The sequence below is a fragment of the Polypterus senegalus genome, chromosome 10 (genome assembly GCF_016835505.1).
Source record: "Polypterus senegalus isolate Bchr_013 chromosome 10, ASM1683550v1, whole genome shotgun sequence".
NCBI lineage: Eukaryota > Metazoa > Chordata > Cladistia > Polypteriformes > Polypteridae > Polypterus > Polypterus senegalus.
Genome location: NC_053163.1, coordinates 142,808,605 through 142,880,693, shown reverse-complemented (window position 1 = coordinate 142,880,693; position 72,089 = coordinate 142,808,605). Strand labels below are relative to the sequence as shown.

General features: G+C 39.2%; 1 long non-coding RNA gene across 3 annotated transcripts; it reads right to left on the bottom strand.

The window, feature by feature from the left end:
* Nucleotides 1–23,924: 23,924 nt before the first annotated feature.
* Nucleotides 23,925–54,455, bottom strand: LOC120537752. 3 transcript variants are annotated; one of them, XR_005635386.1, is made up of 4 exons: nucleotides 54,357–54,455; nucleotides 37,915–38,032; nucleotides 34,721–34,905; nucleotides 23,925–24,297 (listed from the first exon to the last, which is right to left on the bottom strand). It is a non-coding gene; the product is annotated as an uncharacterized LOC120537752 (long non-coding RNA). The 3 variants fall into 3 exon arrangements; XR_005635385.1 differs by lacking the exon at nucleotides 23,925–24,297 and adding an exon at nucleotides 24,555–24,881; XR_005635384.1 differs by lacking the exon at nucleotides 23,925–24,297 and adding an exon at nucleotides 33,957–33,995.
* Nucleotides 54,456–72,089: the final 17,634 nt, after the last annotated feature.

The window sequence follows — 72,089 nt, the reverse complement described above, 5'->3', positions numbered from 1 at the left end:
TTTAGCCTTCATTTACAGTGAGAATCTTCAGTGTAATTTTCTCTTCCACACATACACATGGGCAGACTCCTATTCCGGATCCAGTAGTAGCTTCTAAAACACCTATAGCTAAACAGACAAATATTAGACAAACCAGATCCAAAAAAGTAGCTGCATCTGTTTCTTCTACAGGTGAGGATCCGGTACAGGCCAAGATGACAAAGACTATTGTTAAAAACCTAAGGGGAATGAGATGATGAGAGGCTTGAATAATAAACATAAAAAATAATTTCAAGCCAAATCTGATTTTCCTCAAATACTTTTTCTTAAGAAGTATGATACAATAGCTGATTAGCAACCTAAATTTTTAAAATCAAGGGTACTTTAAATTGACTGTAATTTCTATCTTTTTGATCCTAAAAAGAAATATAATATACAGGTAGAGGTTATTTGTGAAGTCCATATCTCTAAACTTCTAGAAAATTTTGTAAAAATGCCAGTCCAGATGAATGTCTTTCCATCCATTCAGCCATCCATTATCCAGCCCGCTATTTCCTAACTACAGGGACACGGGGGTCTGCTAGAGCCAATCCCAGCCAACACAGGGCGCAAGGCAGGAAACAAATCATGGGCAGGGCGCCGGCCCACCACACCAGATAAATGTAAAACAATTAATTTTGTCAATGGGTATACTGGACTGTAAGAAAGAAGCACCCATAGGTATGATTTCAGAATTGATGATTGCTTTACGTAAGGTTTTTTCCTCAGGCAATGATCTATTTGACCCTGATTCCACCTTATCATACTAACAAAAATAAAAAATATTTTGCAAAATATAACCATATTTAATCAATTTGTGGGAACTCTGCCTAAAGCAATTTGTAATCCACCTTTTTCAATTAGATGGACAAATGGATCAGAAAGAACACCTTACTTGAATGTCTGCCAATGCATTATTGGGGTACTGGATGAATGTCATATGTGGACTGACTTAAGGATATAGATAGATAGATAGATAGATAGATAGATAGATAGATAGATAGATAGATAGATAGATAGATAGATAGATAGATAGATAGATCTATTTATCTCCTACCCCTTTCCCAAATCCCTAATCTTAAAGTCACTATATTTAGGTCCTAATCTTAATTTTAACCCCAAAGGCTAATATTTGAGATGGGCCCTGATGTTAAGATCTCTGTTAACAATTTACTGGTATAAGAGGAGAAAACCACAGCAGGTCATGGCACTTATTGATACTGAGGCAGAATTCACTTTAATTTATGGGAATCCACGCAAATCTTCTGGGCAAGACACAAATATAAACGGGTGTGGGTTCTCAGACATACAAGCTAAACTTATAACCGCACGATTAGCCATAGGACGGTCACCTTCCTTTAAAGCAACTACAAATTTCATAATTACCTGAATACATATTGGGGATAATTTTTCTCACAGGGAGAACAGCATAGACAGAATGGGGAACATTTGATTTTAGGATTGGCACTATAATGTGTGTGGACTATGGCCAGCAGCTTATCCTGGCCAATACCCCTAAGCCGCCAGATGGTGCCCTCCCTGCAATGTGGAGATGCCCTAAATTCCAGCAGGGCATCATGGACCTTGGTGTTTACCTTCACAGCCTTGCTGGATACCGTGGGGGCCACTAGAGGACACTGCAGGGAGGCTCAAGGACTTGTATGTTCAATATAGCCCGGAAGTACTTTGCAGTCAAGAGGATGGAAGAAATAAAGTGTTTCCGGGCTGAAGAAAAGAGGAGTTTTGATCTGACCCGGAAGTGCTAAGAATCACATGGACTGGGGGGATCAGAAGCACTTCCGGGTCAGGGACTATAAAAGGACTGTGGGAGATCCCAGCAGGGGGCCGAGTTTGGAGGAAGGGTGACTGAGCTGCTGGGAGGTGTGGATGAATTATTGTTGTGATTATTATTGTGTTTATTGAGAGTATAGTGGAGGGCTTTGTGCACTATATTGTACAAATAAATTAATTATTTGGACTTTTATCTGGTGTCTGGCAACTGATCTGAGGGTTCAAGGGGACGACAGCGCCCCCTATCTGTCACAGCAGTAAAAGCAATAGTAAGGGGTAAGCAAAATGGATTCCCATAGAGATTCCTGCACCTGACACACCTGTAAACTTGAAACATTATAGTTTGTCAGGGTGTCTTCAAGACAGGAGAAATGGTGAAAGAGCTACTGCGGGTAGAAATCATTCAACCTTCAGTTAGGCCTTTCAAATCTCCTGTGTGGCCAGTCAAAAAACCGAATGGTTCCTGCAGAATGACAATAGACTACAGAGGATTAAATTCCAAAGCACCACAACTTGCTGCTGCAGTTCCTGATATTGTCACCATCATTGAAGACATCATGGCTAATGCAGGGGAGTGGCATGCTGTCATCGATCTGGCAAATATTTTCTTCTCTATTCCTATTTCATCTCAAAGTCAAGATCAGTTTGCATTTACTTGGAAGGACAGACAGTACATCTTTCAACTATTGCCACAGGGCTGCATACACAGCCCTACATTATACCATGGACTACTGGCAAAGAACCTGGCTACCTGCCCACATCTGGATAAGGAACATTATTTTCACTGTGGAGATGATATAATGTTGACAGGTGATGAATCAGCAGTACAAAATACACTACCTATTCCAATAACTCACATGACAAATCGAGGATGGGCTGTGAACAACAGCAAAGTTCAAGGACCTGCCTGAGAAATAAAATTTTGGGGCATGATGTGGATTGGGCAGGAGAAATGAGATCCCCAAAAAGTAATTGACTCTTTGCAGAAATTACAGGCACCAACTAATAAAAAAGAAGCTCAATCGTTTGTGGGACTAATGGGTTTCTGGAGAGCTTTTGTACCAAGTTTGGGACTGATTTTAAGACCAATAGACGATGTTGTAAAGAAAAAGGCACAGTTTGAATGGACAGGAAAACAGCTAGCTGCGTTTGAGGCAGCTAAAGAAGCCTTAGTACAGCACCAAGGACTAGGAGCTTTAAAACCTAATTTGCCCTTTGATCTTGAATCCACAGAGCAGAATAATAATGCTACCTGGAGGTTGTGGCAAAAACACAGCAGTAAAAGAATTCCCATAGGCTTTTGGGGCCGACAGTTAACTGGATTAATGACTAAATAAATATACACCACTTGAAAAGCAGCTCCTTGCAGCATACTGGGCCGTTTTGCATACAGAGAGACAGATCGGTCCTATTCCAATAAAGTTAGAGACACTAGCCTGGGAGCGAGAGCAAGAGCTGCCCAAAATCAGACTCTATGTAAATAGAATGTGGTATTTGCGAGCAAAAGCACATTTTGAAGGGAAAGAGACTAGAGAATTACAAGGGGCCATGACAGGAGCTGTGATATATGAGGATCCAGACGAAATAACACCTGTTCTGTCTATGGTGGCATCTCCAGTTAAAGAGGCACTGGAATACCATCAACTGACATAGGAATGACAGGAGAACAGCTCGTTCACAGAAGAGTCAGCGACAGTGGAAGGAGGAAAGGCTTTGAGGAGCTGTTACCCTACTTCAGCAACAAGGGAAAGGGAAATCAGGCCAATAGGTTGAACATAGTGCTGTGGCAATGGCCTTGGCAAACAATCAATGATTTCCTATTGTTTTTTATATAGATAGTTGGGCAGTTTTTCAAGGACTAATAGTCTGGATAGCAATGTGGAAGAGGACTGGCTGGACTAGTCATGGAGGTGAACTATGGGGTGGTAAAGAATTGTGGGAACAGCTTTGGAAAGTGGGCAGAAGAAGGGAAACTCTAATTGACAATGTTGATGTGCATGCCCCACTGGTATCTGAGAGGATTATTAACCAACAAGCTGTTATGATAGCTGCTGGTTGCAAAATCAAACTGGAAGAAACCTGTACAAAACATAATGACCTCTTTCACCACGCTGAGGTAAATGTAATTGAGCCTTCCTTAATATCACTGCCAAAGTGGGCTTGTGAAACATCAGAACATGTGAAAGCAGAAAAGACATATCAGAGGTGTCATCAGTGATGTATTCCAGTCACTAAAGAAATTGTCAAACAAATACTGACCAATTGCTCCACGTGTACAGAAGTGAAACAATGGCACCTACAAAAGAAGACAACTGGCATACTTAAGAGAGGAATGGCACCAGGGCAGATCTGGCAGATGGATTACATTGGACCACTGCCACGAGAAAACAAACAACAGTATCTTTTAACTGCAGTAGATACTTATTCTGGACTCTTACAAGCTTACCCGGCAATGAAAGCCAACCAAGAAGCCGAACATAATGGACCAAGTCATCTGATCCAAGCATATACAGTGCCAGAAGTATTTCAAAGTGATCAAGAAGATGTACAGGAGAGGGCTCAAGGAGCTGGAATTCAGTGGATTTCTTATCACCTATAAGCAGCAGGATTTATTGAGAGAATGAATGGCTTTTTGAAAGAAAAAAATAAAAAAACAAACTAGGCACACTCACCTTAAAGGCTGGACTAAAGTTTTAGAATAAGCCTTGTTTAACCTCAGCAATCTTCCATTGGCTGGATCCACAGCCTTTTTGAGACACCTCTGTCTGATATCAATTAGTCCATTGGCAAAGGATGAATTAACTCCCACGTGGTGAGTGGTTAGGGCACCTAACCTTCAGGTCAGTGGCCAAAGGAATGGTAGGTCAGAATAAATACTGAAATGCTTGAAAATGATTCATGTTTAACGGGGATTTTATATATCAGAATGAACAAATGGCATTTAGTGTTAGAAAACCAGACTAGTCAAGACATGCACATAACTGAGGGAAAGGCTGCACATATAAACGTTGCAATCAGTCCTGAGCAGTTTTAGGGACAAAATGGAGGGAAGGTATGGGTGTTAACTCCAGGAAAAAGCCTAGAACTGGGGAAATAATAGCTGCAGAGCCAGGAGATACTAAAATGTTTCTTTTAACAGGCTCTCAGCCGTCTCTCTGTTTTCCCTTACACAGGTTATCCTCACATGTGGATTGACCAGGTTAGATGATTTATGGACCAGATGGAGCCAATGCACCCCATACACTTAAGTCTTTTGGGCTGCTGATAAACCAAGAGCAGGAAAATATGTGACATCGAACTTCACTCTTACCAAGAACTGTAGCTGGCAACCACGAGACAAGATAAGTACGGCTCCATTTTCCATGAAACTGGAATTCCCTGAAGTTTTTGCCTTTTCTCTGTTATGACTTATGAGGACACTGAAATAACTGTGACTGTACATAATAATGTATCGGTCTGGTTGGGGATGATGAATTGTAAACCTCATTCTAATGGTGCATTGTGTTGGACAATTGAAGGGGGGGTGCATGAAAATGATGTAATACTATATGAGTTTAAAAAGGATGTGACAACAACTGTAAAGGTACCAGTAATGTAGTGGAAAATTCATAAGACTAGGAGAGGAAAAGGTTATTCAATTGGTGCCATTCTACTTCGGCAAATGAAAGATTGTAGAAAACCCAGAATAGCACACAAAATACCGACTGTAGCACTTAATATTAATGTTATTGGATTTGATATAAAATGTTATTATTTTCCAAGAAACTTTGCAACTTTTAGTTGCAAAAACATAGAATCTGTATGGTCCCCTCAAAAGGAAGAAGTAAAACAAAGGCCAAAGCAAGAGTTTTGGGGAGCCATAGGAACTGGCCTAGGAATAGGGGGTTTAGGTTTAGGCTCTCTCAATACTGCTAATATAGAAGGACTATATAAGAAAATATCATCTATTGGAGTAAAACAAGCAAATGGTTTGCAAACTCTGGCTCATTAGGGGCCAGATTTGGCAGACAAACATTTACAGGACTTGCTTTTTTTGTAAAATTCATCATTGGTGGTTAAATGAGTCACTATGGATTTGAAAGGACAATGGGACATAGAAATAGAGTCTGCTTGTTACTTCAAACAGATTATTGCTATATAGCAGTATTTACATTTTAAGATAGATGGAAAAAAGAATTCAAATTAACAGTAAACTGGTGGTTGCAGCCAACCACATTTATGTGTGAAAGATCAATGTGTCAAGCTCTCTTTCAGGTGGCAACTTCTGCAGAAGCCGATAATATTTTGTGTCCATTCCATGTTCTGCATGTTTTACTAGGGGGCACGTAGTGGGCACTTACAGTAGATAAAGAAATGGATAGACATGAACAATAATACTGTTCAACCTGCCTTTTGTTATAAGTGGCAAGAAGGGTGCATATGTCAAAGGGTGGGAACATTGGCACACAGTTGTTTGCATGTTTTAGCAGGAGACTGTTATTGGCATCAAGTAGCAGTTAACTCCACTAAAGTGTTTCATACTGATACTACCTCTGCATGTGCTGTGACCATGTACAGTATAACTTGGAGCAATGGTACCCACTATAAGGGCCTGTGGGTATTCTGTCGCACCAATGTTCCTACTGTAAAAGATGACTATTACGATAGGACTTATGCTTTGACAACACAGAAGGATGTACATTGGGAAGCTGAAGCTAACTCATTCCTCCATTTACAATTTGACTTTGAAACAGAATTACCTAAATATAAAACTATTTTAGAGTATGCTAAAGGATCAAAGCATATATTTAATGTGTGGAAAACCAGCCTGAACACCAACAGGCAGACACCAACAGTTCCAAAACACAACCCAGTGTCCCTGCACCAAACACCCTTACATCTGGGCCTTCAAACAGTCCTTCCTTCACCACCTCCACTCCTCTCCTCTGAGCTTTGTCCTCTTCCTCCCGACTCTGGCTGGTGACTGGAGGAAGGTGGCCTCTTTTCTCCCCACTCGGATATGCTCCAGGTGGCCTTTGATGATCTTCCTGCAGCACTTCCGCCACACTGGGTATCCCTGGTATTCCTTCTGCCAGCACCTCCGGGTGTGGTGGAAGTGCTGACGTCCAGGTCTCCTCAATCGTCGGGCGCCCCCTGGTGGTGGCCACGGGCTCCTATCGGGTAGAGCTTACATGCTCAATTCCCGTTGCCCCCATACAAACCAGGGCAGATGCCCTCTCGTGGTCCGGAGGAGGCAAGTCCCCATCCCGGTCCTTCCAGGCGTCCCGGCTGGGCACAGCTGACTGCCACAAATGTAACTTTACAAAATGCTAGGGACCTAATAGTAAGAATTAGAATTGATAAAAAAGAGCAATTGCTTCTGCAGAAGAAATTAAGGAAATCTCCACACATCACTGGTGGGATTTTTTTCACTAAGTGATCATCATCTAGTAATAATATGTTAAATGTAGTTGTTAATCCAATTTTGTTGTTAATTGTCATTGTCGTCATTTTCAATTTTGCAAATATTCATTTACACTTGCGCATTTGACGTGTGAAATATGCTGTACAGCAGACACATAGCCAGATTAAGCACACAAGCTGACACAGAGAACTGCCATGCAAGCAATATGACAAAAAGATGGACTAGGACAAATGGAAACAGTTCAGTCAGACTGACGGATGTTAAAACCATGTCCTATTTTCTATGTATGTTAACACTAGAATCCCTGAAGCCTATGAAGATATTTATAATGCCGGGCCACCTTAAATTCCCTCGCACCTCATCATCAGCACCTTTCTTTTGCAAATATGTCAATCGGCACTGGCAGTAGGGGGCCAGTTTACCCGTCCCCCACCGAGGCAGCTGAAGTTGGACACAAAATTCTCACAGCTGAATTCTGTGTGTCTGGGAGTGAGGTGTCTGGAATTGTAGAGGGTAAATAATACATTTCATGTATGTTCTGTGTCTACAACGATCTATGTAAATGTAGGATGACAGGAAATGCCAGGCAAGAAATGTTGAACACATAACTAAAACAGAAACTTTTTTCATGTTATAGTAATAATGACAAAATGTTGGCGTGAAGTTTGTAATGTGTGAAGACTGAAGTCCAAATATCAAATAAACACTTTCACAAAAGGTATAACAAAACAGGTGCACGTTTATTCAAGAATATAACCAAAGAAAAAGAAATTGATCAATACAGTAATCCCTCGCTATATCGTGCTTCGACTTTCGCGGCTTCACTCTATCGCGGATTTTAAATGTAAGCACATATAAATATATATCACGGATTTTTCGCTGGTTCGCCGCTTTCTGCAGACAATGGGTCTTTTAATTTATGGTACAAGCTTCCTCAGTTTGTTTGCCCAGTTTATTTCATACAAGGGACGCTATTGGCGGATGGCTTAGAAGCTACCCAATCAGAGCATGTATTACATATTAACTAAAACTCTTCAATGATATAAGATATGCTTCCCGCGCCGTGCTTGTTTGCTTCTCTCTATCTTTCTCACTCTCTCTGCCTGACGGAGGGGGTGTGAGCAGAGGGGCTGTTTGCACAGAGGACACGAACGCTCCTCTACAAAATGGCGCTTTATCGCGGTGCTTCTTTATACTTAAAAGCACGTATTGATTTTTTGATTGTTTGCTTTTCTTAGGGAGCGCTCTCTCTGACATTCTCTGCTCCTGATGGTGCTCCTTTGAAGATAAGATATGTTTGCTTTCTTTTAATTGTGAGAAAGAACTGTCATCTCTGTCTTGTAATGGAGCACAGTTTAAACGTTTGACTAAAGGGTGTTATTTCATGTCTAGAGGGCTCTAATAATGTTAACAGGCTGGGAGAGTTTATAAGGGCTTAAAATATATAAAACTAACCATACAAACATATGGTTTCTACTTCGCGGATTTTCACCTATCGCGGGGGGGTCTGGAACGCAACCCCCGCGATCGAGGAGGGATTACTGTATACATGTTGCTGTCAATGTGTAAAAACTGAAACTCAGATATTAATCGATACAAAGTAGAACTGTCTGCTTGGCTGGTGTGGAGAACCTCTGTCTCATAATCGAGATCATGCAGATTTGATTTCAAGTCATGCCCATATTTAGCATTTAGCTTAGTGAGCTGATATTATTATTACTGTTGTACAGTATAAAAAAAACATACATTTGATTTGAGTCTGTAACCACCGGTGTAAATTTATGGTACTTGTAATTTTTTTTTTTTTAAATACAGTTTTACTCTCTCAGTCACATTCATGTCCCGATCTGACACTGTTAGTTTTCAAATAAAGACGTGGTATAACAAACTTGCCTCTCCCTCTCTGAGTTGATGGCATTTATCTCCATTCTTTTCACAAGAGTAGCACAGTTGTGCTGTGGCTGATACCTGGTCAGAACTATTTGTTGTACTGGCAATCAAAGATACGATGCCTCATGACCGCTATCAGACTATCATGTGGCATTTGCACTTTGACAACAAGGACACCCGTGCAGAATGTGTGAAAAACAACAGATCTGCTATAATCTCAGACATCTGGAAAACTTTTTGTTCAGAACTGTTTCCAACCAAGGTCTGTTGTCCTTTCTTGGAATACATCTCAACCAACCCTGTCAAATTTGGCATAAGGCTTTGAATTGTGACAAATCTGAAAACAAAGTGCATGTGCAATGTCACTTCTTATTTATGAAAAGATCCCATAAGTCTCACAAGCAATTCTCCATGCTATTTTTCATATCTGGCAGTGTCATGCTGACGGTGTATGTGTCCTAAAACATGAAGTTTGTCTGCATTCTCAGTACCATGCACCATATCATGGAGATTGGAATGAGACGTGGCAAGACTGGAAAAAAAACAAACACGGTCACAGACTACTTTATACACTGTGTATTTACATATGTTTATTTTTCTATTTATTTATTTAATGGGCTTCTAGAAAAAAGAGGCAGATATCTCCCTAGGGACAAATAAAACCGTTCTATCTATGTTGTCTGAGTCCCTCTGTATTGAGTCAATGAATTCTAAATTATCAGCCAGTCCTCCCAGCTTGTTTTAATATCATTGGCCCAAACTGAAGCGATTACCACCAGTCCTTTATTTCCACTTCATCCTCTGGTTAGGTGCCAGTCGCAGGTGATCTGATAACATGATAAAACTATGCATTATTTAATGTTTGAAGTTTCATTATTGGATTGATTTGATTTTTAAAAACACATCTTCTGAAAAGTCATTTTGTTTAGAAAATCCATTTATTTTTGGCAACCTTTAAATTGCGTAGACACTTTGCTTTTTCTGTTTTTCTGTAACTATTTTATATTTTAGGTGTTATTTTCTAAACATTTTGGTATTCAATTTATTATTTATCCTGCCTACTCCTCGTCTTCTCAGCAGTTATTGACAATGAGATCCCCTGCTTGCAAAGAAGTTGTTCATGCTTTGAGGCTGAAAGAGAAAAGATTTTGGAGGAAAGATTTAAAATAAAGCAGGAAAATCTGTCACCTCAAAAAATCCTGTAGGTTGACAGAAAGCGAAAACAGGAAACATTTCCTAGCAGTTTTTCTTTTTTATTTTTTAAACAAACCAATTGATGCCCACATCTTCATTATGTGGTCAAAGTTACACCATGCAATTAACCCTTTCATAACTGTCATTTCAAGTGCAAATTCCCCTAGCAGCCTCGGGCTGGCATGGGGCATAGATAGGCATATGGCTTTGGACTTGTTTTATTTTCATTCAACTGGGAAGCATAGCCAGCTTGTATTTATTAAAATGGTTAGAAAGATCTGGAAAAAAGAAGAAACACAGTGTGTGAGTAACTAAGTGTAAGAGTGCGAGTGAGCCAAGTCAGTGTCTCAATGAGTGTTTCTTATTCAAAGCAACAGCTAGAAAGTTCTCGGAAGATCTGAACCACAGGGCCGACCCCCCCCTTCCAGCTAAAGAAACCTCCTTCCTGTTTACTGAGGCTTGAATGAAATGACACCTTACAGCAGGGAAACTTTCCTGTGGTGCCCTGGGGGGAGGGGGTGGGTGAGGGGCTGCTGGTATATGTTGGGTGTTTGGAGTTAAAGAAGCACGAAGCAGCTGCCAACCCTTTGCTGGTTTTACCAAAGAGGGGAGTGGAGGAAACTTAAATGTGATGAGAGACTACATTGATGATAAGCTCATGCTTTTTACTCTTCTTAAATATAACCATGTAATGCAGGCAGCCTGTGTCTTTGGTAATTGTGACAGGCACAAAAGGGGCCACTAACAGTCATGGTGCTATAACAAAGAGCAGCAAAATAAACAAACCGTGAAAAAGAAGTGATACCCGTGCTTCTGCTTTTTTCACTCTTTTGGCCTGGTATGACAAATTATTCTGGATGGTGCAGATGATGTTACACACCTGGACTTCTCACCAGAAACACTACATTCATGGAAAGTGGGGTCAGCTGTGATTTGTGAGATGTTTTAGGTCTGGGATGTGGTTAATGAGACACCCCACTAGACTTTGAAAAATGTGAGAGTGGAAGATGTAATGGATGAGCACACAAAAGCAAATCTCCATTCCTCCCAATATGTACCAGCCAAAATTATTCACTGGCACTCTCAAGAAGAAATTCGTCAAAGTGGTTCTTCAGAACGATGCCATAGGGGAATCATTTTTGGTTCCCAAAAAAGCTATCCACAGGAAGCTTCCAGAAATAACCTTTATTTATTTAGATCAATAAGGATCCCACCAAAATCCAAGAATAGATGACAGCAGATTTGTGACATCCTTTTGGGTCCTGGTTTTAAAATAACTCTTACTGCATATAACAACACAGGCTCGTTTCAGGTTTTCTTGATCTGCTAGTATTCCGCTAGACGACAAATGATACTTCAAAGATTTCAGTTTTGCTCACATATTAGAAACCTTTTCAAATCCCAAAGAGCCAATGTCATATGGAAAGAACAGTTTCTAGTTGAAATAGTTTGGTTCTACAAGGAACCCAGTATAGCACCAAGAAAGAGCCAGTAGTGTGGGGTGAAGGAAATGGTGTTATCTATGTTCCTGAAGAAGATCCCAAAATTAGGTAGTCTATGTTATAAAAACATAGTGGTGGCTCTAAGGCTAGGGATCTGCACTGGCAATTGGAAGGTTGCTGGTTCGAATCCCGTAAATGCTAAAAAGGGACTCTGCTCTGTTGGGCCCTTAACACTAGAATTACCAGAGCATACAAAAAAAACTTGTAGATCTCTCCCACCTTAAAGCGCTTCGCATCACTCTGTCAGTGTCTTTTGTTCATTAAATGTGTTGCAAGCAGTCTGCTATCACATCCCCCACCGGCGCACAGTTTTCTCAGCTCAAGTCTATTTACCTGTGTATCAGTTGCTTAGAGTTGTATAGAGTGAGACGTCAAGCAAAATGACACCTTTTAAATGCTATATCGTTATTTGGAACACTTGCATTTCATGTGTGTTCTGTGCACAGTAAACACATCGTTAAAACATAAACGTTTTTCATGTTTTAGTAATAATTGACAAAATGTAGAAATGAAGTGTATAATGTGTGAAGCCTGAATATCCAAATATCAAAGAAACACTTTCACAAAAGATACAAGTATAACAGAACAAATGCGCTTTTTTTAGCGCTCTAACCACTATACTACCCGAGAAGTCAGGACAACAAGCAACACTAACCTGATTTCTTTTTCTTCGGTTATAGTCTTGGAAAAAGACGCATTTGTTGTTGTGAGCCCAACAAAGCTCACCTGGCCTATCCACTTATTTCTTCCAAAAAACATTAAGCTGAGTTTTGAAAGTTCCTAAAGTCTTACTGTCCACCACACTACTTGGTCGCTTATTCCAAGTGTCTATCGCTCTTTTTGTAAAGAAAAACTTCCTAATGTTTCTGCAAAATTTACCTTTAACAAGTTTCTGGCTGTGTCCCTGTGTTCTTGATGAACTAATTTTAAAATAACAGTCTCGATCCACCAGACTAATTCCCTTCATAATTTTAAATACTTCAATCATGTCACCTCTTAATCTTCTTTTGCTTAAACTGTAAAGGATCAGCTCTTTTAATCTTTCCTCATAATTCAACCCCTATAGCCCTTGAATCAGCCCCGTTGCTTTTTTCTGGACCTTTTCAAGTGTTGTTATGTCCTTTTTGTAGGCAGAAGACCGAAACTGCACCCAGTACTCGGCATCACCAGTGTGTTATAAAGGTTGAGAAGAACCTCCTTGGACACATCAAGGCGCTATTTAACCTAACATTCTGTTTGCCTTCTTAATGGCTTCTGAACACTGTCTGGAAGTTGACAGTGTTTAGTCCACTACGACTCCTAAATCCTTCTCATAAGGTGGACTCTCCATTTTTCCGACCGCCCATTGTACATTCAAACCTAACATTTTTACTTCATATGTGTAATTCTTTACATTTACTGATAGTAAATTCCATCTGCCACAAATCTGCCCAAGCCTGTATGCTGTCCAAGTCCTTCTGTAATGATATAACAGATTCCAAATTATCTGCTAATCCACTTATCTTGGTATCATCTGCAAACTTAACCAGCTTGTTACTTATGTTCCTATCTAAATCATTTCAATATATTAAAAATAGCAGCAGCCCTAACACTGACCCCAGCTGGTCACCACTCGTAACATCGGCCAGTTCTGATGAGGTTCCTCACACCATCACCCTCTGCTTACTGTGTCTGAGCCAAATCTGCACCCATCTAAAAACCTCACCCATACGGACGTCTGTGACAATGTAAATAGAGAAACTACATCAAAAGGAGGTTGCATGCACAACAGACGACTAATGGAGGTTTAATTTAATTTTGGAAAAACACCTTCGTTTTCTGTCAAAGAACTGAAGTTTGAATTGTTAGAATTAGCAAACTGAGCATACGTGTGCAGTTGAGGATATTTAGGTGGCATGGCAGCATCTGCCATCAGGGTGTCTTGGGTACACACACTGGAGCCCTGCTTACAAACAGGCCCTCTTATATGCAAGAGAAAGAAATACCTGGTAACAGAAAAAACTCAAGTTTTCACCACTGTCCAGCACACATGCTGCCCAACTTTGATCTTCATTATTATATATTGGGTGGAGCAGGATCAGAGCAGGTGCTAAAAGGTCACGTTTTTACTTTTACATTTGAGGTGTTCCTGGGCTGCAAAAACCAAAACATGCACATGGATGGTCATTTAAAATGAGAGCCCAATGGTGCAGCAAAAAGAGAAATTACAAAAGAGAGAAAAGCAAAAGATCCGTTTTGCTATAAACTATACTGTACATGACATTTTGAAAAAACAGACCATAGTTATAGCTGCATTTGTCCAAAGGTTTCAAGGTTCTGCAACTTTGGCTTATATTATAGAACAATTCTGGCAATAGTGGGGCATGTCTGCAGATACTTTCACAGTATCTTTGTTTTAAAAGTTTTTGTAAAATTCAAAGCAAAACAGTTCACACAAAAATAAAGGAAAAGTTGATATTACAAAAAAAGAAAAGTTCTTCTTTAAATAATGTTCTGTTTAAGGCTTAGTTGTCTTGTTTCATTTCTCTCAATATTTAGGCATGCAGTCATACTTTCAAATGTTCACATTTTCATTAAATGATTGTAAAACTATCGGGAGACGGTCAAAAATCTGGATGCCAATATTCTACCTGTAAGCTAATATAACAGACCGTGCATCTATCGGTGAGACGATTTCCTAACTGGATTATTTATTTACCGGTAATACTAAGAACGCTCTATTTCATGTTAACTTACAGGGGGTAAAAGACTAAACCATAATCTTAGTAACTGTGAGAAACTGATATCCTATTATAATAAGCAGTCACTTATGTTGATTTAACATTAACTTTCTAAGATTGGCTCTTACAATAATGATAATTTGAAAAAGTACTTTGATCACTTCTTGTGGAGATTAATGAGAATGACTGTAATGATATGACTTATGACTGCTTCTAGCAGCTTTAGCAGCCTTGCGCAGTCTGATAACGCTGATGTCGACATGAACAACAATGTGGCAGACAATGAGGGGACAGCTGGAGGTCAGATGCCCCAAACCATTTCAAACCTGAACAATCTTTTACTTTAGTTGGTGCAAATATGTGAACCCTAAACACTCATTACATGTCAACTTTTTGTCAGAAAGTAACATATGCTTTTTAAAATGTTTCTTTGCATTCATTAACTACATTTTCAAAATAAAAGATGATTTCCTGCAGATGTGATGTTGCATTCATCAGTTAGTTTGTTAAATTAATTTTAATACTCAAAGTTAATCCAATATAAAGTGTTCTACTTCAATCCTTGTACCTGATTTATTATTGGGATATGTGATGATCATAATGTGAGAATATATTCATGTGCCTAGTGGTATAGTGAAGTGAGGTGCAGGGGACTATGCGGGGGTCTTAGTCCAGCTATAATAGCTAAGAATGCTCAACACATTGCTTATCAAATTCTATAATAGTCCTATAAAATGCTCCTCTTAAAAATGTCAAAACAGTTAGATAGATAGTAAAATCACTATATAATAGATAAAAGACACTTTATGATAGATAGATAGATAGATAGATAGATAGATAGATAGATAGATAGATAGATAGATAGATAGATAGATAGATAGATAGATAGATAGAACCAGGGGGAAATCTGGCTTTTCACAGAATCTTTTTAAATAAATAAATACATAACTACATAGATACAAAAATGAATACAGTATATACAAAAACACTCTGGTCTGAACACACACCTGAAAGACTAAAATGAAAGAAAATCTGAAAAAAAAGAAAACTTCTGACTAATATGACCCATTCATAGTGAGGCACTATGCAGTTGTATTGTTGTTGGTATTAAGGAGCCCCAGTCACGTTTCTTCATACACTTCTGCTGAATAATTCATTGGCTGAAAGTCCTCAGTGTCAGTGTGCCAGAAAGACAATGTGCAGCATTATCACAATACCAGTAATGGCGCACTGCACAAATACACTTGACTTGAGCATTCCTAGTTTTCATCCTCTTTCTCTGTACGTTTACCATTCGTTTGCTCAGAAGTTGATGCGCTTGCTGCTTCCTGAGCAGCTCTTCTTTTCTCTACCCTAGCAGTCTGCTTCTTCTCTTCCTTTGTTGGCATCTTTTCACGTTAAAACTGATTAAGTCAGTGTTTGTGTTGCAATTACCTTGTATGTTTTCCTTAATTTTTCACTTAAGCTGGCACTTAAGTCTTCAATTTGCCTCAAGAATGATTTAAGACATGAAGAGGTAGAGGAAGTGACAGCTAAAGTGGTAGGGATGAGAACGGCACCTGTGTGCATGCACCATACGGCCGCCCTGCTGGCTGCTGAAGCGAGTTGATTCTACAATAAAATAAAATAAAAAAAAAAGAGTAATAACCTTGGAGGTCAATCATCACATGAAAGCGACTTGTAGATGTCACATATTATATGTGTACCAAATTTCAGTTCTCGGTTTGCGAGCTACAGGTGATTTAAAATCCTGGACTGTTAAATGGATAATCATGTTAGCGTATTACATAAAAAGATGTCACTCACTTTTGCTTACATTTTCTCCTTTGCTACGACTTCCAGGGGACTCAGAATGCGTCCAATAACTGAACCTGCCCTTTTAATTAGATTGTTGATTCAGTGGTCCTCTCTTGAAGTGTCATTACTGGCCAAGCACATCACAGTGAAGAAAATTGCACTGACCATCACAGAGTTGTAGAACTTCTGAAACATGTCACAACCTCATTAAAGGAAAGCAGTCCCCTAAGGAAGAAGACCCTTCCCTGCCCTTTCTTCTATAGCTCTCCAGTGTTGCAAGACCAATCCAATCTATCATTAATGTGGACCCTCAAGTACCTCAAGGAGTGGACCATCTTTACATCCATACTATGTCCAGTTATACAAATGATGAGTTTTGCATGTTCGTTGTTGTCACAAGAGGGTTGTACATTCGGGTCTCCGTACAAACATGGTTACCAGACACGACAGATGATGGTAACTTTCAGGCACTTGTACTCTCATTGCAGCATCCAGAGAATTGGTCAATGGCAGCTTTAACTGTTACATAAACAGTTCAGTATTTGATAGAACTTGAAGTAATGTAAAAGTTGGATGAAAGTAGCGATGATGATTAAAGGATGAGTATTATCACCATTAAGAAATATCTGTGTGGCATAGATAAGAGGAAGAGAACTAGCTCATCTCCAACAACTGTAAAGTTTCTAAAAACAATATCTGAGGTAAAGGTAGATTTCATGTATTTACCCAGACAATGGTCCATGTTGCTTTTTAACCACATAATAAATTGTTCTTGTTTGACTACTTAACAAAATTAAGTGCACTATATAGCCTTTTAGATTAGATTAGATTAGATTACAGTATTTATTTATAAAAGCACATTTAAAACAACAGAGATTGTGACAAAATTCTGTACAAAGAAGCAGTAAAATAAACACAATGCAAACAATCATGCAGAAGCAGATTAATAAAAAACTAATTATAACCAGTGGCATAGCAAGGTCTGATGGCACCCGGTGTGGAGTTTAAACTTGTCACCCTCATGTCCACCAAAATATAACATTTCAAAGCTCAGCCTTCCGAAGAACCTGGCGACGTATTTGCAGCCAGATAGGAATAAATCGCCAAAAAAGGGTATCACTATTGAAGTCTTATGAACAGCACATCTTAAAAAATACATCGAAATTGGAACAATAAATTATGCACTTGGGGGCGGCACGGTGGCGCAGTGGTAGCGCTGCTGCCTCGCAGTTAGGAGACCCGGGTTCACTTCCCGGGTCCTCCCTGCGTGGAGTTTGCATGTTCTCCCGTGTCTGCGTGGGTTTCCTCCGGGCGCTCCGGTTTCCTCCCACAATCCAAAGACATGCAGGTTAGGTGGATTGGCGATTCTAAATTGGCCCTAGTGTGTGCTTGGTGTGTTTGTGTGTGTCCTGCGGTGGGTTGGCACCCTGCCCAGGATTGGTTCCTGCCTTGTGCCCTGTGTTGGCTGGGATTGGCTCCAGCAGACCCCCATGACCCTGTATTCGGATTCAGCGGGTTAGAAAATGGATGGATGAATTATGCACTTTGTGGTCCTTTTAAAGTACCTGACCCGGAAGTGTTTCTCATCCTTCAGTCCATAATTCCTTACAGATAAAAGTCCTTTTTTCTCACCCCAGAGGTACGTCATTCCTTCCATTCACGTGACTTGGAAGTACTTCCGGGGCATAGGGCAAATAACACTCCCCAAGCCTCCCTATAGTGGATCCTGGTGGCCCCCATGGTATCCAGCAGGGCTGGCCATAAAAACTACAATGTCCATGAGGCTCCGCTGGAATTCAGAGACCTTCCATGCCGCTGGGAAGGCTCCGTCTATCGGCCTGGGGGTATTGGCTGGGATACAAAGCCGGCCACGGACCACAACCCGTTTAAGTTACCATAGATTTCCGACATGAATTTCAAGGAAAAACCAAAGAAGCGTCAAAAAATGAGGAAAAAATAAATTTAAAAATACCGTCTTGGCGACGTAAAATAAAGGCAATAACGAGCCAAATCAAGAGAACGCCAATGATAATTTCCCAATACTGCCCCTTCTTGGCCTCTGATTTGTCGCCAAAAATTACACCAAATCACCAATTAACCAGAATTGTGACACATGATTTCGTCGTGTGTCCCGGCTCGTATATATAGGGGCCTTAAGATAGTGGGATGGGGAGGGAGATATTGTCCGTTCGCTCGTAGAACGATCCTAAAGTAAACTTGTTTAAACTTTGTGACAAAACTCTGTTTACTTGAGCACCAGCACAGTTCAAAAGAAACGAGACAGAACACCCCCTCCCCCCACACACCACACAATAATACTAAATCATTACAGCATCACATCGTTCACCCGCAATTTGCTGCAATTAGGGATTGTTAAAGCCCATGTAAATTATTTGACATGTTATTTTATGTAACATAAAGCAGCATTAATACAAAACCGGCAATTTTTTGTCACCCCCTCACAGCTGGTACCCGGTGCGGGCCGCACCCACCGCACCCGCCTTCCTACGCCACTGATTATAACATCCACCACAATTCCGTTATACACAGTGAAAGGCAGAACAAAACAAGTAAGTCCTAAGACGACTTTTTAAAACCTCGATAGAGGATGAAGACCTGATGTGAAAAGGCAAGTCATTCCAAAGCCTAGGAACAATAACTGAGAAAGCTCTGACTCCCCTCGACTTCAGCCGAGATCTTGGAACTACAAGGAGTCATCGTCCAGATGACCTCAATGCCCACATAGGGGTGAAGGAGGTCACAGTGTATTTTGGATCGAGACCATGCAAGGCTTTAAAAACAAACAACAGGATTTTAAAATCAATGCGACACCTCACCGGTAGCCAGTGGAGCGAGAGGCTAAAATTGGGGAGATGTGATTCTTTTTTCTCGACCTAATTAAGAATTTCGCTGCAGCGTTTTGGACCAGCTGAAGGTGGAACAGAGCAGATTTTGGCAGTCCCACATATAAGGAATTACAATAATCAACCTGAGCTGTAATAAAGGCATGAATGACTGTTTCCAAGTCCTTTTGTGAAAGAAAGGATTTTAGTTTAGAAATTTGCCTCATTTGGTAAAAACTGGACTTTACTACCGTGGAGATTTGTTTTTCAAAACTTAGTGATGACTCGAAGATGATACCTAGGTTTTTGACATCATTATGAATCATTGCTGCCAAGGAACCTAAGTGAGGGCCGATTTCAACTGCAGATGTGGTAGGACCAGAAATAATGACCTCTTTTTTATTTTCATTTAATTGTAAGACATTTTGTGCCATCCAATATGCAGGTTTGTCCAGTACAATTTTGCAACATGACAATGATTGACAACATATTGCTGCCAATTTCCTGAGAACTTTTACATGACATTAAGGCCTTTGTTTAGAAAGCCATGTTCCCAGAAATGTCTACAACAGAGTTCATGAGGAACATTTTGTTCCAGCCTGCCCATGAATTCTTTTCTCTGTCAAGGCTAATGCCTGTTTGAATGTACTACCAGTAGCAATTCAGCACATAAAAAGAGCTGTATTAAAGAAGGTGATAATACAAGGCAGGGGATTGAACTAAACAAATGACAAAAATAAAAATCAAGAGCAATTTGCTCCAGTAAACCTAACTAAACAGCACTTGGCATCATGTCTTTCTCACATGGTGCTTAACTATCTTAAATACCTAAATGGATTCCACGCCCCTCCTGCTATGCCTGTTATTAAAGACAAGTGAATTTTTCCAAAGGAGCCAGGAGAAGAGACAAAGTCATTATGCCAGGCTGAAGTCAAACCCAGAATTAGCTCTATCTCTCACCAAAACACAAAATCATGGTCAGAAAAATGAAGCTCAGTAGGCTGCTTATTTAATTTTGAGAATGAAGCAAAGCACACACCAACAAGTTCAAACTTCAGGTAATCAGAAAGCAAGTGGCACTGACCTTTATACTGCTGACCCGATGATATCACATTTTGTGACTCGCAGTACACAGCAGTACTCAAAAAACATACTAAATAGCAGCTCCCGTGAAAAATAAAAAATGTTGTCAGTAAAGACACAAAAGGCTTGTAACTCTTGTAAAGCTCTTGAAAAATGAGTTCCAAACTAAAAATAAACGAGCCAAAGAGAGTTGCAGGAACTCAACAACCCACAACTACATGTATAAAAACCCGCGTAAATGTGGCAAAAGTAAAACAAAAGCAATCCATAAATATCTCCTTTCTTCATCTTCCTCAACTTAAGACTTTAATATCATTTAATCAATCAAAAAGAAAAAGGATAAGAAAGGAAGTAAAATGTGATCAACAAGCATCATCAATAAGAAAGAAAGTAGTAAGTTTTAATTTAACAAACCAATTTACTGAAATACAATAAATGTAAATAAAAAAATAAAATTTAAATTGTCAGTGATAAATCATAAGAGGAAATTTACAGGACTATATACATCTGATCAAAAGAACAGTAATAGCAAGGTCATTACAACTGAATAGCAACACTAATAACTGATGTAAAAATATATTTATTAGCAAGGAACACACATGATGTACAGCTGCTGTTCTGAACCACATGATAGCCCCTGCTATGTCCCCATGTTGACGGGGGCATCTTTCCACACATATCATGTCACAATACATAACTACTAATATCAGCACACCACTAACAGCACAGTTGTATAACCTGACCACTTAATCATTCCTTTGTTCTTCTTCTTAGTTCTGAAACAATGTCTTACTGACATATAATCTGTTCTGCACTCCAGATGTCATTCCTCAATTTCACTGTGGCTTTTGAGAACTATTTATTTATTGTGAATGTATCCTTAATGCATGAACACGACACAGCTTCACTTGCATGGAGATTATGTAAAGAACTAATGAATTGCTGGCAAAAAGGTGTGTTTCAACATAAGCAAGAGTGCAGCATTAGTAAACAGAGGCGCTCCTCACCAGCGCAGTAATATGAACTCGCATGCTGTGCCATTAAATAAAGTGAATGGTGCACAAAGTGACATAGGAATGGGAAGATTTTCTCTGCAGTAATTCAGGTTTGCATTTCATTTTAGGGATGTTTTCTTGTTGATACTGTAGACAAAGGGATCATATCGAATGACCTTTTCCCTCCCCTTTATTAGTTTTACAAGAATAGATTACAATGAGTATAATACAAGAACAATTGAGCATACAATAGCAGATACAAGATTTCATATCAAATTAAAACTTAACATCATCCCCAACCCTTTGGGAACATATTTAATTACTGGCACAAATTCAATATTTCAAACAGCTTTGTGTTTCTAGGAACATGAACGACGCACCCAACTGAGCGCACAGCAATTTGGCTGAGCACAAAATGAAAATTCAAATATAAAAGTCTACATCACTCTGCTTACTCCTCAGACTGTGTGCCTTGTAACTTTTTGGTTTTCCCTACATGACAAAATACATTACATGAAAAAAGTAGGAAAAACTGCATGGAATGATCAATGGGAAATTACAAAAAACAAGGCAATTTACTACAAATCCCATGATAGGAAAAATGTGTCCAGCTTTAAGTACAGGAGCATCATCTGATTGAAATGATTTCAAAAAGAGTGTTACTACAGTGTGCAATATTTGTGACATCACTCGGGACATGCTCACTCAAGGGCATCATTCTTAAAATGACTATTCCAACATGTGTATTAATAAAATGCATAACATATTTAATTCCAATAGATGGTATAAACAACCAACACCATAACCTAATGAAGTAAAGTTTAAATAGAAAAAAATGATTGGAAATATGAAAGTCTGATAGAGGAAGTACTAATTCCATTGAAGTGCACTGATTATCCCACTGATGGTCTGACCACACGGGTCTCAAACTCAAGTTCTTTGAGGCCGGCATGCCCACTTTACAGCTATTAATATACTTTGTTATTTGTTTACACCTTTTATTCTTGCCCTCATTTTGCTACATTAATGAAGGCAGATTAGCAGAATGGTTAGTGGAGCCGAATGAGATTAGTATTCCCTCTATCATTCTTTTTCATTTCCTATTTTTTATTTAATGTACCATCTGTTGGAATGAAAAATGTAACACACTTTATTACTACATGCATTACAATATACATTCTATCACAAATGTTGGCACTGATTACACCAGATGAGCAGAAAGCAATTTGTATAAAGTGGATTCAGAAAGTATTCAGACTTTTTCACATTTCATTGTTTTTCAGTCTTGTGCTAAAATCACTTAAATTAATTTTTTTCCTCACATCAAGCTACACTCAATACCCCAGAATGAAAAAATAAAAAGAATTAATTCATTCATTTTCATTTTTCTCCAAAGCTAGGTTGTGGAGGCAACAGTCTTAGCAGTGAGGTGTATATGTCCCTTTCCCCTGCTACATTTGCCAATTCATTCAGTGGAATCTCAGCACATTCCCGGGCCATCTGGGATACTTGTATATAATCCTCCAAGTGAGTCCTGGGTCTTTCCTGGGGTCTCCTTTCAGCTGGTTGTGCCCATAAAACTTCCACGGGAAGGTGTCCAGTAGACATCCGTATCAGATGCACGAACCACCTCAACTGTCTCCTCTCAATGCGGAAAGCCAATGGGTCTACTCTGAGCCTATGCTTCTCACCCTAACTCTAAGTGAGAATCCAGCTAACCTGCAGTGAAAGCTAATTTCATCTGCTTGTATCTGCAATCTTGTTCTTTAAGTCATCACCCAAAGCTCACAACCATAGTTTGCCTTCTGGCTCTGCTCCTTCTTGACCACAATGGATGGGTAAAGCAAACTCATAACTGCACTTGCCAGTCTATCTGTAGATTTCACCCTCCCTTTTCCAAACACTAGTGAACAAGACCCCAAGGTACCTAAACTCCTCCACTTAAGACTGTAACTTACCTCCCACTCAGAGAGGACAGTCCACATGTTTACTAGTGTGGACCATGGCCTCAGATTTGGTGGTGCTGATTCTCATCTTGGCTGCTTCACACTCGGTCCGAATTCCTGGTGAAGTTCACAACCTAATAAAGCCAACAAGACCATGTTGTCCTAAAAAGTGAATAAACACAGATCTAAGGCTGCTAAAGTGGACACCCTTCCCTTCCTGGCTGTGGCTTAATATCCTGTCCATGATTATTACAAACAGAATGGGAGACAAAGCACAGCCCAGGTGGAGTCCCACACCCATTGAGAATGGTGCTGATGTTTTTCTAAGTATGCAAACACAGCTCTCACTGTGATTATACAGGGACTGAATAACCCTAATTAGGGACCCAGGTACTCCATACTCTCCCTGCACCCCCTACAGAATCCCTTCAGGGACATGGTTATAAGTCCACAAAACACAAGTAGACTGATTGGGTGTACTCCCATGCCCCTTCCAGGATCATCATGAGCGAAAAGCACAAGCGAAGATGAAATCCACATTGCCAGAATCCATTTGTGTGAGAGGAGCAGCCAGGGCCGGATTTAGATGAAAAGAGGCCCTAGGCTATTCCACTTATGATTCCCTTTCACCTCCCATTTTTAAGTTTGTTCAAATTGCTAACAATTTGAATGTAGGCCCCTCTTGATCTTGAGGCCCTAGGCTGAAGCCTAGTTAGCCTATAGGAAAATCCGGCCCTGGGAGCAGCTTCAGAAAGACCATGAAAAGTGACTAGTGATCAAGTGACTTAGAAGGGGAAGGCGGTCCTCACCCAAGTGGAGAAATGCTGACCCGTACCAATGATGTAGCCTGGGAGTGGAAGGAACACTTTGAGGAGCTCCTGAACCTTAAAGACATGCCGTCTGCAGAGAAGACAGAGCCAATCCTCACTTTCCCGAGGGAGGTCACTGAGGTATTTAAGCAACTTCACTGTGTCATGTCCCCAAGGATGGATGAGATACAGCCAGAGATGCTCTGGACATTGTTGGGCTGCCTGTCTGGCACGCCTTTTCAATGCTGTGTGGTCATCGGGAGCTGTGTCCCTGGAGAAGCAGACCAGAGTGGTGATCCCCAGTTCTGAAAAAGGAAACAGCAGGCTCCAGCTATCAGGAAAGCTATCCATGGGAAAGCTTATGCCAGAGTACTACAAACTAGACTACATCCAGTCATGGAAATTCAGATCTAAGAGGAGTAATATGAATTTCATCCAGGCCATGAGCATGAAAAATGGGATTTTAGACATTTCTGCAATTTATTAAAAATGAAAAACTGAAATATCTCAATGATACATGTATTCAGACTCTTTACTCATTATATACTTGAAGCATCTTTAAGTGTGATGACAGCCTGGAATCTTCTTAGGCTAGGATTTGGAGAATTTGTACCATTTTTCCTTACAGATCCTCTCAAGCTTTGTCAGATTGGATGGAGACCATCAGTGGGCAAGAATTTTCAGGTATTTCCAGAAATTTTCGATTCGGTTTACATATAGCCACTCCTGTGTTGTACAGTATTTGTTGTGTCTTTGTCCTGTGGGAATGTAAACCTTTAGCCAGTCCTCAGATCCAGAGCACACTGAAGTAGGTTTTCATTAAGCATATCACCATTCTTTGGTCCACCCATCTTTCCTTCAACAAAAAGTAGTTTCTCAGTTCCTGACCCTGAAAAACAACCACATATCATGATGCAGCCACCACCAGGTTTCACTGTCGGTGTGGTATTATTGCACTGTGAAAAGCAGTACCTAGTTTGCTCCAGACATGACACTAATCTTGGTTTTTTATCAGACCAGAGATTCTTGCTTTCTACAGACTGAGAGTCCTTTAGATGCTTTTTTTGCAAACTCCAAATGGGTTTTTATGTGTCTTTTACTGAGGTAAGCCTTCTGTCTGACCACTCTAACTTGATCAGTAGAGTGCTGCAGTGGAGCTTGTCCACAAAGGTTCTATGGAGATTAGTCTGAGTGACAGTTTGGTTTTGATCCCCAGTCTTCCCAAGGTGTTTCTCCCCTTTCTAGTTAGAGTCATGGTTGTTCCCAACTTACTCCATTTAAAAATTACAGAACCCATTATGCTGTTGGGAACCTGCAATGCTGTAGACTTTCTTTTTAGCCTTCCCCAGATCTGTGCCTCGACACAATATTTCCTTTAAGGTTGGCAAGCAATTCCTTTAACCTATTGGCTTGGTGTTTGTTTAAATGTGGGAACTTCTATACACAGGTGTGTGACTTCCCTTACACTCCAAGTCATAACCTCAGATCTCCAAATGAAGGTTTGCTTATTATTTCAAGAGCCAACCTAAAAGTAGTGGTGAGATATCTTTTTGCTGTTATGCACCTTGAATTTCAAATACTTTACTAATAGAAATGTGCCACGCTAATACTGTAGAACAATTTAAAAATACTGCTCTGTATGGGCATTGAATTACCATTTTCCTCTCTGGGTTCTGTAATTCCCTACTAATTAATCTCTATTATTCTCTGCTGTCTTTTCTGGTTCTTCTGTGGTGGCAATCTGCGCCGCCACCACCAGATTAAGGTACCATGTTTCCCCCGGTGTTTATAAATTAAATGGTGGGAATCCCAGATGTCCACATGACCACCATCATCTTCAATTTCTTCCACGTGAAGCCAGAAAACCATGAGGACTGATTTAGAACATCTATGTTAGGTAAAATGTCCAGTTGGTGCTGAGCAGTCTTTTGGCATTGGAACCCCTGCAGATTTTCTTTTCTCCAGCCTAACTGGAGTTTTTTTGTTTGCTTGTTTGTTTTTTCTGCCCTCCTGGCCACCCATCCATCCATCCATTATCCAACCCGATATATCCTAACTACAGGGTCACGGGAGTCTGTTGGAGCCAATCCCAGCCAGCATAGGGCACAAGGCAGGAAACAAACCCTGGGCAGGGCGATAGCCCACCACAGGGCGTACACACACACACACACACACACTAGGGACAATTTAGGATCGCCAATGCAACTAACCTGCGTGTCTTTGGACTGTGAAAGGAAACCAGAGCACCCGGAGGAAACCCATGCAGACACTGGGAGAACATGCAAGTGAACCCAGTTCTCCTAACTGCGAGGCAGCAGCACTACCGCTGCGCCACCGTGCCGCCCTCTTGCCATTCAACCTTACCTTTTTCTTTGTTAAATACTGTATAACATTATTGCCTAATCTTGTTTGTGTTTTATATTCATTTCCTTTTATTTAATTTTGTAAAGCACTTTGAGCTACATTGTTTGTATGAAAACCTGCTATAGAAATAAATGTTGTTGTTGTTGCTGTTGTTTCCAAATCAGCCTAATAAATTAAATTGACCACAGGTGGATTCCCAAAAAGACACGGGAACATCTCAATAATAATCCCTAGACTGACAGTGTGGAATGGTGGGTAAAGCTTTAGACTTCAAACTTGGAGGTTGTAAGTTCAAATTCCACTGCAGACACTATGCGACCATGAGAAAGCCCCCTCACCTTCCTGTGCTCTAACTGGAAAAAGAAATGCATCGAATTGTGTCTCTCCAAATACCATATGTCATGGCACTGACTGAATAAATGTGTCAGCCAAATAATAACTCAGGACAGAATGGGATGCACATGAGCCAAACTTGAAGTGCCATAGCAGACAACAGGAATACTTCTGTCAATGTAATATTTCATTTGCTAATTTTTATTTAAATTTACAAAAAAATTTAAAATCCTATTTTCACTTTCTCATTCTTGATGTGGGGAAATAAATAATTTAAATTAAAATCTATCTTACGTTAGCTCCTTCCCTTTGTTCTTCAAACATTACTGGCTTCTTGTGGATGGCAGATGACATTACGCCCGACAAGGGCACCAACCCAGGAGAGATGGCCTCATTGTCTAGCTGTTAAGTCACTAGTCTGCAGGCTTACCAGTTCAAGGCTCATCACTGATTCACTCAGCCTGTTGAAATTTTGGTGACATCCAATAGTGGGGTTCAGAATGAAGTGGACAATTACAAGTAGTAGTCACCATGGTGAGTTACAGAAGTTAGTGAACCGTTGTGAATTGATAACTTGGAAAGTTATTTTCTGGGTATTACAAAGTTCATAGCAGAAACTGTGCATGGATATATCAGTTTAATGTCTTGTAGAACAGTTCTAGTTAGGTTCAGTAATATTTTATTTATTCCCCAGTTACCAGGATTGGGGTTTCATCCATCACAATGACTGTCATGACCAACACAACATGTTGAGCATTAGTGCAACACTCCTTGATTTGGATAGCCTCTATCTAAAAACAAACTTTTGCTTTGTGCAGTTGTCTTTGCCTCTCTGATTTTGAAGCCTAGCTTCACCATTTTGACTACACTTCTGGTTCTGGAGTTTGTTTTTTTTTTCGTCTTTGTGGTAATGGGCCATTTTCTGAACTTGACCCTGTCCCAATGGCTGTTCCAGCGATTTCACTCTCTTCTCATAGCTCAGGCTCCGAGAAGAACAAAGAATGCACTCATTGCCATTCAATGATTAAAGCGACGCACGCCTAGAAAGAGCCATGCCGAGGATGCTTTAACATGAGGCTTAACTCCAAGTTGTCATTTGAGATGATCATCAATGTTTTTATTTCTAATTTTTGAAATGCTGTATGCAGAAAACATTATCTTGTGCAGATTTTTGAAAAATATTTAAATATTGCATGCCGCAAGTGAAATGTGCCAATGCTGGCACATTTCAAAAGTATCAACAGTTTAAAGTGTAATATTAACAATACTAATGTTTTGTTATTTTTCATGCATGATGAAAATAAGTGTAGCTGTAGAGGTTTCTGATTCAGCGCAGTGGTAGTGCTGCTGCCTTGCATTTAGGAGACCCAAATTCACTTCCCGGGTCCTCCCTGCATGGAGTTTGCATGTTCTCCCCGTGTCTGTGTGGGTTTCTTCCCAGTGCTCCGGTTTCCTTCCACAGTCCAAAGACATGCAAGGTTAGGTGCATTGGCGATTCTAAATTGTCCCTGGTGTGTGCTTGGTGTGTGTGTGCACCCTGCGGTGGGCTGGCTCCCTGCCCGGGGTTTTTTCCTGCCTTGTGCCCTGTGTTGGCTGGGATTGGCTCCAGCAGACCCCCGTGACCCTGTGTTAGGATATATCAGGTTGGATAATGGATGGATGGATGGATGGTTTCTGATTCAAGTCAGATGAGGCATAGGCATTTCTCTTCCTGATTTTGAGCTGTACCGTAGTCCAATGTCCGATATTCCTATGTTTAAACCCTCAACTTCCCACTCCATCTTGGCTTCTTACAGAAAAATAAACTTGTCCCTCTCTCTCTCTTTGCAAGAGTTATCATTTATCAAATTTAGAACAAAAGAAGGAGTAGATGTATATAATCCTGTTACACTTTATGTTCTGCCCACAAAGTACAAAAGCATTCTGGCAGAAAAAAACCCATTCTGGTAGTCCCTCACACCATTGTTTCACAATAGTTATCTAAGTATTGGTTGGCAAGCTTGGCCTTCACAAGGTATGAACACACTCGGCAATTTGTCTGATGGAACTTGGCCTGCCTCTTTCCAGGTTCTTAAAGGCAAAAACACATTATATATTTCTCTTTGTTTTTCTATTTACAGATCAAATCTTCTTTGGACTTGTGGAATAAGTTTTGCTGCCCCTATTCCCAACCACTTGACTATTTGTTCTCAGCTTTGTTTTCCACTACACTTTGTATGTCCACCTTTGTAATTTCACAGTGACACCTGATCATTAATCTACACCTATCAACTCCATTGTGTTGGGACACAATTTTTAAAAACATAAAAAATTCCTCCAGAAATTCTAACTATCAATAAATCTAATATAACAACAACATTTATTTCTATAGCACATTTTCATACAAATAGTGTAGCTCAAAGTGCTTTACAAGATGAAGAAAGAAACGTTTATATGAAACAAAAATAAAATAAGGCAATACTAAGTAACAAAGAATAAAGCAAGGTCAGATGGCCAAGAAGACAAATAAAACAAACAAACAAACAAATAAAACTTCCAGATGGGCTGGAGACAAAAAACAAAATCTGCAGGGGCTCCAAGGCCATAAGACCCCCAGCCCCCAGTGGGCATTCTACCTAACATAAATGATCTAAATCAGTCCTTATGGCTTTTAGGTTTCACATGAAAAACTTTGATGATGATGGTCATGTGGACATCTGGACTTCAATCCATGAATGTAGGGACTGCAATGTGCTTTGATCAGGTGGTGGTGGACCAGAAAAAGAACTACAGAGAATAGTAGGGGTTATTGTGGATCCTTGATGATAATGATAATTCAATGCACATATACCTTAACAGGGATACACTAAAATGTACCTATAAGAAAGACATAATAAACTAATTTTTTAAAATGCTCCGCCATATTAGCCTGGGGAATTTCTATCAGTAAACTATTCCAGATTTTATGTGCATAACAGCAGAAGGCTGCCTCACCACTTCTGTTAAGTTTATCTCTTGGAATAATAAGCATTTGAAGATCTAAGATCATGACTTGAAAGCATTCCAGAATATAGCAAGATTATTTATGGCTTTGTAAATCATTTGAGGTATTTTAAAGTCAATTCTAAATGACACAGGTAACAAATGAAATGACATAAAACTGGAGAGATGAGCTATGATTTATTGTTCCTAATTAAGATTCTGCTAGCTGTATTCTGCACCAGCAACTGACTCATATCTTTCTTGGGTAGTCCTGAGAGGAGTGCGTTACAGTAATCTCGTTGACTTAAAACAAAAATGTGAACTAATTTTTCAGCATCATGAAAAGTTATAAGGTATATTTTATATATATATATATATATAAATATATTTATATATATATATTACTTTATACTGATATTATATATATAACTTTTGCTATATTCCTTAAGCAAAAAAAATGCTGATCTAGTAACATGATTAATATATGATTTAAAATTTAGGTGAGAGTCTATAAATGCCCCTAAATTCTTTTCCTCTATCTAGATTTTTAAGTCTAATGGATCAAGTCTATTTCTAATATCCTCACTATATCAATTTTTGCTATTTCTGTTTTCTCCTTATTTAGTTTGTGAAAATTACTACTCATCCACTCAGACACCACAGGTAAGACATTGTGTGTGTGAACCAAGAGAGTCAGGGTCATCAGGCGCTATTGATAAATACAATTGTGTGTCATCAGCATAGCTGTGATAGCTCACGTTATGCCTTGAGATAATCTGATTTAGAGATCGAAAAGAGCAGTGGATCCAGGATAGATCCTTGTGGAACACCAAATAGAATATCACATGTCTTCAAAGTATAATTACCATAACTAACAAAGAATTTCTACCTGTTAAGTAAGACTGAAACCAATTTAAAACATTGCCCAAAAAACCTACCCACTGACTAAGGTGATTTATAAGAATATTGTAATCAATGGTATCAAATGCAGCACTCAGATCTAAGAGGATAAGAACAGATAAACGGCCTCTGTCTACATTTACCCACAAGTCATTTACTACTTTTACCAGTGCAGTTTCTGTACTGTGATTTGTTCTGAAACTTGTCAGGAATAGCATGTTTATTCAAGTGACCATTTAGCTGGGCAATGACTTTCCTTTTCTAGAATTTTACTTAAGAAAGGCTGGTTAGAAATAGGTGTAAAATTGTCAGAAACAGAAGTGTTGAGCAGTGGTTTAACAACACCAGTCTTAAGACAGTCTGGGAAGACCCCCGTATATCTAAGGATGAGTTTACTATGCCAAGCACACTATTAGTTAGAACATCGGATACGTCTTTGAAAAGGCTTGTTGGTATTGGGCCAAGTGAAGGGTTTCAGTTGAGATATATAATATAAAGTTATCCACAGAGTTTATTTTTACCCTAGAAAGCATTTCCTGATGGGTTTAGCTCCTGATCCACTCCATCACCAGCGTTCTTCTTATGCACCGAGCACTTTTCTCCACACATTCTGGGAATGTCCAACTATTGCAGTTCTTTGGCCCTCAGTTGCTTTCATGCTCTTCTCCATTTTATTTGTGCCTCTTCCTTGCTCTCCTATAACTCTACTCCTTTTAGATTTCTCTGTTCTTTCTCTCTCTGATCATCACCAGTATATCATTTCATTGGCAACAATAGCAGCCAATGTTCTCTGTCCTTAGGTCATATTTTTGCAACCTTGATTTATGGTGCTAGTGGTGTACCTGCTCCATCTATTAGAGGGTGGACAATACAGTATTTCCATGATTAAGTAATGGATGGCAGTGAGCCTATGATTCAACTTGATTTGTAAATTATATTTTTCTCTTGCTCAGCAGACTATGTGGGGTTATAGTGATGTGTTTTATTAATTTATATTTCCCTCTGTTCTCTTTTGTATATTGTAGCTCTGAGTTTGAGATGGATTGGAGTGGCCACTGTAGAGTGGTGTTTGTATGTGGAGGGGTTAAATTAATATATAAAAATGTTTTTTTACATTTTCCTCTTCCTAATTTTTGAAATCAAATAAAAAATGGATGCAAAAAAATATATATATATGGGCTCCCAGCGCTTAAGTTAAAAAAACATCAAAGCCATTGAAAATTAAGTAATGAGTTCAAATAGTTGAACTATCCTGCGGTACTTTTATACATTGTCATCAATCACGGGAACACACAAGTGCAAAAAAGAAATGATGGAGGGTACTCCAGGTCACCCCTTTTAATAACAGTGTGACTGGACAAAATAAACAGAGGTGCAAAATATGAATAAAACATCTAGTAGGCTGAATTGCCTCCAAAAGTGGAGTGAGTCAAGCTCTGTAGGGCGGTCAGAGATCTGTCCGGCGGTCTTTGTTTTCCTAAAATGAATTGCCTCCTTCCAGGAGCGTCTCAGCCTTATAGTCTCTTGACTGGAAGGGGTGGAGTCAGCTGCACTTAACGGGTGTCTCCTCAGAACTGTGAGTGGAGAAACTGATAGTCCCATCAGGGACAGCACCCCTTTGTGTCCCCTGGTGGTAATGCTTGCCTCTGATGAAACCAGAAGGAGACCCTCTGATGTGTATGCCTGACAACACGAGACTTTAATTCAGTTGTAAAATGAAATAAATACTCAGATCAACAGTCAGTCGACTCTCATAACATTCTACTGTCATTTTTATCTTTAGACATTTGGCCATTTCACAGACCTATCATTCTGTTATCAGACTGGTACTTTTTCACACAGACGCGCATTTCTAAATGATCGCTTTAAAGTGATGACAAACTTTGTAAAGCCTTCCTGTAAAGTGATCTGCACTGGCTGCCATGACTGTTCCTCCAGATCAATGCACTATTCTTTTTGATCAGCAAACGTTACCATATTTGGCGAACTTGAAAGTAACCTGCTTTTTAGTTGTCTGTAAGCCTGAAGCCATTGAGCTGATTGACTATAACAGTCTCTTCAGTAAGAAAGTGTGTGAATTTTTTTTTTTTTTTGCAGTCAAATTATTAGGCGTGTTAACTGGAAATAAAAAAGAAATGGTGTTTCTTCTTTGTTATTTTTATTAACAGAAAAACCACCATCTGCCAGCAACCAACTCACTGCCCCACCAACCACAGTCTCAGCCTTCAGAAGTGGTAAATATTAATTAAAGAAAAACAAAAGGGGACACAGCAGGCTGACAGCCAGGCAGCAAATAGAGGAAAACCTTTGTGTGTTAAGCACAGATGTTTGACCTCATCACCTATAAAAATGTAGTCACAAGGTTCAGTCGAAGCAGACCTCAGCTTTGTGCTTTCCAAAGCGATCAGTCAAGTGAGTTTGCGATATGTTGTGGAACAAGTGGCAAGTGGAATTTTATTGCAGAAAGATACACTCCCTGAGAAAATGTTTAGGACCACCTGTACACCTGCTTATCCGTGCACTTATATAATCAACCAATCATGTGGCAGCAGTACAATGCATACAGTCATGCAGATACAGGTCAGGAGCTTCAGTAAATGATCACATCAACACACCAGTATGGAGAAAAAATTTGATCTCAGCGATTTGAAGTGTGCCAGGATTGTTGGTGGTCTGAGTATTTCGTAAACTGACAATCTCCTGGGATTTTCATGCACAACAATCTCGGCTTAATTATGTGAGGAATAAAAAACATCCAACGAGTGGCAGTTCTGTGGACGGAAACACTATGTTGGTGAATGTGGTCCAGAAGAGAATGGCCAGACTGGCTTGAACTGATGTAACTGAGGTAATCTCTCTCTTCAACTGTAGTGAGCAGAAAAGCATGTCAGAATGTACAACATGTTGAACCTTGTGGCGGATGGGCTACAAAAGCAGAAAACTATGTTGGGCTCAACTCCTGACAGCCGAGAACAGAAAGCTGAGGCTCCAGTGGGCACACGCTGGACCACCAAAACTGGACAGTTGAAGACTTGCCAAAATGTAGCCTGCTTTGATGAATCTTGATTTCTGTTGAGGTACACCAATGGTAGACTCAGAATATGGCGCCAACAGCATGACTCCAAGCACCTAACCTGCCTTGTATCAGAAGTTTCAGGCTGCTGGTGGTAGTGTAATGTTGTTGCGAATGTTTTCCTGACATACTTTGGACCTGTGAACACCAAGTAATCAATGCTTGAATGCCACGGTCTATATGAGTTTTGTTGCTGACCAGGTATATCCCTTCATGGCCACAGTTTACCCATTTTGTAATGGCTACTTCCACCATGATAATGCACCATGTCACAAATCAAAGGTCATCTCAAACTGGTTTCAAGAACATGACAATGAGTTTATTGTCCTTCAGTGGCCTTCCCAGTCACCGGATCTGAATCCAACAGAACACCTTTGGGATGTAGAAGAGCGGGAGATTAGCAGAATCTGACAAAACTGCCACAAATTGCATATTACAGTAGAGTCAAGTCCACATGGACCAGTCTCTCAAAGGAATATTTCCAAAATCTTATGGAATCCATGCCTCGAAGAACCAAGGCTGTTTTGAGAAACAAAGGAGGCACTGCCAAGTAATAATACAGAGGTCCTAAGAATTTGCCTAGTGAGCGTAAAGTAGAATTGTGGCGAGAGCAGGCCATTCAACCCAACAAGCTCATCCATCCTGTTCACTGAGATCAACTAAAATCCAGGATAGTCTCTTTTTTTTTTTACTTTTTATAGTATGGGTTGTCATAGGTTGTCACACTCTCCATTGATCTACTTTATTTTCGCTTGTTCTTCAACAGGAGTAAGACTCCATTCCTAAAGCAAGGTGGATGATGAAGCTAACACTTATAATACTGAAATGGCTTGGGTTATATAAGTTGTTTCTTATAATATTATTATCTTTATTATCTTGGTGATGAAGTTAGCAGCTACTCTGCATTAGTGTTGGTTAGTTAGTTATTTAGGTTTCTAATGAGAAGAGTTGAATTAAATAATAATGTTCAAAATGTATGAATATGTGGCACATCCAATAAACTCCATCTGATATTAAACAAGAAACTCATTGCTTACATTGCTAATGCCTTAAATTTAATAATATTAATAATATTAATTTAAAAAAGCAAAACTCACCTCATTTCTCTAAATGGAACACACTGTAGAGCTTAAACTTTAAACTCCGTCTTTACTGTCCATAAAAGCTGGGAGATTTGGGCGACTTGTTGTTGACACTTGTGGGTTTTGTTGTGATGTGTTTGTGTTTCCCTACTGAGGTTAAGTTAAGATCATTGGTGTCATCTTTATTCTTCATCATTTCCCTTTAAAGGTCAAGGATAACATGAAGTTAATCTTAAAGCAGAAGCAGACCCTACAATACAAATATTACATTGTTATTTATATAAATAGTAATATAAATTAAATGACTAATTAATAGGTAGGATATAACTTGTAAAGTAAAAGGAATGGTCATATCAGTAGATATTAATGTCACACTGTTTAGTGTATTTGAGAGAATCATGAACAACAAGTGTAAAGGGTGCTCTGGTCAGGGTCCAAATTTGACTTTAGGGTGGCATCCTGGATGGGAGGCCGTTTAGGACATCAGCATGTGAGATGTGAGAATAATGGAAGGATCCACTGAAATAGCTTCTCCAATTGTAATGGTATAGTTAAAAGTGGCTCCTGATGACAAATAATGGTAACTTAATCGTTCCCCAAGCTACAAAAAATGCTTATGCAAAAACTAAACTTCAAATGGGAGTTGTTTTGATTTTATTTTACACACAAAATCTGCCAATAGGATAAGCAAAATTTCCTTGACAGTTTCTTAGAGTAAGCTAAATATACATTTTTTGATAAGTCAAAAATTCTTACAATAAGGAAACAAGATTTAATGTCATGATATACTGTAAATACTTTTCACTTGCTTAGATTTCAATTCTTGCAATGTACAAGTCAGCATTAGGGTGGACTTGTTGCCTCATGCATAGCAGTTTATCGTAAGAGAGCAGACAGTGTGGCGTATTGGTTAAGGATTCTGGGATTTGGACATGAAACCCTGAGGTTGTGGGATCAAATCCCACTACTGAAACTGTGGGACCCTTAGCGAGTCACTTCACCTGTCTGTGCTCCAAGTGGAAAAATGAGAGTCACTTTGATCTCAAATGTTGTAAGTCTCCTTAGATAAATAAACAATATTAATAAATAACACGTGAAACATAGTCCTAGCTATTAGGTCGTTGAGTTTGGAGGGAAGTGGTGGCAAAGGTTTGTCTGGCAAGGAAGAAGAGAAGGCTACAGTGCTCATAAAACAAGACTCTCTTGGATTCTAGACAGTGAACAGGATGGATAAACTTGTTGGGCTGAATGGTCTGTTCTCCTCACCACTGTTGTAAAATTCCAAAAGGTCTTCAGTGTTTTCATGTATTCATTAGGCCGATGATGTAACTCAATAGTCTGGTGGTAAACTCTGATGGCCAAACTGCCATTACTGGCACACTCCCACCCCATTCCTATGGAGTCACTAAGAGCTCCACTACCTCCTGATTTACAGACTAACCACTGGGCCCCCACAGGTTAGTCAGAGATTCAGCTTCTTCTGTAAGCAGCCCCCAAACCTGGATTAAATACTGTTTTTATTATATTTGGATTTGTGTATGCCCAGACTGTTACTGATCAAAGTAGTACATTTTAAAATATGTGTCTCACCCTAGCAGAATCCATCCATCATTTCACCAAAGACACTTTTAGTCTACAGACACAGAAGCTCAGAAGCCACCTTCACCTCACTACTCCTACCAGGCACTTGCATATTCTCACAAATTATGAACATCACATATATCAGTGATAAATGAGAGACTGAAGGAGAAAAAAAATCCAAACTCGTCAACTCTAATTTCCTGCTTTGGTTATTTGTGCATTACAATGAATGAAACAGACAAATTGATCAACATTGCATCTAAAGAAAATCAGCTTTCTCCTGATAGTGCCGTTAATGAATATCTAACATTTTCAAAAGGACTATGCCACTTTGTGGCAGAAAGGTGAAATGCAACAGAATGTTTTGGGTTGGCACATTTGCACAAACAATGGTTTTCTTTAGGTATCTTATCTCCTGCAGTGGAATCGTCGTCCAACACGTTTTTCCTCACCTCTGTTATGGGACACCACAGAATTGGAACTCACATTACTGCTAGAAGTGGTATTATTAACCTTTCAGTATGTGACTGTCGGTCAGGTCACTCTCATTGTCTCAAATGCAGCATTTACAGCTTGTTCAAATCATCATTCTAGTTTATTTTTTGAAAATTGTCATAGTTTTTTGAAAAAATAAAACAGCTCCCATTTTAAAATTTTCTTTTTTGCTGCACCACCTATCTCTCATTTTAAATGATCATCCACATTGACTTTTTCTCTTTTGCAGCAGAGTAACAAGACATCAAATGCACAAACTCATAAAAATGACATATTAGATGCCTGCCCTGATCGTGCCTCACCCTTGTCAACCAAGTGGGACTCATCATTTTCTTGTGAAAGCATTTCATTTAGGTGACATCGGACAGGTTTATAATCATGTGGATGGAAGTGGGGTTGGGTTATGTGCTGGAGGGCAGATTGCTGTGTGTTCCTGTCAATGCAGATATGAGCTTTTCCTGTCATTAAGCATTTCATTTCTTATTTGCTAAGGCACCTTTGTGAACAGAACTCAGGGTGTGACCCCAGGTTACCTTGATAATAGGTCCGTCCATGGCAGACTCAAAACAAGAGGCTGAGTCTCAGTACTTTAGCAAAACCAGCTTTATTCAGCTTGAAACAGGAACAGCACAGTTATTTATTGTTGCGGGAGCTACCGCTCTCCTATACACAGACACAGCAATCAGGTAGCATCGTGGCAAGGTTAGTGGGCATGTAATACAGTTCCCTGCATTTATAATGCATCACCCATCGACAACAGGCATTTATAGCGTAAATGCAGTCGGCTCGGATTTGCTTTCACTGAGAGCTGCTACAGTGCTGGGAACCTGCGGTTGTCCTGGTAATGGATCAACTTTCTTCCACAGACGCGGTGATTGCAAGAGTCCCAAAAGAGTTTAGAAATTTTACTATATATATATGTATATATATACTCGGTATACTGTATATATATAGTGGACACTAGAGAGACCCAACACAACAAATGCAGGACATGGGTTAAAACCACAAAGAGAAACTCTTCACAAGTGTTCTCACCACCACATCCTCAAGTAAATACTTGGCACAATATTAAATTCTTCTCCTTTATTTGTCTTTTTCTCCTCCACTCCTCCCAGAAAGTTTTGTCCACCTACCGCCCAACTCTGGCTCCCCAACTGGATTTGAGGTGGTTCTTTTTATACTGGCAAACCCAGAAGTACTTCTGCTCTTCTGCCCACGTGGCCTGCCAGCACGTCTGGGTTAAGTGCAAACCTATAATAAAATAATAATATATAATAATCATATGTCTTCCACAGCACCCCCTGGCATTACCCACTGCACCCAACAGGGCTGAGATAAAGAACTCCAAGTCCCATATTGCCCTGCGGGAATCTGAGGCACTGCTGTAATCCCTGGGAGCTGCAATCTAGCGTCTCAGGGAATGCAGTGCCCTAAAGAAGCTGTCTACCCCCATCTTATCATATCCTGAACGGGTTGGGCTGCCAGCCATCTCTTACAATATAGAAATATATATATATATACTGTATATTGTCCCAGATGACTGGGGACTCTACCCAGCCAGGACGCCTGGACGGTCCCCGAGATGGATGATACCTCCCCTGGGCCACGAGAGGGCAGCCGCCCGGGTCTGCTTGGGGACCACGGGAACGGAGCTGGGACGCTCACCCCTACAGTAGGATGCGGCCACCGCCAGGGGGCACCCGGACAGTTAGGGAATCCTGGATGGCAGCACTTCCGCCACACCAGGAAGTGCTGCCGGAAGCAATCCCAGGGGCACCCAGGTGCTCTCCTGACACTTCCACCACACCAGGAAGTGATATCAAGTGGAGCACCTGGGGTTCATCCGGATCATAATAAAAGGGACTGCCTCCCTCCAGTAGACGACCCAGAGTTGGGAGGAAGGAGACGAAGCTTGTGAGGAGGGGAGAGGATGTCAAGAGAGGAAGAACAGAAGTGAAAGAGATAAAAGAAAGTGTTGTTGGAGGAAGGCATTGTGGTACAAAAAGAAAATAAAGAAGTGTGTTTTGGACATTCTGCTGTCTGTCTGTCTGTCTGTCTGTGTCCGGGGGTATGCTTTCCACTATATATATATATATATATATATATATATATATATGTGGTCCCCAGCCGGGGCTGGAGCCCGGCCAGGACGCCCAGGAGGACCAGAGGAGGGCTTGTGTCTCCTCCAGACCGCGAGGGGGCGTCCGTCCTGGTTATTTTGGGGGCCTCGGGTACAGGGCTTGGAATGTATATATATATACATGGAATATATATATATTTATATGTATATATAAAACAAACAACAGAAGAGATAGTAATAATATTAAGCAGTAATAAATAATAACAACTAATAATAAAAAACAACAGTAGTAACAAATGTACTGCATATAAATTCACTATTAGGAGCAGATCTGAGTTCAGAGTCAGGACAGCCAAGGGGTAAAAGCTCTTGCGAAACTTGACAGAACTGGCTCAGATGCTACAGTACCTTCTGTCAGATAGAGGTGGGACAAAGAGAGCGTGGGAGTGGTGGCAGTGGTCCTTCACAATTCTGTATGGTCACTGTGTAACTATGAGCAACTCACTTCACCAGCTTGTGCTCCAATTAAAAAAAAAGTAACCAGATGTGTCTCCTAAATGTTGTAAGTCACGCTGAATAAAGGTGTCAGCCTAATAATAAAATACCCCGCTTTTGTGGTTAATAGATCTTCTTGGTTGGTTTGGAATTGAGGTGTGCTCTGTAAAATAGACCATTCAATTTTTGTGCTAACCAGTTTCTGCTTTGCTCACTGGATCTGCTGCCTTTGTGTGCATGTACAGGATGGCCAGTCATGACCTGCTTGGTTACAAAGACCTACAGTGTAATATGCATATAAGGAGATGGAGTGTTGGATTCCCTAGCAGTCAACAGTTATGTACAGTCATTAATGTTGGACAGTAGGTGGCACTGTGTCGCTGTCTGTATAAAGGCCTGAGAAGGAGTTAGTGATATGGTGTTGAATGAGGACTCAGGTGAGGCTTATAATCAACAACTATGAAATGTTTGAAAATTACGAACGCACATTTTTATGCTGAAAGGATAGTATAGAATGTTGCAAATGTGGCAAACTTTAAAGTCTGTCTCTAGTCCACTAAAAAAGCCTAAATGGATCCCATAAGTTAAAGACTACCAAGCCATACCCGAGGTGTGGCGGAAAAGTAATGAGACTGGCAACACTGCAAGCGATCTGGCAACGCTGCGCTGTTGTCCTTGATAGAGCACGTGTATCAGTACCCTCCCATAGCTCAGTGCGAGTTTCAACTCCTTCCGTTAACTACGTGATTTTTGTGACTGCTATTAGCGAAGTTGTATTTTTGGTTGTGCGTCACGCAAAATGGAACAGCGGAATTTGGAGAAACATTGTGCCATTAAATTTTGTGTTAAGCTTGGAGAATCTGCAAGTGTGACGTTTGAGAAGTTAAAACAGGCCTATGGGGAACATTCTTTATCCCGAGCTAAAGTTTTTCGCTGGCACAAATTATTTTTGGAAGACAGAAAACATGTTGAAGATGAACACCATTGAGGGAGGCCTTCAACTTCGAAAACCAATGAAAACATCGAACGTGTGGACACTCTTGTGAGATCAGACCGTCGTTTAACATTAAGAATGTTGAGTGAACAATTAAATTTGAACAGATTTACCGTTCATCAAATTTTGACTGAACATTTGCACATGTGAAAGGTCTGTGCGAAAATGGTGCCGAAAAACTTCACAATTGAGTAGAAGGACAATCGAAAAAACAAGTGTCTTGATCTTCTTGACAGAATCGCTAATGAGCAAGATTTCTTTAGTTGTGTGATCACAGGTGATGAATCATGGATTTTTGAATATGGTCCTGTTACCAAGAGGCAAAGTCAGGAGTGGCACACTGCAAACTCTCCTCGACCAAAGAAAGCTTGAATGAGCAAAGAAGATCAAATCAATGCTGATTTGTTTTTTTGACAAAAGGGGAATTGTCCACAAAGAATTTGTTCCTCCAGGACAAACTGTCAACCAAGTTTTTTATAAAGACGTCCTTGAAAGGCTCAGAAAAAGAGTCATTCGCGTGAGACCAGACATGGCAGACAAATGGATCATGACAACGCCCCATGTCACACTGCCCTCTCCATAACAGAATTTTTGACCTCAAAAGGCATTCCTGTGGTTCCCCAGCCCCCTTATTCACCTGACCTCAGTCCGTGTGACTTTTTCCTTTTTCCTAAACTGAAAAATGTCCTCAAAGGACGTCATTTCGGGACTTTAGAAAACATCCAAAAGAGTGAATGCTGAAGACCATACCGGTTGAAGACTTCCAGCGCTGCTACCAACAGTGGGAACAACGTCTCCATCGGTGTGTAGCTGCCCAAGGGAACTACTTTGAAGGGGATAACATTGATGTTTGAAAAAAATAAAAACTTTGGTAAATTAAAAAATCAGTCTCATTACTTTTCTGCCACACAGTGTTCTGGAAAGTATAATCTTACTTTTTTAAGAGAACAAAACACACACAAAATTTCCATCAAACTGAAAGCATAACGTCCTCCTCTGCCCAATGTAGGGAGCTGGGCTTTATTGAAAATAATACCTACGAGACAGAATAGTTCCTATGGGAGAAAAATCCAGCCAAACCAACTAGTTACACTATTACAACCAGGTAACTGAAGTAGTTAACAAAAGCAAATCGTACAAATTTCTGGTTAATGGGCCAGACACAAAGGAAGCCAGTTAGTTGAGAATGCTACACACGGTTGTGTACAGGGCACAGTGAACCTCCGACTAACATAGTGTAGTGAGTGTGGCTTAATGAGGGAAAAAAAGGAATTTAAATATTCTTAGCACAAGGCTACAACATAACGAAATGAGTACAAATTGAGAGTCTGAATCCTTTCTGAAGGCGCTATACACATGCATGTTCTGTAAGATTTGCTCATTGTTGTTGAAACATGTCTTTTCTTTCTAATAATAATTAACATAATCAGTTCTGATAACATATGATGTGTGATCAACGTGAATAACATTTTTAAAAATGTCATTTTTAACAGTACACTGTAATTTTAATCAAATTAAACATAAGCATTGTTTAAAAGCAGTAATATTGTGAATTTCCCCTTGGGATTAATAAAGTATCTATCTATCTATCTATCTATCTATCTATCTATCTATCTATCTATCTATCTATCTATCTATCTATCTATTCAGTGCATTTTGGTGCATGGTGGCCACTTCAGAGTTCCGCATTCAGAAAGGTAACTTCACATGGGTAATTTTCATGATCTCCTGAGGCCAACGAGTGTCCTCACTGGTTACACTTGTTTTCTCTCACATTCCAGAGACATTCTGATTCATTTTGGTTGGCTGCTCTAAAGTGATTTTGTTTATTCACCATGTAACAAAGTCGTACTCTGTTCATATTTGTACCTGATGTGGCAGAGAGAGGCTTCAGCTCCCAACAATTTTATCAAAATAAACAAATTTAGAAAATGATGGAATGAATAAATGAATGAAGTGTCTGAGTAAAAGCAAACAAAATATAAAAAAAAAATTTGAATGTAAAACAGAAAACAACACAATTAAATACCACTTGAATTTTCAATACATTATATCTAAAGAGCTTTAATAATTCTTTCTTTTACTTTTGCTATGCTAAGTTATGATTTTAGAGCTTGCCGCTTTATAGTTGTATATGCTACATGGGAAATTACAACTTTTACCTAATATAACTTAAGAACCAATGCCTTAATATTATAGGCTCATTTTTATTTAAAATTGTAAGATTGGCAGCAGGTTTATTCATCTCCAGAACCTAATATTTAAGATATGAACATTCAAAAAGGTAATTTGCCAATAATTACTTAAATAAATGTCTGCATCCCGTACAGGATATAGTAAAATGATTTGCAGCTCACCCTGAACCCCCACAGGGAGTGCAAGTATGTTAGATGCAAGTTTATTAGAATGTCATGATTTGTTCACCTAACTAATATTCTTAAAGCAGGGATTTAACTCTCATATAATCAACATGGGATTAAGACACCTCCACTAGGCGCACACGCATGCACTCACAAATTATGGATGTCACATATATGCAAATGATATATCAGGTACAGGAACTAAAGTAGAAAAAAAGTCCAAAACTTTATGTCAGGTCAGCTTCACCTATATTTTTTATTTGCTTGTATATTCAATACAATTCAATATTATTGTCACTGGAGGGAAATTTGGTTTGTCAGCCGGGTTTTGCCGAAAGTCCACAACATAACATTAAAAGCACATCACAAAGAACACAGCACAAAACAAGTGTGCTTTTATTCAAAGTGTCAAAGTGTAAAAACTGAAGCCTAAATATCAATCGACACAACCTAAACATGTTTGCTTGGATGGTGTTGAGGTAAAAACTGCTGCCTCATAATCAAACGGTTGCATGTACAAGCCCAGCTCCTCCTTGCATTTACTATTTTGAGTTGTAGGCACGGAACACTCATGAAATGTATGTATACCAAATAACAAGATTTTATTTACCCTCTACTATTCCAGACACCTTACTCCGAGATAAAGTGACTTCAAGAATTTTGGGACAGACTTCAGCAGCCTCTGTGGAGGATGAGTGAGCAGGTTGACTGACACATTTGCAAAACTAAGACGCTGCTGGTAAGGTGCAAGGGAATTTAAGGACAATATAGGTGCTGCTCTCCCTTTTTTGTAGGCAGCTTCATTATTTTCATTTAAAGTCTAATTAGTTCTGAACCACCCAATCTCACTGAGATTCCACAGGTGGTGAACCAGATGAGGGTAGGGAAGGATGCAGGCATCTGTGGCATCAGGGATGAACTTCTCCAGGCTGGTGGTAAGGCTGTCCTCCTGGCATTGCAAGCAATCTTTGCTTTTATTCAGGAAATTGGCGTCATCCTAACTGGCTGAAAAACAGGACTTGTCATCCATATCTGGAAAGGGAAGGGTGATCACCTAGATTGCTTCAACTAAAGGGGAATAGCATTGCTCTTGGTGCTAGGTAGAGTCCTTGCTAGGGTCATCATCAATAGGATCCATGATCATTTGCCCACCTACCAGCAACCAAAGCAGTCTGGTTTAATGCCTAAGAAGTCTACCATTGACTGCATCTTGGCACTGCAGAAATAAATTGAATTGAATAGAGTGGGATAAGTAGACAAGCCACTCTTCGTACTTAGCTAATCAGTTATGCACATATGGTAGGCTTCATGTTGTTTTTTTTTTGTTTGTTTTTAGATTTGTACTGCATTATACCCTAGTTATGGTCACAGTGGGCTTTTTCTGTATTAATTGTGCAGCATTGCACTGATTAAAAGACCATTTTTCATCAGATAGATGCTTGTCATTATCAACCACTGTGAAATCTGTTAAGCAGATCTGAGTCTCTTGCTCTTGTTAAGGTGGTTCTGTCTGTAGTCACTTGTTAAGGTAGTCTAGATGTCCAAATTTAATCAAAGTGAACTATGCTAGTTTTAAGGTGGTTGCATTTCGGGTCTTCTTTATGTGTCATAGTAAAGATATGTACATGTTTTGGAGGGTTGCGTTAAGGAGATGTTTTTTAAACAGTTTATACCAAACCATGAATGCCCTATTAGAAAGTAACTCAGAGCAGAATTTATTTTCTGCAACTTTGTTTCCTCGCCCTTCTTTGTGATACAAATCTCCAACACACAGCAATGAGAAACAAAAGGGAACAGATTAATGTGTGCATGCAGGTTGTGAATATAAGACACTGCTTCTAATTTCAAAATGCTTTGGCAGGTTTAGTTATCAATCATTACAACACAATTTAATATACTGAATTCCTTCTTAAGAACATTTTTGTGATGATAATTGGTGCTTTGTTGTGCAGATAAGAGAGAGGAGTTCACTTTGACTAACTGTGAATGTCTATGTTAAAATAGCTTTGAGCCTTTTGTTATGTAAACAGACCTTAAGGCACATCAGAATCAAAGCCCTGATTTAGGCTCATGTACAGTCATAGTTTTAACCTGAAGGCCTGAATATGCAAGATCTGTCATGACCTCTTGGGTATGAATTGTAGTCATTGGTCACTGTATACAGAAGAGACCATACACTTAGTACTGTGACATTTAAAAAAATGTTTGATATATTATCTTGCATGCACATCTAAGAATCACCCTCGAAGTTCGTCTCAGGTGCTGTATGTGACACCTCAAAAAGAGAGGGAGCGTTGCCACTAACTGCCTTGTCTTCTTCTTCCCCCACATTGCAGAGAAATTGCGCACTGATTTTCACTAACTTCACCCTTCTGGTCCTTGGGTCATAAAAGCACAACTGCCCAGAACGAGCTGTCACTTCCTGTCTAAGTGACCTGAGCAAAGGAGAGCCGAGTGCAAATAGAAAGTGAAGAAGCTATTAAAAGTGATCAAGCCACATTGTTATACTGGCGGCCTTTTTTATTCATTTTGAACATCATATTGTGTCATTTTAGATGGCCGGGTTGGCGCCCCAGAAATGTACCTATGTATCAGCCTGCCATTCCCTTAGATGATCACAATGTCCACTTTGATGTCTTTGAAAGTTACCAGGACTCCAATTCTGAGGTTTAAATTTAGTTTTAATTCATTTTGACCCCATCTCATTTTTCGCTTTTATTACGTCTTGGATGCATCATCTAATCTCTGCCATTGTGGTAGTGGTTTCAAGGAAGTGAGGTTATAAAACTGCAAATTTATGCTATCTCTCAGTGGAAAAACAACATTTTTTAAAATAAATCTGTAGTCATCTTTATTTCAAATATTCCCAAGCTTTAGGTTTTTATTTTGACTTTTGTTTTTGACTCACAATTCTGATTTTGTTCTTTACCTCCACTTTGTTTGTTGTTTTGGATTTCCTTGTTTTTCGCCTCTGCTTGTCATAATACTATTCAAACCATTTTATCATTTTCAGGGGCCTCATGTATAGATGGTGCATACACACAAAAATGTTGTGTAAGCCCATTTTCACACTGAAATCGCAATGTATAAAACCTAAACTTGGTGTAAACCCACGCACATTGTCACTCTAGTTAAAACCCTGGCGTACGCAAGTTCTCCGCTCAGTTTTGCAAACTGGCGGCACCCAGCATCAAAGCAGTGCTACTGTTCCAGTGTGGTTTCCCTTTCTTTTTTAGATCCACATGCCTGACGCAGCTTTATAAATACAATGAAATTAACCGCATATTGTTTATTAGTTTAAGGCATCTGATTGTTATTAACCTGTAACAAAATAACGGTCCACAGAATGGTCAAACTGTTCTAAATATCAGAGCTATTTAGCGTTGTTACTCTAACTGCACCTTCTTCTTCTTCTTCTTTCAGCTGCTCCCATTAGGTATTGCCACAGAGGATCATCTTTTTCCCATATTCCTCTCACTGCACCACTGGGAATATTTATATTACTGTATTTGAGTGGGGAATCATAGCTCTACAGCAGCTGAATGGAAAAAGAATTATCGTTATACAGCATCAAGCACACGCTGCCTCAGCCATGCTGTCTATTAAACTGTTGTCACACAGCAAACGCTTCAGAGCCTTTCCTGTACGGACCTCGCGGTTCAGAAACAGTTTCATTCCAAGATCTATAAACGCACTCAATCAGTCCATCAAGTGCTCCTTGGAGAACTGTTTGTACTTATTAGTATAATTACCTCACTGTAAACTTGCGAGGGAGTGGCGGGGTACTAACGTTTCTCTTTTGCTTTCTTCCAGGAAAAAAGACTCTCCGCCACCATAAGCTTTCCCTCAGTACCCTACTTCCGCCCTTCCTCCGCCATCTTTCCTGACGTCATCAGTCCCATCCTCCCTCACAGTTCCTTCCTAGCATTCCTCCACTTCCGGCTCCTCCCTTATAAAATGGCCGCCGACGCCTGGAATGGTGTCGCGCATATGAACCTTTTATGTTTATATTTTGACCTGTTTTGTTTTTTGAATTGTGGATTATTCTACAATATACGGGGCCAGAAACCCCAAACCTTTATGCTGTTTGCTCGTGGATCTTTTACAACACGTACTACAAAGATATTTTAATGTTCAGATGGCTTAACATCTATTACAGAGCTGATTGTGTGGCTATTGGGTATTTGGAGAAAGAAAAGTAAGGACAGGAATTGGGGGTTAGTATGTTTGAAAGAGACAGTACTGCTACAATAAATTATTTTATCGAAGGTCGCACACAGCGCAGTAAGAATCTTGTACGAGGCATAAACAATCACTGTTCCACCCTGTTCCCATGTTTAATAACATGCTTTAACTCCTACAATCATGAAAATTATATCATGTATACATCTCAGTATTTTAATTTTTCAGAGAGCTGTAATATCACAAATGTAATGGATTCTGTGTCTTGTCGGAGGAAGAGAAAGCTGGTTTAAGAAGCATGTAGTGATTCACACACATTGAGCACATAGAAGGCCAAATACAAAACAAAGCACTTAACGTGCTACTTTAGTGATGATGGGATTTGAGAAACTAGTGAATTAAACAGTTTTAAGGTTAAGTTTATGATGTTCTACTTTAATGACAAAATAAACTACGTGATTAAAGTGGAAATTTCTAGATTAAAGTTTACATTTTGTGCTTTTTTCCTACTGTGTGCCTATTTTTTTTCTCTGTACCCTAATAGGCTTTCATATGACACTCAGACGGTGGGCTACAACTCACCTTTTCACGGCAACTTTGATATCTGACAACTTTTTTATTTCAGGCACTGTATGACTTTGTGAACTTGAGCTTTTCAGTTTCTCCAACACTATGTCACTCGATCAACTTCCCTTTGTTGTTTATACCACCGTTTAAACCAACAAATAGTACGTTTTTCCTTGCCTCCACTTGGTATCCGCTAAAATTCTTCTATTTCCCCCTGTGCTTTTGCTATTGCCTTTTCACAGAATGCTGAGCTTAATGGCTATTTATATTGATTTGCAAATTCAAAGAGGCGTAATTCTGGGAGGAGTTTGAGGAGTGGTAGCAGGCGCGTGCATGAACGTTACTTTTCATGTTGACTGGGATTTATGGAGCGGAAGAATGTGGAAGTTGACGAACGCAGAGATTTATGCATTTGGATTTTTTTGTGCGTACGAACATTTCTGCTTTTGTCCTTATGCCATGTTTTAGTGGGAATTTTATGCACGGCGTTATGCATGAGGCCCCAGGTCTTTTCTTTATCTCACAATAATCCTTTGTCATGCTTCTGTTCGATTACATGTACAAGGAAAACATGTCAAAGAAGGGAAACTGAGAGAGAGAATACAACTGCAACACATAAAATGCAAATAAATAAGACACACCTGTTCACTGTATTGGTCATAGGTTTATGGAACCTTTTAAGTGGTGGTGCCTGTTGAATGAGCACTTTACATGAATCCCAAGGAACTCACTGTAGACCTCCATGATTAAATTGTGGTGAAGCACAGATCATGACAAAGGGATAACAACAACAACAACAACAACATTTATTTATATAGCACATTTTCATACAAATGATGGAGCTCAAAGTGCTTTACATGATGAAAAAAGAAAAAAAGACAAAATAAATAAGAAGTAAAATTAGGGAACACTAATTAACAGAAAATCAAAGTAAGGTCCGATGGCCAGGGAGGACAGAAAAAACAAAATAAAAAATCCAGACAGCTGGAGAAAAAAATAAAATCTGCAGGGGTTCCAGGCCACGAGACCGCCCAGCCCCATCTAGGCATTCTACCTAACATAAATGACCTCAATCAGTCCTCATGGTATTCAGGGTTCTCATGGAAAACCTTGATGATGATGGTCAGGTGGACTTCTGACCTTTAATCCAACAATGTAGGGACATCACAGTGCTTTGATCAGGTAGTGGTGGTGCAAATAAAAGAGCAGAAGAGAAAGTAGGGGTTAGTACAGATTTTGAATATGAATACCTTAAATAATAATGATAATTAATTGAATACACAGAGCATCAGGATTAAACTAAGATGAAGCTATGAGAAAGCCATGTTAAAGTAATGTGTTTTCAGCAGTTTGTTAAAGTGCTCCATTGTATCAGCCTGGCAAATTCCTATTGGCAAGCTATTCCAGATTTTAGGTGCATAACAGCAGAAGGTCGTCTCACCACTTCTTTTAAGGTTAGCTCTTGGAATTCTAAGCAGACACTCATTTGAAAATTTAAGGTTACGATTTGGAGTGTAAGGTGTAAGACATTCTGAAATATAAGATGGAGTAGAATATTTAAGGATTTGTAAACCATCAGCAGTATTTTAAAGTCAATTCTAAATGACGCAGGTAACCAATGTAGTGACATCAAAACTGGAGAGATGTGATCAGATTTTCTTTCCCTAGTTAAGATTCTAGCAGCTCCATTCTGCACTCATTGCAATCGATTGATGTCTTTTTTGGGTGGTCCTGAGAGGAGTGCGTTACAGTAATCTAGTCGACTGAAAGCAAAAGCGTGAATTAATTTCTCAGCATCTTGCAATGTTATAAGAGGTGTAAATTTTGCTGTATTTCTTAAGTGGAAAAATACTGTGGATAAAACTTTTCTAAAGCTTTAAGTATCCCAGGTATACATTGGCCTCAATTATTGTGAAATGGAAGACATGGACTATTTTCACTATGACTTTTTCTGGAGTTACTAAGTAACTGGAGAGGAAGGGCCATGGTCAAGACAGTGAACAAGAACCAAACTGTCACGCATTCAGATATTCAGAAGCCCTGTCCTGAAATTAACCTGTAGGAAGGATAACCCACCCAACCACAATCCATCAAACAGGCACATATGACAGCCCAATTTGAGTTTGCGAAATAACAATTAAAGTACTCTGAGAGCCTGAGGGAAAAAAAAAAGATTCTCTGGTCTGATAAGCAAAAATGTTATTCTTTGGGTAGAACTCCAAGCTCTGTGTCTGGTGAAGTGAAGTGCCAAAATATCATTCCTATGATAAACCATGATGGTAGCAGCATCATACTATGAGGGTGCTTGTCAATGGTAGGGACAGGAAAACTGGTAAAAAATTGACAAAAGGATGAATTAAATGAAATACAGAGGAGTCCTTAAAGAAAACCTGCAACAAAGTGTGCACTACCTCAGGCTGGGCCAATGACAATGACAAGGAGTATACAGCCAGGACAACACTGATGTGGCTTTGGGACAAGTCTCTGAGTGACAGTGACTGGCCCAGCCAATGCCCAGACTACAACCTCATAAAATACCTGTGAAGAGACCTGAAAAATGTGGCTTACAGGTGCTACCCATCCAATCTAATGAAGTGTGAGGGGATGTTCCAGGAAGAATGGGATAACCTGACCTAATCTGAGAGTAAAAAAGTTATAGAGGCTTAACAATAGAGCCCTGAATCTGTAACTGCTCCCGAAAAGGCTTCTACAAAGTACTGAATTAAGGGTCTGAATACTTACATGAATAAAAGATAATCAGTTTCTGATTTTTTTTTAAATTTGCAAGCCTTTCCGAAAATGTTTTTTCCCTTTGTCAATATAGATTCTTGAGTGTATATTGCTGTGCAGAAAAGGCAATTTTATCCATTTAAAATTAAATCTATAATACAGTAAATTGTGTAGAAAGTGAAAGGGTCTGAAAATGCACTGAATCCTTTGTAGGTGTTGTGTGACCTGAGAACTGCTAATTAGAGTGAAGCCTAATGGAGCAATAGCAGTCTCTCCTCCCCTAACACCATTGCCCTTGTGGGTTTCCCCTTATCTGTGCTTCCCATGTGCGCCTTTAAACCTGGATGTTGACCTCTAGTGCCTTCAGGACAGAGAATGCTCAAACTCTGGGTGTGCTCGGACACACCTAGTGTATCTCATATTCCTTCTTCCAAGTGGCCTATACTAGTTCTTCCGGTTTTTTTTTTTAAATATTGCAAATGGATTACTAGTTACAACAGGCTTGTAAAGTGAACCATGTAAAAAAAATAACAAATTTACTATTTTCCCAGTGTTGTACATTAGTATTAATTAACTGGTCATTGTGACTGGCAAGAAAGCAGAGAAATGAAAGTTTACCAGTTTATTCATGTGCTCCCACTAAACTCCTGGACCATAAAAAAAGGACAGAAAACTGCATGATTAATGGAGAAATAAATATCTGGCAGTATAGTTTAGCTGCCGGATGGGACTAGCCAACATTTCCACAGCACAAAAAGAGTTTAAGACCCCAGACAAGGAAGAGGGTCGACAGTTGGACTTGTTTAGAGGGAACCCGTGTTGCTTTGTGATGTTTTAGGATCTACTCACATTTATTATTCCCATCATTGGCATATTTGTATTACTGAAGGAAATTACCTTCGCAAACACACAGAGGGCTCCTAATTGATTTACTTAAAGGGTTATAGCCATACCATCAGAAACATCAAAAGTGTCCTCACGAGTCATCAAATCAATGGGACTGAAGTCCTGTTTTTGCCAGGAGAGTCGGAGATGTGAAATAAAGCAATCATTCTAAGAAATCAAGAACAGTGAGAGTTTTTTTTTTTTTAAATTTCAGGCTCCTTTCTGATGCCAAAAGTGACTACACATCTGGGCCCAAACAACCATTAAATGTAAATAAATGGAAAAGGCACTGTTAAGGGTTTTAAAACTCTTAGTGGCATTTGTTGTTGTGCTTAAAGCTCCATGCTATTCACCTCACAAGGCTAATGGCTGAGAACTGGTTGCCCGTTAAAATTCTTAAACTGAATTAAAAACACTGAGTTTCACACCTTTTTACATGAGTTAAAACCTTGATATTGCTTTGTTATTCTCCAAAAATATGTTATTGCCCTAATTTCTATGTTTAGATGGACAAAACTTTATTTGTCCCTGGGGAAAATTAAAATTTTACAGAAGCTTGTTAAAAAATAAATAGATAAATAAATGTATGTATGCACATACACACACACACACACACACACACACACGCACACACACACTATGGTCTGAAACATAAGAGAAAATGACTAAAAATCAAGAAAATGAAGAACAAAAGAAGACTTCTGACTTGGCTGTCCCTGTCCCAGTGAGGAATTATGCAGATATATTGCTGTTGGCCTAAAGGAAGCCCCAGAAGCGTTTCTTCACACACTTTTGCTGAATGATTACTCAGTGTTAGTGTGTCATAGAGAGGATGTGCAACATTGTTCGTAATGTCCCTCAGCTTTGTTTTAATTCTCTCAAGGGTGTCCAGAGTGCATCCCGTAACTGAGCCTACCCTTTTAATTAGCTTGATGATTCGGTGAGCCCGTCTTGAAGTGATGTTACCAGCCCAGCATTCCACAAATTGCCCATCACCAAGTTATAGAAGATGTGAAGGATGTCACTACCCACATCAAAGGAACGCAGTCTCCTAAGACAAAACAATCTGCTCTGCTCTTTCTTATCAGGTCCTCTGTGTCTAACCTGTCATTGATGTGGACCCCCAAGTACTTGTAGCAGTGTACCTCCACACCCACTCCCTGAAAATTCACCAGGCATAGAGGCTGTTTTGTGCATTATTCTCAACTATGACTGATATAAATAAAATTGATTTATAGGATCCATTTTGTCAAATGTATGGAGATGAGAGTGAAATTCCTACTTGCTAGTACTAATCAATGTGTAACACGTTACCTCTCCCCGGCATAATGATCCGTGGAACTACCTGACCTCGAAACTTCTGTCATGCAATAAAGACCATAACTGCATTTTAGCAGAAACCATATACCGAACGCAGCATATCTAAATGTACTGTGAAGCAAAGCAGGCTATGTGGCTTTATGGCTAACAACTTAAAGTTACACTGTGTGGCCAAAAGAACATGGACAACCCTTCAAATTATTGAGCTTGAATGTTTCATTATTTACGTGAATAAAATTAAGCACATGACTACGCAACCTCAATTGACAACAGAATGGGACATGTTGAAATGTTCAGTAACTTTAAACCTGGCATTATCATAGGCTGCCATCATTGCCACAAGTCAGTACATTAAATTTCAGCTCTGCTCAGTGACTGTTATTATTGTGAAGTGGAAGTAGCAACAACAGCTCATCCATGAAGGGTAGACAGTACAGACTGACAAAGCAAGGCCACCGAGTTCATAAAAATCACTCACCACAGAGTTTCAAACTGCCTCTGGAATCAACTTCAGCACAAGAACTGTGTATCGGGAGGTTCATGAAATGGGTTTCCATGGCTGAGCAGTTGTACACAAGCCTGAGGTCATTATGTGCAATACCAAGCATTGGATGAAGTGGTGTACAGCAGGCCGCCATTGAAGTCTGGAGCTGTGCAAATGTGTTCTTGGAAGCGATATCTGGTTAGTCTGATGGTCAAATCTGGGTTTGGCAGATGCCAAGAAAATTCACCTTCCAGGCTGCATAGTGTCTACTGTAAAGAGTGGCGGAGGAAGTATAAAGGTTTCTTGGTTCCAGCGAAGTGTCCTGTTAATGCTACAGCAGACAAAGACATTTTAGACAATTGTGCACTTTGAACATTGTGGCAACAATTTGGTAAAGACCCTTTTCTGTTCCAGCATTATTGTGCCCCTGTGTACAAAAACATGTCCATAAAGGCATGGAGGTACTCGAGGGGCCTACACAGAGCCCTGACCTCAGCCCTATTGAATACCTTTTGGATGATTTGGATTGCCGATTGAGAACCAGACCTTCTCATCCAAAATCAGTTCCTGACCTGACAGATGTTCTTTTGGCTGAGTGGACATAAATTCCCACAGACCCACTCCAAATCTTGTGGTAAGCCTTCTGAGAAGATTGGAGGCTGTTAGACATAGCTGCAACGGTGCAGAAAACTCTGAATTAACACTCATATTTTAGGAATGGGATGTCCAACATGGGCGGCACGCTGGCACAGTGGTAGCACTGCTGCCTCGCAATTAGGAGACCCAGGTTCGCTTCCCGGGTCCTCCCTGCGTGGAGTTTGCATGTTCTCCCCGTGTCTGTGTGGGTTTCCTCCCACAATCCAAAGACTTGCAGGTTAGGTGGATTGGCGATTCTAAATTGTCCTGTGGTGGGTTGGTGTCCTGCCCGGGATTGGTTCTTGGATTGGCTCCTGTGTTTTAATTCAACGGGTTGGAAAATGGATGGATGGATGTCCAACATCCTCATGTAGGTGTGATACTCAGGTGTCCAATATGTTTTGGTCATGTGGTGTGTTTAAGCTTTTTCAGTCTGTATCATGGCCCACTGCTTGGTCTCGACAGAGTGAGCTTATATGAAAGAATTATAGAAACCTGCTGTTACTTTTTAAGTTACCTATATTAATTTTACTTAAATAAACACATGCATATAAAGAAAAAAGTAAATAAAGGTTGCATCTATGATATAACAACTACAAAGACATCTAAAAAATGTATACACCCAAGAAGTTAGTTTTGTTTTGAAAATAGAAATATTTTTTTCCAGTTTTTTCTGTCTGCAAATATATGCAGGCACTTTACTAAGTCGAAAATGCACTTTGGATATTTTGAGATTCTCATGGGGCTCCTCCAGAGAATTATAGTTGCTTTTGCTTGTTCTTTGATAGAAGTCGTAATATTAATATTGTCACTTGTACAAAATACTAAGAAATTCTACTTACATGCCCAAACAACATGCAAGGCATCGCCACTCTGGAAAAAGAACCAGGCAAAAATGTCCGTCTTTAATTCTGATTTATGTGCAGTCAGACAATCTCGTAGTCTTGAAGCAAGAGTGTGTACATTATGTATAAACAGTGAGATTTTATATATCCATTCATGACTTATATCCACTGCATGTGTCCACAAGGGGGCACTGTAGCACCTGCTTGAAAATGAGACTGGGACTACTTGTATTTAAGTGAGCTCTTCCATCTCCTTGTTTGTGGACAATTATATTGTTCAGTGGAAAGCCGCGCCCTTGTCTTGCACAACTTCCACTGGAGTCAAAGCAATTATTTATTGCTATAAATAATTATCAAACATGTGCCATACCATGAGAGCAACACGCCTGAATGAAACTGATGCATATGTAATGCTGCCTGCCTCACATGGCACTTGTGCTATTCTCTGGCTGCTGCACCTGTTATGACTCTATACCAATGGTTACACCCATGTGCCATTGACTACTTCATCTTAAGTGCCAATCCGAAGACCCTTGATTTTTTACTTTGTACCTAAAATCCTCCCAATAGCTATCTGTCTTTATCTTTCCAGATGTACATGTTGGCAACTGGAGGCCTGGCAGACGCCTGAGTTATATGAAGATGAGTGAGACTCTTGAAGGTAGAGGGGAAGAAAGTGATGCTATTGTGATGGGTGAAGCAAGATGACAAAAAACCAACATAAAGATCAAATGCCACCTTTCTTATTATGGTATCTTTTTATTCACCCCACAGTTTATCTGAAGGAGATACTTCTGCACTGCTCTGTGGCCTGCCTTCACTCTTTTTGGCTTTATGGTTCACAGGATCTCATGCATACACACACATACACACACAAACATGCACACGCACGCACACAGTCAGAACTCGGTGAAAACCCAAACGCTAAGCTTCACAGTCTTATCTTACAATTTTACTTTGATCTGTTAGAAAAAAATGCTAAAAACAGGACATCAACAACTGAACATGTGTGTGCAGAGCTCGTCAGATGTTTTAAACTCTGCATCCAAGGCTTATGTGCTTCAGGAAGACATTTGTGTTTACCTGTTAGTTGCGGATAAGCAGAGCCATTTTAGACTAGCAGTTGTGCAAAACAATTACACAGCTGAACTAAGGGTTCTGATGCTAGGCTCTTTTTGTACAGTTTTCATTTACGCTGGTCAATTTTTTCAATCTAGTCTTATAATGATTGTTTCAAAAGAAACCTCTATCTGATGGATAAAACAAAACTGTGGGCATTCAGGCTGCAATTTATTAATAATGCCACAAATTATTATCATAATTTTCATCACCACGTATCTAAGCAGTCTGAATAACTTTGAATAAAGTTACACCAGCTGTAATGCCATAAAATCCATATAGTACATGATCAAAATAAATCCTCAAGAGCAGTGACATCTGTAGAAACAAAGATACAGTATATTCATCAGTTTTCCTCAATTGTCTTCTTAACATTTTCTTTGAAATATTTTCTCTTTTGCATATTTTTAATATGTTAATGTTTTTACTTAAAGGGACTTAAAAGCTCCACTGGCACAGTCCACTCATTTTTGTACTTCTGCAATTAGAGCAATGGTGGATTAAAGTGTTTGCTCTCTGTCACATTGTGATTCATTTGGTTCATAGTCCAACGCCTTAGCCTCTAGGCCACATAGCCTGACACTTCAACTATTCTAATTATTCTTGAAGGTTTGACACCAATATCCTGAAGCGAAAACAATTTAAAAAATTGTACAAGATTAAGACTGCACGTCTATCCAAATTAGCCTTTATATGCAGTAGTAGGGTGGCGCAGTGGGTAGTGCTGCTGCTGTCTTACAGTTAGGAGACCCAGGTTCACTTCCTGGGTCCTCCCTGCATGAAGTGTGTGTGTTCTCCCCGTGTCTGTGTGGGTTTTCCTCCCACAGTCCAAAGACATGTAGGTTAGGTGCACTGGTGATTCTAAATTGTCCCTGGTGTGTGTGTGTTTGCACCCTGCGGTGGGCTGGCATCCTGCCCAGGGTTTGTTTCCTCGGCTGTGCCCTGTGTTGGATCCAGCAGACCCCCATGACCCTATAGTTAGGATATAACGGGTTGGATAATGGATGGATGCAGTATCTATAAAAAGTTTGATGTTTTCATATTTCATTGTTATACAGGGTGAGCCAAACAACCCATTAGTGAAGGTTTTGCTTATTTATGCAACCATTCAAATGGAAATGTGCCTCATTGCTACACATGACAATGGCATCTCGATGAACGGTTTGCAGCTCTCCCAGTCTCTCTCAGTGACTTCCTGCACTACCATCATTTTGTATGGATGGAAATTAAGGTCCTCACACAAAATCCTCCTCAAAGACATCTTGGAAATGGCAAAGGCAGAAGCATGTGTGCGTACTGAACATCTAGAAGACTGCAAAATTGATGCCCTTACAACTTGGACGGCCTGGAGATTTTCTGTTCAATGTTGTACCTGTCTGCCTAAATTTAGCCACCCACCGAAGATTTGTTTTCTGATTTCGCAGGAGGAATGCTTAAGTGCATTCGATAGGCACGTTGTGCAGTGATGATGGATTTGTTGTTTTTGAATAATGCTTCAACAACGAAAGCACAGTGCACACCAGACTAAGGCATATTGCTGAATGAAAACTACAAGAGATCACCTATTAAAGGACCCCCACTGCCCCCAACTCACTCAGCTGCCAGTACCTCGCACAATGACCCTGAGAAATGTGGTACTTCATTTTGGCTGGTACAATAATAAATCCCACTGGATTTAATTTGCTTTACTGACACTGAGCAACAGAAAAAAGATTCTTTAATGTCAAAGTGAAAGTAGATCTAAATGTAAATTAATTCCAAACACAAAACACAAAATAACTCATCTCATAAGTGTTCACCTCCTTCATATTCATCATCATTATCAACATCATCATCATCACTGGTGTTGCCAATTGGATTTTTACATCGCAGAAGTCACAGGTCTGTGGTTTCAACTGATTATAGTTTAAATGAACCTGAACATGGAATAGGAAGCTTGAGGGGAGAAAGTATGGTGGACGAACCTACACAATGAAGATACAAGAACACTCCAAGCAACTCCATTACAACAGGATTGAAAAGCATAGATCAGGGGATGGACGCAAGAAAATATCCAAGTCATTAAATATTCAGTTAAATCAAGCATGAAAAAATGTAAATAGTGTGGCACAGTTGGAAATCTTCTAGAGCAAGATATTCAGAAAAATCGAGTAATCATGCGAGAAGAAGATGAGTGATGGAGGCAACCAAGGGAGCTCTGAAAATACAGAAAGAACGGCTAACTACAGTGACTGACTTTGGAGAGACTGTACAGACAATAATTGTGTCCAGCTTTATGGAAGAGAGGCAAAAAAGAAAAATGCACAGGACACCTCAGCTAGAGTTTGACAGAATGTACATGATAGACTCTGAAGTCAGTTGGAAGAAGGTTCTATGGTCTGTCGAGATCAAAATTAAGTCTTTTGGCTATAAGACTAATCCATTCCCTACTGTGAAGCATGAGGCTGTGGGAATAATTCTATGTAGTAAGTCCTGAAAATCATGTGAGGTTAAAATGAATACAGCAAAACATGGTGAAATGTTTGAGGAAAACTTGATGCAGTCTGCAAGAAACATAGGCTTTGGGAGAAGATTTGTTTACTGGCAAGACAACAAGCCCAAGTATAAAGCTACACAAGACTGGATTCAAAGCAACAATCTGAATATCCTGGAGTGGTTGAGTAGCTGAGTCAGAGTCCAGACCTCAATCCATATGACAATTTTTGACTGGATTTGACAAAGGCTATTCACTCATGACCACCATGACACCTTACAGAACTTGAGCAGTTCTGCAAATAAGAAGCTGGGAAATGGCAGAGAGGAGCAAAGCCAATATAGAGAGAGACCTGAGCACACAAACACAAGGCTGTCATGGCTGTCAAACATGCATCTACTAAATAATGACTCGAGGGCGGTGAATGTGTGAGATGAGTTATTTTGTAATTAATTTAGACCACTTTGCAGAGATCTTTTTTCACTTTTGACACTAAAGAGTCTTTTTCTGATAATCAGCGTCAAATTATGTCCACTGTGATTCAATAGTGTGTATTCACAAGGGGTGCATACTTTTTTTAGGAACTATAGTTGCAATAGTAAATCATAAAGTTTAAAATGCTCAATGTTGTATACAAAAATTTGCAAAAACAACCAAAAAGGTGAAAACTTTTTTATAGGAAGTGTAAGTAAATGAAGTACTGGATCAAAATGCTGCTATTTGTTATTCTACACCAGAGATGTAAAGGTGGATAAATGCATGGAAAAATAATAAGTTTTCATGTATTAATCATTTTACTAGATTGATATTTTCTAAAATTGTAAAATGTTTTTCTTTTTTCTTCTTGGTTAATTCAAACTGCGATGGGCAGGCGTCCTGCCCAGGGTTTGTTTCCTGCCTTGCGCCCTGTGTTGGCTGGGATTGGCTCCAGCAGACCCCCGTGTCCCTGTAGTTAGGATATAGCGGCTTGGATAATGGATGGATGGTTATTTCAAATGAAGATCATATCAGTGGTGAAACAGGCTGTTGTTGGGCTGTAAATTATGAGGTTGCCCAATCATTCCCTACCTTGAACAAGTCAGTTAACCTGTTAGACAGCAGAGAGATTTACAGGAAATAAAGGGGGCTTAAACTACACAACACACTTGTGAGGTCTCATCTGGAGTGCTGTACACCCTTTTGGTTTCCATACTACATTAAATATGTAACTGTATACTTATTTCAGGACAGTCGGACATGAGTTATGATGAGAGGTTGAATGAGTAAAATCATTATAATTTAAACAATCAGAGTTTAAGAAGTGACATAATAGGGGTTTTACAAGTCATGAACAATATTAAAATGGTAAATGAGGCAGAGACAGAAGCTCATTAAAGATGAATTTTGCACAATTATTTGGAAATGTTTCCACAAACATGTAAACATAAGGATTGGTTACCTTTGCGTTTGACAGATACTTGTACTCTAAGAACATTCAAATCTCAACTGGATGATGTTCTGGAATGGTTAGCTGCCTAGGGATTGTGAAATCCATTCACCTAAATACTGTAAATGTAAACAAGAAACAGATGACATGATATAATCAATCACAATTGGAAAAGGTTATCAATATTGATGAGTGAAATGATTCATGGAAAACTGAATCTACAGCAAAACTCAGCGCTTTATTTAGCAAATATATTTACAAAAAAATGTTTTTCACTTTCAGAGAAATTGGTCCCATTCACTCCAGAAAAAATGTGTTTAGCTCCTGTCTGGAAGTGTATTAAATGTAAAAATTCCACATACATCTGCTTTTCAATTAGTATTTAAATAAAGATTTCCAGTAATGAAAGAAATGTGATTATCTTCAAATAGCACAGGGCAGTTGCTAGGTAAAGGGAGTGGAGTGTTTAGCAGCGTCGACTTCCTGTGTGCTGAGTTTTTCTCAGTATTATGCAAGATGGTTCATTTTTGAGTGACCTCAAGTCACTCAAGTGGAAAATAGATAGATAGATAGATAGATAGATAGATAGATAGATAGATAGATAGATAGATAGATAGATAGATAGATAGATAGATAGATAGATAGATAGATAGATAGATAGATAGATAGATGCTTTATTAATCCCAAGGGGAAATTCACATACTCCATCAGCAGCATACTGATAAAGAACAATATTAAATTAAAGAGTGATAACAATGAAGATACAACAGACAGACAATAATTTTGTATAATATTAACATTTAACCCCGGGTGGAATTGAAGAGTCGCATTGCATGAGGGAGGAACGATCTCCTCAGTCTGTCAGTGGAGCAGGATGATGACAGCAGTCTGTTGCTGAAGCTGCTCCTCTGTCTGGAGATGATCCTGTTCTGTGGATGCAGTGGATTCTCCATGATTGACAGGAGTCTGCTCAGTACCCGTCGCTCTGCCACAGATGTCAAACTGTCCAGCTCCATTCCTACAATAGAGCCTGCCTTCCTCACCAGTTTGTCCAGACGTGAGGCGTCCCTCTTCTTTATGCTGCCTCCCCAGCACACCACCGCATAGAATAGGGTGCTCGCCACAACCATTTGATAGAACATCTGCAGCATCTTATTGCAGATGTTGAAAGATGCCAGTCTTCTAAGAAAGTATAGTCGGCTCTGTCCTTTCTTACACAGAGCATCAGTATTGGCAGTCCAGTCCAATTTATCATCCAGCTGCACTCCCAGGTATTTATAGGTCTGCACCCTCTGTACACAGTCACCTCTGATGATCACGGGGTCCATGAGGGGCCTGGGCCTCCTAAAATCCACCACCAGCTCCTTGATTTTGCTGGTGTTCAGTTGTAGGTGGTCTGAGTCGCACCATTTAACAAAGTCCTTGATTAGTTTCCTATACTCCTCCTCCTGCCCACTCCTGATGCAGCCCACGATAGCAGTGTCGTCTACAAACTTTTGCACGTGGCAGGACTCCGAGTTGTATTGGAAGTCCGATGTATATAGGCTGAACAGGACCGGAGAAAGTACAGTCCCCTGAGGCGCTCCTGTGTTGCTGACCACAATGTCAGACCTGCAGTTCCCGAGACGCACATACTGAGGTCTGTCTGTAAGATAGTCCACGATCCATGTCCACCAGGTATGAATCTACTCCCATCTCTGTCAGCTTGTCCCTAAGGAGCGGTGGTTGGATGGTGTTGAAGGCACTAGAGAAGTCCAGAAACATAATTCTTACATATGTAAGTATGTATATGTAAATATAGTAGTATGTCACATTTTTTAAATGTACTGCACCCCTCCTCAAGACAGAAATACAATTGATTTTACCAGTATGGTATCTGATTACACACTTTACACAGAAAAGAACGTGGGCAGTGTGTAAAAGGCTTCAGGGAGCATTACTCCTTCCTTTTCACTCCGAAAAAAACTTTATAAACCCCCAAAAACTTTTTAGTAAGTTTCACATTTGACAATTGCAAAATCACTTGTGAAAGTAATTTTAATATCAGTTTTATAAAACTGCATGTGAATCAGAACTGGTCTGTTTTGCTCCTCATTAGTTAGCAAGTTATGCAACTGTCTCAAATATTTCAACATTACGGCAGTGTTGATGAGATCAGCCCTTTCAGCTCTATAAAGCTTGTCAATTCTACTCACCTAATTTCTGAAAAATAATTGTAAGTCGAGGTTTGAAGGTCCCTAAAGTTCTCCTTTCCCTAACACTACTTGGTCATTTATTCCATGGGTCTATGGTTCTTTGTTTGAAATTTACCTTTAACAAATTTCCATCTCTCTTCCTGTGTAACAAATTTAAAGTAACACCCGTTGTCGACTGTCCTAATTACTTAATTTTAAACCATCAATAAAATAATATTTTAGCCTTCATTTGCTGAAACCAAAAAGGTTAAACTCTGTCCAGTCTTTCCTCATAGCTCGTCCCTCTTAGTTCCAGAATCAGTTACTCTTCCCTGAACTTCCTCCAGTGCTGCTATGTCTTTTTTGTGAGATCTCACTGGTTCATCTTACACCTTAAGTATAATATCCCTTGAATTGTACATCACATTTCTGGGTTTGATAGATACAACCTAACATCCTCTTAGCCTTCCTAATTACTTCAATATGAAGAGTTCACACATAGGTCCTTCTCACAAGGTGTACTTTCATTTTTCAAACCTCCCATTGTGTACTCACATTTGAACTTCCTACTGTATTTACATTAACTTACATTAAATTTCATCTGCCCAAGCTGGTATTCTGTCTAGATGTTTCTGTAATGACTCAGCTAATTCTATATTATCTGCACTTCCACCTAGTTTGGTATTACCGGCAAACCTAAACCAGTTTGTTGTTTATATTTTTGTCACGCTTGGGTTGCACAGTTGCACAGATTCATTCAGGGTTTTCAAGAAACATAAACTTTATTCATAAACAGCATAAAAAAGCATAAAGCAGAGGATGTCTGGGGGAGAAGTGAGACAAGGCAATAAGACAAAAGGACAGCTGCTGTACAGGCTTTTAAATGTTGTAAGCGCTGCACGAGAAACAGATCACGTGGCACAGCAGAAACAGCAGCAGAGCTAATCAAGTAAAGAGGAGGTAAAAAACTGCATTTGTTTCCCATTGTATTTCCATTTAAGAGGGGATTTCTTAGGAGCGGCCGTGTCTTCTAGCGGTGAGTTCACCCCCTTCTTCACAGTATATTAAAATGGCACCAGTACTGACCCCAGATAAATATCACTTTTAACATCACCTAATTCAGAAGTAGTACTTTACACCATAACCCTTTGCTTCTGTTGCTTAAGTCAATTTAGCACCCAATGCTCCATGAATTCCAACTTTTATTTTGTTTGATTACCAGTCTCTAATGGTGGACCTTATCAAAGGCTTTCAGAAAATCCATATGCACTATAGCCAGAAGTATGTGGACACCCCTCCAGATGATAGAGTTCAGATGTTTCATTTTTAACAGGTCCATACGATCAGCACACATTCATACAATCTCCTTTGACAAACATTGAAAATAGAATGGGCTGGACTGAAGAGCTCAGTGACACATGCTCATCATATGCTAATCTCTGATCAAAGGCTTTGGTTGTTTCCTCATAGAATTCCTGCATAATAGTGACAGCTTTTATTCAAATGAGAATCAAAGTGTTCTTTCACATTTGGTACTACTCCTTATCTTTTGTTTTTTTTTATTCACTTTTGCTTTTTAAAATTCTTTTGCTCTATTTTTAATTAATATTTTACCTTCCTGTCCCTCCTTGCATGTATACGTGCTTGACAAGAGTATCTGTAGGCTTAGTTGATAATTTGTGACAGAGGCTTAAAGGATGTATGATATACATAATCAATAACAGTGATTATAATAATGGTAAATGTATGAGTAGCACTGTAGCTTGGATTCCTTCTTCATACTTTTAATAATAATAATAATAATAATAATAATAATAATAATAATAATAATCTTTTACCTTTATATAGCACTTTTCATACTACTCACAGTGCCTTACATAGTGAGAGGGGAGCCACTTCACCCACCACTAATGTGTAGCATCCACCTGGATAATGCGACAGCAGCCATTACCTGCACCAGTACGCTCACCACACATGAGCTGTTAGATGATGAAGTGGTGAGTGATTCTTAGCCAGTTAGAGACTAAGGATGATTAGGGGGCCAGAACTACTAGGCTGAGGTGGACAAATTAGCCGGGATGCCCAGGGATTTTGTATGACCACAGAGAGCTCAGGACCTCGATTTGTATGTCTCATCCTAGGGATGATGCCATTTTTACAGCACAGTGTTCCCATCACTGCACTACGGCATTGGCATCCACATTCAGACCACAGAGTAAGTACTTCTTCTTGGCCTAGCCAGTGTTCATGTGATATTTACACATTCCCACTGTTTCCTTGCATATCCTAAAAACATGTGTGTTAAGTTGAAAAGAGACCTAAAATGGCCCAGTGTGGATGTGTGTGCAAGCGCACCCAGTGACAACCTGCCACTGTATCCACAATTCATTTCTGCTTTGCCTTTAGAGTTGCCAGGATTGTTTTACACTTCCCACAACTCTGAAATAAAAATTATCTTTATAGGAATCATTTGTTAAAACAGTGATTTGTGTTTCAGAGATTGGCACACATGAAAAGACATTTGTGTGGTAAGGAAGCAACTCATGTGGGCACATCAGTTGTTTGTTTCAGGCTGATAACAATGACATTAAACTATAATTCAAGTCCATACATGTGAGCAGTTAAGTCAACTTGCCTTTTCACTCCTTTAATTTAGTTGGTGTACAATTATCCTTTTGTGCTTTGTTTTCATTTAGAAACTTAAAGGATTGGTTAAACTGAACAAACTTGATTTTTTATTGTTTTTGGATGTTGATTTATGTTCTTGCAGATGTCTCACAGCCTCCGACATGTTACTTTCCATTTTTGGCACAGTTCAGCTGCTAAACCTGTTTTCTGAATACTCAACAGGCTGCCGTTACTCAGGGATCAGACCACCCTTTCTGCCTCCTTAGCTTTTACCTGCAGTTCTAAATCCATGACATTTCAAGTCAACAAGGTTTTCAAACCTGCATATGTTTTGTGCTTTCAGTGACAGGCACCAGCATCAGTAAATCACCAAGGGAGTAGCCCTTCAGCCAAGCAGGTGAGTCACCAAACTTTGTACATCTAACACATTTACTCAGTAGTAATAAAAAACACACAAAGTGAAAAGTGGTGCAGGGAGTGAGTGGAATTTGAACTTGATAAACTGAGCTAATAGAAATGACAGGCAGTGTCAGCCGCAGGCCTTATAAAGTTACACAAAGACACATGAAAGATGCACAAAGTCAGCCTGAAGGGCTGAAAGTGTTCTTGAAAAATTCAGAAGCCTGTACTGCATTTCTGACAAATTAGGGGCTTCCCAAGTGTAACCTTTTTACTTCCTTCATTCTTCATTCTGTGGCAGACAGTAATGGATCATATACCTGTTGTTTTTGAGAATCTCAACCACTTTATTTACTCCGGCAAGCAAAGTACACCCTCTGACAGAGCAAAGAGAAAAAAAGAAAACAATCGTAACATAAAACAAGGCTCTTGCACAACTTTCTGAGGTGCATCTATTCTAACTCTTTTTTTCTCTAGCAAGCCAAATACGCACCTGCTGAAAGGACATGAGTACCCATAAAATGCACCCCAATTGAGAGCCTGCAACCCATATTCTCCCAATGATTGCTTCCTACCTAACATACAATAATATATAAAAATAATTTTCAGGAAATACAAAAAAAAAAAAAAAACCAAACAAACCCCAAAGTACAAAAATAACATAGAAAACCAGAATAACCCTACTACGCAAGCAATAAATCAGTCTAAGGTTTGGATGCAGGCACTCACAACATCATGTTTATTTTCTTGCTTTCTAGTCATTGTGATATGTGTTCAGTTCATAATGTGTATAAATACATAAATAAATAACTATTTATTTATTTAAAGAGCTTCTTTAAAAAGCCAAATTTCACCCTTGGGACAAATAAACTTCTGTCTATCTGTGCCTTATTTATTTATTTTGTAATATCACTTAGCTGCGCTCATCTCTGACTACTATGTTACATAAATACAAATAAAACTTTAGAAGTGTAGGCCCACTTTTTCTTCAATTAGGACTATTTTAAATTAGATGGTGTTTCATAAGATTGATATATAGTACTATAGTAATGTTTTTTTCTTTTTTAAGATAAATGGACATATCAAGATTTGATCTTCATTTAAACAGTATCTACAGATAGATAGATAGATAGATAGATAGATAGATAGATAGATAGATAGATAGATAGATAGATAGATAGATAGATTAAAGACACTATATGAGATAGATAGATAGATAGATAGATAGATAGATAGATAGATAGATAGATAGATAGATAGATAGATTAAAGACACTATATGAGATAGATAGATAGATAGATAGATAGATAGATAGATAGATAGATAGATAGATAGATAGATCAGTTCTGTCCCCAGAGGGAAATTTACAAATAAAGATTATATAATATTAAAAATATCATGCCATATTTACATTTTGGAGTCCATTATATAATTTAAATAGACATAAATGCAAATACCACATTTGGAAAAAGTAAAGTTTTTAAGGCACATTTTATATTTGTTGTATTCTATGATGAGGCTGTGTATATCTTTTACAGATTTATTCAAACCACTGTGTATGGCACTGGCATGGGCATTTCTAAGGAGAGTCTGTCAGTTAAGAAAATTAGAGTTAGACTTCTACAGTGTAATAGTTGAAAACATTTTTCTTTTGACTAAAAAATGTTTACATGCAGTATATGTAAACAATAACATTTTTGTTTTTATTTGTATTTGTAAAGAACATTTTAACAGTTGTTCATTGTTGCTTCAGCGTTTGAAGCTCTATCATGGTTTGTACGAGTTCCTGCAAGGAGTTTGAATTTACTATAAAAAGTGGAGTGTCTGGATTTTCATTTTTTTTTTTACACATATTATGGTTTTAAGAAACATCTATCAAACTAATTAAGTAATAATTCAGATGGTCAAGCAGTCTTTACTGAGGATTATCAATGTTTGATTTTTAGTACAAAGGAACTTTATTTAGAGCACTTGGGGGGAACTTTTGCAAAATCCCAACTATGTTTCAGTGTTTGGTGTTAAGAGAACTTGCATACTAAAATTATTAAAGTTTTTTCACATCTCAGAAAACTGTGCTGTGGATATAATGCATGATTTACTTGAAGGAGTTGAACAGTATGAATTAAAGCTTGTGTTTCAGTACATAGTTAAGAACTGTGTTTCCCTGAACACATGTCAGATGGGATTCACAGCTTTAGTTATGGATATATTAAAAGGAAAAAAAAAACAACTAAGCATGGTAAAAATTGATGACAGAAGCAAAGATCTGGGTCTTAGTGCTATACAGACATGGTGCCTCTTGCATATTGATCATTGATAAGTTCATTGATAAGAATGTTAGTGACTGGTACTTGATACTTTTGATTAAAATTGTATATACAGTATTGTATTGTGATCCATCTTAACTCATGGTATGACATGCTTTTTGAAATCACAAATTGTTCAAATACCTTTTTCCAGTGAAAACTTTGATTCCAAAGCATTATTTAATGATACACTATCTAATAATACAATACACAATACAATACAGATTATTTTTGTATAGCCCAAAATCACACAAGAAGTGCCGCAATGGGCTTTAACAGGCCCTGCCTCTTGACAGCCCCCCAGCCTTGACTCTCTAACAAGACAATGAAAAACTCCCAAAAAAACCTTGTAGGGAAAATGAAAGAAACCTTGGGAAAGGCAATTCAAAGAGAGACCCCTTTCCAGGTGGGTGTGCAGTGCGTGTCAGAAAAAAAGGGGGTCAATACAATACAATACACTGAACAGAACAAATCCTCAATACAGCATAAAAATAAAAATTTTAGAAGTACATAAACATTTTAGAAGTACGTAAGTACTTACGGAAGTAATAAGTATCCATTAAATAGGTCCCATTAACACACATGTGGTGCATGAGGTTTGAAGGGAAGCACAATTTTTTCAAAAAATGTGTGAAAATGTTTAAAAACATAATTGTTGGTAAAAATAAAAACCCACCAGAACCAGATGTCATTCCACTGAGAGAGTTTTTATTTTAAAAGATTTCAGTTTGGACCACTTAATAGTGTCTTGATGACCAGTCTAGAAGGCAGTGAAGAGTTAAATGAAACCTGTGTGAAAATCTGTGGAAAAGAATATCAATGTATGTTTTCAATAAAATCATACATGTGATTGTAAATGATGAAAAAGCTTTCCTTTTAACTAGTAATGTTACTACTGTAACTAATGTTACTGATCATTTTAATGCATTCTGCATTGAAAACATAGCAGATAGGTTCAGTCTGATTTGTGTAGATGATCTTGTATACTGCAGACCGTACAAAAGGCAATTCACATATGATGAAAGTGATGAAACAACCTATATTGTTCCTGTATACAATTTTGTAGGATCACTGTAATATTCCAAATTGTAAATACGTTTTTCCTTGTGAATTTTAAATTGGTATTTATGACATTGGAAGTTTAAAAGGCAAGGCCTTTTTATTTTTCATCTGGGAAAGACTTAAAAATCTATAGCTGTTGGCATCATTTTTATATCAACTAATCTCTATGCAATCTTGGTCTACCTATTGACATTTTTTTCTCTGAAAATTTACCGTTTTAAATGGATAATTCTAATATTTATATTTAATAATAAAACTGTTTTTAAAAAAGAATGTTTGTGGTATTCATTTCACTGAAAAAATCTAAACCTTTGAGATTTTTCATGGTAACTCCTTATAATGTTAAAATAGAAAGAGTAAAAATTTCCACTCCAGAGTTGGTGTTTTTTTAATAACATATAGAATGGTGTAATGAAAAATAAACATCCAACAATAGACAGTAATAATAATAATGCATTTTATTTATAAGGCACTTTACATTTGTAGTAAATCTCAAAGTGCTACATAAAAGTTTAAACAAAGGCAAAACAACAATAATTAGTGGCATTCTTGTTAATATGCTTTCCTAAATAGAAAAGTCTTTAGCTGTTTTTCAAAACAGCCCACAATCTGCTGTGTTCTCAGGTTCTCTGGTAGGGCATTCCAGAGCCGTGGAGCAGCAACTGCAAAGGCTCCGTCACCCATTGTATAAAGTTTTGTCATAAGGAGGGGGCAAAGGCGGTAGGTATTTGCAAAACAGAAGTTTCTTGTAGTGGATTGTAATGTAAGGAGTTCCTTAAGATAATGTGGAGCATTTCCATGGATATGCTGGTGAGTAAGCAGACAAAGTTTTTATTCAATACGGAGGTGGATAGGGAGCCAATGAAGTGACCGAAGGATTGGTGAAATATGTTCATATTTCCGCACCCTCATCAGTATCCTTGCAGCACTATTTTGAATTTGTCGTAGCTTTTAAAGGCTCTTGTTGGGTATCCCCATGAGGAGTGCATTACAATATTCCAGCCTGGAGGAGAAAAATGCATGAACCTGCTTTTCATCATTACAGAGGGAGAGGCAGGGACGGAGTTTGGCTATATTTTGGAGATGAAGGAATGCAATTTTACAAAGGTGATGGACATGTGTTTCAAATGACAAATGGGAGTCTAACTTGACACCCACATTTGTAACTGAAGGGGAAGAGAGGGCAATGGTATGATCAGAAAAGGAAATACAATTTACGGAGGAACAAAGTTGATGGGGGGTACCAATTAAAAGAGCCTCAGTTTTGGTGCTGTTCAGTTTGAGAAGTTCTTGGACATCCAAGCCTCAATCTCATCCAGGAAAGTGTTAATGGAGGTGTAAGAGAGGATTGAATCCAGTCTCACATAGAGCTGCGTATCATCTGCATTACAGTGGAATGAAATTCCATGCCTTCCGATGATGTGATCCCGGGGTAGCATACAGATGTTGAAAAGAGTTGACCCAAGGACTGATCCTTGTGGGACCCTACAGGTGGCAGTGTGGGTATGAGATTTAGCGTCCCCCAGGGCCACATACTCAGCCCTATCTGTGTGGTAGGACTCGAAGCACTCCAGAGCAGTGCCAGAAAGTCCAATTATATAGTGGAGATGATGGAGGAGAATATTATGATCCACTGTATCAAATGCAGCTGTGAGATCCAGAAGGATAAGGAGTGATGGAGAGCCCTGGTCAGCGGCCATCAGAAGGTCATTGGTGACTCTGACCAGGGCTGTCTCTGTACTGTGAGAAGATCGGAAACTAAATTGAAATTTTTCAAACAGATTGAATTTTTTTTAAGATGATCCTGAACCTGGACCAAAACAACCTTTTCCAAAACCTTAGATAAAAATGGAAGATGGGAAAACAGACGATAGTGTGCTATAATTTCAGGACCCAAAAAGGATTTTTTTTAAAAATGGGGTCTAATTTTTGCGTTTTTCAAGGCCAATGGGACTAAGCAGCTCTGGAGAGAGTGATTAATGATATCAGCAATAAGAGGGCTTAAATCCGATACGTTAGCTTTTACCAGAGGAGTAGAAAAAGGGTCCAATGAACACGTTGAAGGCCTCATCCTCTGGATGATGCCCTCAACTTCTTTAACTGTGGTACGGAGGTACTGGGATAGGCAGCCCATTGGCTTGGATATGGAAACATCCCGCGATGGATGGCTGGAAAAAGACAATGAGGAGTGGACGGTGTCTACCTTACTGGTGAAATATTCAATAACATTATTACACTGCTCCTCTGTGAAATTATTACTGGCATAGGTATGAGGATTGAGTAAATGATTTATCACGGTTAAAAGTTGTTTGGAGTTTCTAGGACGGTTATTAATTAAATTTGTGTACTATTGAGATCTGTGCTAGACAGTGCTCTAGAGTAGTTTTTTTGGTGTTTTCAATAGGCTAACTTGAGGACCATTAAACTGGTTGCAACAAAACACCACTTGAGGGCTCACCCATCTGTTTCATCTGTCGAAGCTCACTTGTAAACCATGGTGCAGATTTTACAACAGAGACCACTCGTGATTTAACTGGGGCATGGGTCTCAAGGATGTTTTGGAGTCCATTGTTGCAATAATCAACTAATTCACTGATAGAAGAAAGGTGGGGAGCAATGGAGAAATTCTTAATGTCAGCATTTAAATCAGTTGGATTAATTTTTCTCAGGCTCCTGAAGCGGATACAGCGCTGTGGTTTAGAGCAGTGGTTCTCAAACTGTGGTCCGTGGAGACGACCATAGGGGGTCCGCAGAAAGGTTGAATATTGCTTACAATTAATAACTTCTTCGCTAAACGCCATTTTATCCAATCGGATAATGCGAATAATAATCAACTTGCCCCTCACTACTGTTTATATTCTATATTCTATATATAGTATATATATGTCTATTACGAACTATTCTATGATGACGTCATTATAGACGCAGCCTGTAATCGTGCACAGTTTATGATTAAGTTATACAGTGGTAATTCTTTGCTTGTTAAATTTTTTTTCGCACGCCCAACTAACGTATGGATAAATATTTGAAGCGTAAGCGGATATTTGAAGAAGAGCATGGGGGTAATGGAAGCACTGCTAACAAGCTTGAGTGGTCCAGCTGTATTGAAATTTGTATGGATGGAGCTGCAGCAATGAAAGGTCATAAAAGTGGGTTGTTGCACGTGTACGAACTGTTTCTCCGAATATTATTTCCACACATTGCATGATTCATCGCGAAGCTCTTGCTAGTAAGAATTTAAATGAATCCTTCGGTGAAGTACTAAATACATGCATTAAACTGGTTAATTGGATAAAGTGCAGACCATTGAATGAACGACTGTGTGCTGCACTGTGCGAAGAAAGCAGCTCAGATCATCGACATCTGCTGCTACACACAGGTTCGCTGGTTGTCACGCAGAAAGGTACTTCAACGCGTCTTCGAGCTTCACAGTGAACTGCCATCATTTTTGATGGATAAAAACTGAGCTGGTGAAGTTTGTTTCAGATAATGTATGGCTTGCAAAATTGGCTTACCTGGCTGATATCTTTTGTCAACTTAATGCACTTAACACATCACTGCAAGGCAGAGATTCAAGCGTGTTGAAAACAACAGACAAGATAACTGCCTTCAAGAAAAAGTTGAGAATATGGAAGACACGAGTACAAAATAAAAGCTGTGATATGTTTGAACTGTTAACTGAATTTCTGAATGAAAACAATATGGCCATTGATAACTTGGCAACAAATATCATTGACCATTTGTCGGCGATGAAAGAATACTTTGACAGGTACTTTCCAACAGATAACATTGCAGATTATGACTGGATCAGAACTCCATTCAGTTGTCAGCTTACCGACTTGACCGGGAAGGAAGAAGAACAGTTGGCTGAATTGTCTAGTGACAGAAGTCTCAAACTTAAATTTCAAGAACAAACATTGACCGCGTTTTGGTGCAACGTTAGGAACGAATATACACTTTTAGCTGAGAGAGCATTGACTGTGCTGGTCCCATTTGCAACTACCTACCAGTGCGAAGCATCATTCTCAGCATTAGCTGTGATAAAATCTGAGTTTAGATCACGTCTCCAGGTGGAAGATGACATTCGAGTGTGTCTATCAAAAATCTCACCAAAGATAGACCTTCTTTGCCGACAAAAGCAAG